Genomic DNA, 72,089 nt, shown 5'->3' with positions numbered 1-72,089 from the left:
TGTTAACAATAGGTTTTGTTAACGTGATCACGAAATTGTGAAGACATTAATGAAATCCCTGATTCTTACAGCTTCGGCCATTGAGACAGGTTTGGCATTTTTCACTAAAGTGTCCAATGGATCGTTCATTCCTCAAATGAATTTGGCCATCAGCTGCTCTTCATCCAATTGTGGGGAATATTTGAGGAGAAGGGCAAAGGCCTGATGGTACTCTTCAATTGTCTGGCTATCCTGCTTTAGTTCTAAGAGCTCATTCATTTTGGTTTCAAGGAAGCCCGGAGGGCAAAACCTCTTCCTGAGGTAAGCTTTAAGATCTGTCCAGGTCTGGGTATGTTGGTCGAGACGATTTGTCTCGCAATGATTCCTCCAAGCAACCCTGGCCATTTCTACAATCTTTAATTTGGCGTCTTTAATCTGGCGAGAGCCATCTTACTTCTCTTGTTATAGCCAATTACATCATCAAAGTATTCTTCCATTGCCTTAATCCACTTTTCCACTACTTCACCTAACTTCTCCCCTTCACCCTTGAAGGGACCAGGTTGGGATCTGTGCAGGGCTTTATGAACATTTGGATCTAAGTCTTCCTCAGTGGTTAGAGGATCCGGTTGCCTTGCACGGGCCGCACGCCTCATGATTCTAACAAAATGAGATTTTCGTCAACTTAAGTTTGATAACAGATTTATGATTATTTAAGTTTTGTAATTTATTCTTTAAACATATAATTATTTCAACATACTTCTTGAAACAAGATTTACTCTGATAATTTTAATAACCATATTCACAATCATGAAAACAATTTGGAATTTTTTTGCAAACCATCGTTTATTATCAAAAGTTTGAGATATATACATAGAGCATCACAGCTCCAAAGTCATAGCCTCAATCGCATACGCATAAAGAAGCGAAACTACGAAGGAGACATGCCATGATAAACACGATTCATCACTGAAAGAGGTGCTGTAATTCTACTTCTAGGGATAAAGCAGCTAAGAAGCTTAAAAACTCGGCAAGAAATTCTAAAATTCCTGGGTGAATGATTAAAGAGTTGTACATAATAACCAACCCCTAGACTTATCAAGATCATGGCTAAGGATACGTCTTTGCAGAATTAGAAGTTTCATGTCTTGTAGGAACGTAGGGTGATTGATCATCTGCTCAATATCCTTTTTGGTGTACATACGGTTCTCTACTTCACCCGCCACTCTTGCCAGGTTATCCTTCTCTTCTTGGTTGTAAAACCTTCCTTCGCTCTAGATTCCTCATTTATGGGTTCCAAGTTTGGAATTTCTCCCTCACTTCTTCCCATAACCAATTCTGGTTCCTTACCTCGTGATTGGAGTGGGTTTACACTTCCCATTTCATTTTGCTCAGCTTTCACCCTTCGAGTATCGAGCTCTTATTTCCTGGAGCTCAATTCTCATAGTTATCATTCCACTTCGCTCCTTCTCAGATCTAAATCTACTTCCTTGGACGTGGGGAAGAATATTTGACTTGTCCTCGCCGCACTTTCCATGTCCCGTCTGTAAGGTCCCTGTCCCCACCGCACAACGAATTTAGGGCCGTTAGCAGTGGAAGTAGCACTTCTTGCATGGGCCAGGGTTCCTCACTCAGGGCCTCGCGCACGGATATCTGGACAAGAGACTAATCCATCGGTTCTTCCAAAACCAAACCCGAAAAAACATTCCATTGCCCGGAAAGCACGGGCGATTCCTCTAGGATAATTTTTCTCTAACAAACGTAGTCAAAAAGTCTTAACTAACTAAACTGATCTAACCAAACCCGTAAGTCCCATAGTTAGATCAGGGAAAGATTGCACTTGGATCATAGAGACCAATGCTTTTTTCCTCATTGAGAGGCACAATCGTTGATTCTTTTCCATAGAACATTTTTTGTCTGGGATTTACTTCATATATCGTACCATAACAGAATTGAGTCTCAATTTAGGGATCCATCAGTCCAGCCTAACCCCATCTAATCCCATGGGTTAGCCAATCGCCCAACCACTGTAGTGATGGGATTCAATTACGAATTTGGTTAGGTCTTGTCCCGCGTACCAGGGAAAAGAGTTCCCAGGCCCCCTAGCCGGATATTCATGCAAACTTAAAACTAGTCACACCACTTACACACCCAATATGAAATTGCCTTTTTCACAGATTCAGTTGTCTTTAAAACAATCATTTAATGAAATCATAGTCACTGATCATAATCCTCCAAAAATTTTTGGTTGAATTCTAATTTCTGGTTGAATTCTAATTTCGAATCATTCCTTCCTTAATGTACCTATGGAATCATTATCACAACTAGAACGCTCACCACCTGTCTACTATAAGGGGTCTTTTCGATGGTTCCTAGCTCATAGTACTCGGCAATATTCACATAAAAAAATGAAATCTTCGTTGAAGATTAGCAAGATCAACAAACAAATCCATATAAAAGAACCATGGACTCATTCGTTTGAGGACCAGCAAGGTCAATCAACCAGATCCATGCCCGAATTCAGAAAACAACTCTTACTCCTTGTTCCAATATCTTTCACGACACACATGTGGGTATCTTCGGTGACCCAGAGCCCAAGCATCGTATGGTCAGCACCCTCTAGGATCCTTCGCAGGTCACCTAGCGCTTCACTCATAGGCCGCTTCCTTGGCCCCTCATCCATACGCGAAGCTCTCGATTTTAATCGAACCGAGGCTGGTCAAGACCTTGGCCGACCTTGCTACCTGAGATGTCCTCCATTGACTCTCCATCAGGTGTTGCAACTTTATGAGATTAGGTCTCCATGATCTCATTCACAAGACGGTCAAAATGCTTCCCCAACATTCTTGACATAAAAAAGTCATTTTTAAAAGAAATAGGTCATAAATATAGTTTCTATAGCGAACTCTCGTCTTTCCACATCATTCCTCATTTATTTCAACTATATTCCCTTTCTCATCACATCATAATCATTCACATCACAATTCACATGACACCACATCAATTCTTGTCCATCACATTCAACTACATCACATCCATTTACACCCATCACATCTAATTCATTCAGATCCCATCACATTCGTTCATTCATACCACCACATACATTCTCATAACCATCCCATCACATACATTCTATCCACATTATATCACATCACTTCTGTCCACACCATATCTCATTCATACACATCTATCCAATCGTTCACCTGTACGACTACCCACATCTATTCATACATTTATATCTATCACTTCACATCCACATATATTCATGTCACATCGCATCATTTTTCATCACATCACATTCCTTCGCATACACATCCACATCACACTCTTTTATATACATTCACATCTATTCTTTTACATACATCCACTCACATCCCATATCATTCATTTACATTCTGATTCACATGATATCACATCTCATCACATCTATTCACCTCACATCTCTTCACCCCTATTCACATCACATCCATCCATCCATTCATGTACATCTATTTGATTCACATCACACATTTCATCACATCTATTCACCTCACATCTCATCACATCTATCCATCCCTTCATTCATATCTATATGATTCACATCACACATCTCTTCACATCTATTTACCTCACATCACATGTATTCATCCCTTCATTCACATCTATCTGATTCACATGTATTCATCCCTTCATTCACATCTATCTGATTCACATCACACATCTCATCACTTCTATTTACCTCACATCTCTTTTTCTTCTTGAATCATCTTTCTAAAAAAGGGGGTGATATTTCAATTACTAATTTACTGAATTTCATTCATTGAATATTCACTGAACTGATTTTTAATTTAATCACAAATTCTGATGAGGAAAAAATTAATCATTTATCTAAATATTTCGACTTCGATAGATTTCTTGAATTTTCTCTTGACAAACCGAGTGAATATGAAACGATAGAATTTTCCCTCTCGAAGTATTTACTTATTCATTTATCAAATATTCATGGAAATCAAACATAGAATTAAAGAGAATATAATTTTGATAAAGAAATTATTTATGCATCTATTTATGCATAAAATCAATTTAATAGGAATAACACTTTTAAAATAAAAAGATTTCCAATATGCATCTTTCTATGCATAAAATTTTAATTCAAAGAAAATAACATTTATAAAAAAAAATATCCAATATGCATCTTTCTATGCATAGAAATTGAATCTAATGAAAATAACACTTTTATAAAAAAAGAATATCCAATAGGCATCTTTCTATGCATAGAAATTGAATCTAATGAAAATAACACATTTATAATAAAAAATATCCAATATGCATCTTTCTATGCATAGAAATTGAATCTAATGAAAATAACACTTTTATAATAAAAAAATATCCAATATGCATCTTTCTATGCATAGAAATTGAATCTAATGAAAATAACACTTTTATAATAAAAAATATCCAATATGCATCTTTTCATGCATAGAAATTGAATCTAATGAAAATAACACTTTTATAATAAAAAAATATCCAATATGCATCTTTCTATGCATAGAAATTGAATCTAGGTAATGAAAATAACACTTTTATAATAAAAGAATATCCAATAGGCATCTTTCTATGCATATAAATTGAATCTAATGAAAATAACACATTTATAATAAAAGAATATCCAATATGCATCTTTCTATGCATAGAAATTGAATCTAATGAAAATAACACTTTTATAATAAAAAAATATCCAATATGCATCTTTCTATGCATAGAAATTGAATCTAATGAAAATAACACTTTTATAATAAAAAATATCCAATATGCATCTTTCTATGCATAGAAATTGAATCTAATGAAAATAACACTTTTATAATAAAAAAATCCAATATGCATCTTTCTATGCATAGAAATTGAATCTAATGAAAATAACACTTTTATAATTAAAAAATATCCAATATGCATCTTTTATGCATAGAAATTGAATCTAATGAAAATAACACTTTTATAATTAAAAGAATATCCAATATGCATCTTTCTATGCATAGAAATTGAATCTAATGAAAATAACACTTTTATAATAAAAAAATATCCAATATGCATCTTCTATGCATAGAAATTAAATCTAATAAAAATAATAATTTTATAATAATAAAAAATACTTTTATAATAATAAAAAATCCTTTTATACATCTATTTATGCATAAAATAGGAATAACACTTTTAAAATAGAAAGAATTTCTTTTAGAATGCACAAATGGTGGGGATTATTCTTTTTTAATAGAATAAAGATAAAAATTATTTCCACAAAATTTAAGAAAATTTTGCCATAACCTCCTTTGTATGGCTGACCATTTCTCAATTTTTAAATTCTAAATTTACTTTAAAATTTATCCCAAGATGAAAAAAGCACTCTAATTAAATCAATTTTTCACTTCTAAAGAGTAATCAAAGGGAAAAATTTAACTCAGTTTATTTGTTACTCATTTTAGGATAAAGAAAGTCTGAAATTCTTCATGAAGAGAAGAGGAAGCCTTTTCATCAAGGCTTATAATCCATAATCACATTAAAAAGCAAAGAATTTAGAAAACCATAGATTAGAATTAAAAAAAAGTAGAATTAATAACTTACATGGAATTTTGTGAGCTGTCCTTTGGCTTGAGAGATTAAGGGTTCTACTCTTGTTTAGGATCAAGAGTGGCCACCAGTTCTTTGTAGAGGAATTAGTCAAAAACAAGTGAATTATCAAGTGAATTCAATGTTTTTGGCTCTGGGGGAGGAGTAGAGTAATAGTGCATAAACACTATTAAGCTTTTACAAAGGGGGAGGCTTCTATTTATAGGAAAAAGTGAGTCTCAAACCAAGCAAACTGATTCTAGAATTTTCGAGATCAGTTTGGTCAATTTTTGACTATTTTTGGGTCAGTTCAGCCTACTTTTTGGAACTAGACTTGAATTAGGAGAGAGGAGAGATGAAATATCTCATTTTATTGATTTAAAATGAAAAGCAATGATGAGAAAAAACTCACCTTCTTCATGAGGAAAAATTCCCATTTTGAGGTGCAAAAATCAGTTTTTTAACTATTTTCCTTGGTCCTTAGTCCACTCTTCATCTTACGTGAGTATTTACTCATTTTTGGGGGGTTTTTTAACTATTTTCCTTAGTCCTTAGTCCACTCTTCATCTTACGTGACTATTTACTTAATTTATTTCCTCCCTACATTTGGATTAATCTAATTGGTCCCTCAGAACCTTAATCCAAAATTTTCAGAAAATCTAGTCCCTTAGGCTAAGGCCTTTTGAGCAGACTAATGCACCTTAGGAAATTCTTTCAAAACTTCTGTTTCGGGAGAATTTAGTTTAATAAGAAAGGATATTTTTCCATCCAAAGATATCTAAAAACTGAGTTATCTCTCTCTAGAATATTTTCTCTCTCTAGCCCAAAACAGGTAGAAACAAGATCTTTTATTATTCTTAAAAGGGGATTGATTACAGGGAAAGAAACTGGACATCTTGAGGGGCTGGGGAGGAATCTTACATTCTCTCCCACTTGAAAAACGTGAGATGCCTCATCGCGCAGGTGGAGTATGATCTCTTTCATCTTCTTCTTCTTCTTCAATTACTTCCAGCAGCGTTACTGCCTTGGAAGTGGACGGCCAATTTGGAAATATCTCTCTTTGCCTTCCCCTATTCTGAGGTGGAGGTCTTGCATTACTTTGGATTAAGACTACGGATTGGTTAGAGGGTCTACCTCTGGGATTTTCTTGATTTTGGCGGAAAGAAACCTGATTACTCTCACCTTTTTGAATTTTTCTTAACGAGTTTTCTAACGAGATCAAAACCTAAACTATCCTCCACCTGAATAAACTAGATAGAAGGAAACTATCACTGATATAATTTGATCATCTGAGCAATTCAATGCTTTTTTCCTAATCAAGATTAGGCACAGCCGTTGATCCACTCAATCGAGAAATTTATCAGGGCATTAACTAAATACTCGAAGCCTAGCGTAATCCTAAGATTTTTCAGTTTGATTATTAAAACTCCATGATTCCAGCCTATAACCCCATCCGGCCCATGGGTTAGCCACCACCCTACCACTGGAATCGGTGGAACAAAACAAGTACTCACCCACCCATAATTGAAATGCCTTTCTTAACTTTAGCTTTAGAAAACAGATACACACACTCCTCTTTTAAAACTTTAATAAAAACAATCCATTGACAAACAATTTACTGGTTACACATGTCATACTTCAAAATTTCCATTGAGTCTTTGTTTCTCACAAAACAATATCACTCTGGACTCTCCGTTGAGACCCCGCGAGTCAACAACGAGATCCAATGATAGATTACAATAACATTGGTCTGTCATACAATATCTTCCTCGACATACGTATGGGTGTTCTCGACATACGTATGGGTGTCCTCGGCACCGCGAGCCCGTGCATCACCTGGTCAGAACCCAGGATCCTCCTTAGGTGTCCTAGCACTTCACTTAGGGACCGCTTTGTCGGCCCTCGTCCATCGTACCGGAAGCGCACCATTTTAACCATACCGAGGCTGGTCAAGACCTCGGAAGGCTTTCCCGCATGAGCTATCCCTCGAACACTCCCCGCCAACAAGGGATTTAATATTCACGTGATCACAAGATTTTTGGTGATAATAACACATGTGAACAAGTTATTCACATGTTCTCATGTTACCGTTCACAAAATAATAGGTCACTTGCCATTTGGGAACCCCTTAAAAGCTTGGCTACACACGGGAATAAACTATTCACATTTTCTCATGTTACCATCTTCACATAATAGCAGGTCAGTGGCCACCTAAGAAGATTTTTTATGCCCGAGAAAGATACTTTTTTTGAGCCCTTGTGAAAGCTTTATGAATATAACATGTGATCACAAGATTTTTTGTGTTATTAACATATGTTATTAACATGTTCACATGTTCTCGTTTACGTCAGTGAAATCCTTGGTTGCAACCGAACTTCCCTTAGATAAACATATATGCCAAATACTCCCTCCAACATTTTGGCGTAAGACAGTCCTTTAAGAAAACAGGGTTTCTATGCAAGTTTTCAGTTTTGATTTTTGTTTGAAAACCATGAATAAATCTTAAATCCATATCTCAATATTTCTAGATCCAGGTCTGAATTCCAAACAGAATTCCTCGAATTATGTTAACTTGATCCTCAGATCAAAATCAAAAGTCTTAACTAGTCTCAGATTCAATGGGTGTTTTGAGTGTATTTTTCTTGAATTGATTGCATCGTCATTGATGAAGGAATTAGGTCTTGGTCAATAGTCTGAATCAGAGTTTGGGTGGTCTGGAAAGGTTCTTCCTAAACTATCTTTCTTGAAAGGTACTATTTCAATTTCTCTTTTTCTAAGTTTCGTTCGACGAATATTTGCTTACAGATTTCTAAAACATGGATTTCTTAAAAGGAATAAAATAATCATTTATCTCGATCTCCGACTTCGATAGTTTAATTGAATTTTCTCATTACCATCTTAGTGAATATGAAATGGTAGAATTTCCTCTCACATATCTACCTATTCATTTTTCTAATTTTTATGCAAATTAACAGAAGATTAAAGAGAACCCCTATTTAATTATAGAGATTCTATATGCATCTAATTATGCATAAAATCCAATTCTGATGAAAGTCACATTTTTATCATCATAAAAAAAATCAATTATGGTGAAAATCACTCTTTTAATAAAAAATTATCTTTTATGCACCCATTTATGCAAAAAAAACCATTTATGATGAAAATCACGCTTTCAATATAAAAAATATCTTTTATGCACCCATTTATGCATAAAAATCATTTATGATGAAAATCACACTTTTAATATTAAAAATATCTTTTATGCATACTTCTATGCATGAAATTCAAATATGATAAAAGTAACACTTTTATAATTAAAAAATATCTTTTATGCATACTTTTATGCATGAAATTCAATATGATAAAAGTAACACTTTTATAATTAAAAAAATCTTTTATGCATACTTCTATGCATGAAATTCAAATATGATAAAAGTAACATTTTCATAATAAAAAAATATCTTTTATGCATACTTTTATGCATGAAATTCAAATATGATAAAAGTAACACTTTTATAATAAAAAATATCTTTTATGCATACTTCTATGCATGAAATTCAATTATGATAAAAGTAACACTTTTATAATAAAAAAATATCCTTTATGCATACTTCTATGCATGAAATTCAAATATGATAAAAGTAACTTTTTTATAATAATAAAAAACTCTTTTATGCATACTTTTATGCATGAAATTCAAATATGATAAAAGTAACACTTTTATAATAATAAAAAATATCTTTTATGCATGAATTTCAAATATGATAAAAGTAACCTTTTTATAATAAAAAAATATATCTTTTATGCGTACTTCTATGCATGAAATTCAAATATGATAAAAGTAACACTTTTATAATAAAAAAATATCTTTTATACATACTTCTATGCATGAAATTCAAATATGATAAAAGTAATGCTTTTATAATAAAAAAATATCTTCTATGCATACTTTTATGCATACAAATCAAATATGATAAAAGTAACATTTTTATAATAAAAAAATAATCTTTTATATACATAAAAATCCATTTTGATGAAAGTAACACTTTCATAATAATAAAAATTATTCCTTTATGCATAAAATCTATTTTGATGAAAGTAATACTTTCATAATAAAAGAAAATTATTCCTTTATGCATAAAATAATAATAATCAATATACATTTTCTATACATGAAAATGACACTCTTAGAGTATAGAATTGATAGGAATTACTCTTTTAGCATAATAAAAGATAATTCTTATTTCCAAAAAGTTTGCCATCACCTCCTTTGTATGGCTGACCATTTTTCAATTTTCCCTACTTGATTTTGTTATAAAAATTAACTCTAATTGATTTAAAGTAATTTATACTAATCAAAATTCACTTATACAAGAGAAAACATTATAAAAAGTATAATTCCATCAATTATCAAAAATCATAAAAACAACCATGAATTGAATGAGAAAGAGAAGAATCTCCAACTTACTAATGAATCTGAGAGCTTTCCTTTGGCTTGATGGTTTGAGGGTTCAACTCTTGTTTGAGACAAGAGTGGCCACCAATGTTTTGGAAGAGGGAGGGTCAAAAACTAATGAATTATGAATTAAATTCACTGTTTTTGGCACTTGGGAGAGGGAGGGTAACAATGCATAACACTATTTAGTTTCAACAAAGGGGAGGGCTTCTATTTATAGGAAAAAGTGAGCTTCTAACCAAGCTAACTGATTCTAGAATTTTTCAGATCAGTTTGGTCAATTTTTGACCATTTTGGGTCAGTTTTGGTCACTTTTTGGATCTAACTGAAACAGGAGAGAGGAGAGATAAAAATATCCCATTATTTGGGAGTTTAAAACTCATTCAAGCATGTGAAATAGGCGCCTTCTTCATTAGGGGAATTTCCCCATGCAGAGGTGTCAAAAATGCATCATTTCACCTAAATATCTCTCTTTTTAAACTATTAACCTTGTCCTTAGTCAACTCTTCATCTTATGTGAGTATTTACTCATTTTTGGGAGATTTTTCTTTTATTCTTCTATTTATCTCCTCCCTACATTTGGATGAATCTTATTGGTCCATAGGAATCTTAATTTAAAATTTCGAAAAAATCTTCACCCCCACGATAATGCCTCTTAAACAGATTATACTTAATTTCTAATGCACCTTCTGAAAATCTTTTTGAACTTCTATTTCAGCGGAACTTATTTTAATAAGATGAGAATTTTTTCTATCCAAAAATATTTAATATCTGAATATTATCTCTCTAGAATATTTTCTCTCTCTAGGCCAAAACTGGTAGAAACAAAATCTTTTATATTTCTGAAGAGGGATTTGATTACAGGGGAAGATGCTGGACATCTTGAGAGCTTGGGGAGGAATCTTACATTCTCTCCCACTTGAAAAATGCGAGATGCCCTCATCTCGCAAACTGGGGGTAATCTTGCAATAGATCGGCTTCATTCTCCCAGGTGGCATCTTCAAAAGGATAGAGCTTCCATTTTACCAGTAATTCACTAAGAATTCTGTTCCTGAGAATCTTTTCTCGAACATCAAGAGTTCAGGTTGGAGTTCCATTTGCCCTTGGGTTGAAGAGGTTAGGATTTCATCATCAAGCACATGATTTGGGCTTGGCACATATTTCTTTAGAAGGCTTACATGAAATACATTATGAACTTTGAGATGAGGAGGCAAAAGAAGCATTTGTCTGGACATCTCGACCCTAATCAATGGGTCGGACCAAGTTAATGGAGTTAAGCAATCTTGTCCATACAAAGCTTTGAAAGGGCTCATCCTAATACTTCTGTGAAGCATTGTAGGCGAACTCGACTAGGTGTAGATAGCTTTTCCACTTCTTGGGTTCTCTGCCCCACAGCATGATCGAAGTATATCTTCGATTACTTGATTTACCCTTTTAGTTTGACTATCGATCTCAGGGTGATAAGTTGTGGTGAGATCCAAGAAAGTTCCCACTGCTTCGAAAAATGCAGTCCAGAACCTTGAAGTAAACTTTGGATCTCGATCACTTACTATTCTCTTGGGTAGTCCATGCAATCTGAAGATTTCTTTGAGGAACACTCTGGCCACATCCACTGCAGTGTAGGTTTCTTTTACTGGGATCAGATGGGCAACTTTGGTTAGTCTGTCAACTACCACAAAAATGGAGTTGTAACCAGATTGCACTAAAGGTAATCTAGTAATAAAGTCCATACTGATACATTCCCACTTCATCTGGGGATGTCCCAATGGATGTAACTTCCTAGGCATTTTTACTCTTTCAGCTTTGACTTTCTGGCATGTCAGACATTGATGTACATGATTCAATACATCCTTTTTCAGACCAGGCCAAAAGAAGCTTTTCTTTACAGACATGTAGGTTTTGATGAAACCCAGATGTCCTGCTATAAGGCTATCATGGGCTTCATTCAGGATTTGGTCCTTGGTTCCCACATCATTGGGGATGCATAGCCTGCGATTATAATACATAATGCCATCATCCAGGCTGTACCCTTGAACTCTATTTAACTCCTGAGGAGTTTTGCTTTCCTGCATAAGTAGGGTAGCAATAGGGCCAAAGAATTTGTCTTGCATGATCTTCTCTCTTGCTTCAATAATTAAGGGATTTGATAATACAGTAATTGCAAGCAAGGAGGCTTTTCTGCTGAGGGCATCTGCTACCACATTCTCTTTGCCAGGGTGGTACTTGATTTCAAAATCAAATTCCTGTAGGGTCTGCATCCACCTTCTTTGGCACATGTTGAGATCCTTTTGAGTGAAGATCCACTTTAAGCTTTGATGATCTGTCATCAAAGTGAATCTTTGTCCCAATAGGTAGTGTCTCCACAACTTGAGGGCATATACTACTGAAAGTAGTTCCAAGTCGTGGACAGCATAATTCCTCTCATGCGTTCTGAGTTTTTGGGATTCATAGGCCACTGCATGACCTTCCTGCATAAGTGCACCTCCCAAGGCAAAACCACTTGCATCAATTACTACCTCAAAGGGTAGAGAGAAATTTGGCAGCTGCAGAATGGGACTAGTTACCAAGGTGGTCTTTAGCTTATCAAAAGCACTCTGGCACCTGCCGGTAGCATTGAAATGGGATATTCTTTTTGAGAAGGTTAGTCAGAGGGGAAGCTATGAGAGCATACTTTGGTATAAAAATTCTATACCAACCAGTCAATCCCAAGAATCCTCTGACTTCTCTGTCTTTGGTTCCGGCCAATCTATGACTGCTTGGACTTTTGCGAAATTTGGAGAAATCCCATCTTTGGATACCAAAAAGCCCAAGTATTCAACGTGGTCGGCAGAGAAAGTGCATTTTCTCTTTTTGGCAAAGAGTTGATGCATCCTTAGAATCTCAAGAACTTTTCGAACATGAGTCTCATGGTGGTCAGCTGCATTCCTTGAGTAAATCAGAATGTCATCAAAGAAAACTAGAACAAAATCATCCAAGTATTCTCCGAGGATGTCTTGCATTAGGCAATTGAATGTAGCTGGGACATTAGTTAATCCAAATGGCATGACAGTAAATTCATAATGCCCATAGCGAGTATTGATGGCTGTTTTCGGTATATCTTGATCATTGATCCTGATATGGTAATACCCAGATTTGAGATCTATCTTTGTGAAGATCTAGGCTCTATTTAGCCTATCTGGAAGCTCATCAATGCTTGGGATAGGATACTTATTCTTAACTGTCAGCAGCTGATTTAGACCTCTGTAGTCCACACAGAGTCTAAGTGTTCCATCTTTCTTTTTCTGAAAGAGAACTGACGCACCCCAAGGTGAAACACTGGGTCATACAAACCCTTGTTCTAACAGTTGTCTAAGTTGTTCCTTGAGTTCAATGGCTTCACGAACTGGCATTTTGTACGTGCGCAGGGCTACTGGTTGAGCTCCGGGGGTCAATTCAATCACATGATCTACTTCCCGGATTGGAGACATTTCAGTTAGCTCTGTTGGGAATAGATTATCAAATTCACTTAACCATTCTGGCTCTTTAGCCTTAAGCTTTGAGTCTACTAGGTTCATTTTGACAACATAAATTTGCTGCTTCTTCCTAAGTCCTTTTAGCAATTTAGAAGCTTTTACTAACTGAAGGTTTGGGGATCCAGAAACTCCAGTTCCTTGAACTTTGTTCCCATGAAGGTCATGGAAGGAAATGGTTCCATTGTGAGAGTGTATGTCAGCTTGATTTTTGTGGAACCAATCCATTTCAAGGATCTCGTAAAAAATTCCCAGAGGTAAGACTTTGAACTGACAGTCGGACACATTACCATCTAGTTTCAACTAGATAAGATCTGTCTCATGGTGAATGAAAAGAATCTTCCCACTGGCCAATTCAACTTGCATAGGTTTCCCTGATTTCTGTTCTAAGACTAGCTTATGCAAGCATCCAGGGGAAATGAATGAATGAGAACTGCCTGAATCAATCAAAAGCTTAAAAGGCTTACCTTGATACTCTGCTAGAGTATGGATGACGGAGAATTGCTGGTTAGGCCCTTGATTTTCAACTGCAACATAGATCTGCCCTCTTTCCTCTTCTACTACATTTGAAATTGCGACTCCTGTGGCTACTGCAGTCTGAGGTGGAACTCTTTCTCTTTGGTTGCCCCAGTTTTGGGAAGGAGTTCTGAGGTTACTCTGGACAGAGGCAGATGGTTGAGCTAGAGTTCTTCTGGGGTTTCCCTGGCTTGGGCGAGACGAACCCTGATTAGATTGGTATGAAGGGGTTGGTCTCTGAATTCGGGGTCCTTGACTTCCCTGTCCCCTTGACATGGCAGGAGTCGGGTAGTCTTTTAACTGGTGACCAAAACCCTAGCATCCAAAACATCAGTTTTCAGTTCTAAGCTCATCCCTTTGATTTCTTGAAAGAGGTGAGGCTCCTGAGAAAGTATTCTGGGGGAAGGGTCTTTCTTCACTTTTGAATCTTCCTGCATCCTGATTCTGATTCGGGCCTTGCTGCCTCTTTGGGGGTGGAAAGTTTGAAGTAATTCCGTGGGCTTGGAATCTTTTAAAGTTAGAGGGTGCAGGCTTTGGTGGGACCTTTACTACAAACGCTTTGGCAAAATCTTTTGCCATTCTTACTGCTTCAACCATGGACACTGGCTTGGCATTTTTGACCAGTGTGTCCAAGGGTTCGTTCATTCCCCGAATGAACCTGGCCATGAGTTGCTCTTCATCTAGAGGTGGTGAATATTTGAGTAGAAGAGCAAAGGCTTGGTGATATTCCTTGATGGTTTTGCTCTCCTGCTTTAGCTCTAAGAATTTATTCATTTTGGTTTCCAAAAATCCAGGAGGACAAAATCTCTTTCTTACATAGGTTTTTAAATCATTCCAGGACTGAGTATTTCTGTCCAGACGGTTGGTGTCACAGTGGTTCCTCCATGCTACCCTGGCTGTTTCCACTATTTTCAGCCGCGGAAGAGCCATTTTGCTCCGCTCATTGTAGCCTCTGACGTCAAAATACTCTTCCATGGCTTCTATCCATTTCTCCACAGCCTCGCCCAGGTTCTCCCCTTCTCCTTTGAGTCCTATGAAGAGCCTTGCGAACATCAGGGTCAAGCTCGTCCTCTTCAGAGACAGGGTCTGGCTGACGGCCACGGTTTCCTCGTCTCATGATTTTGCTAAAAATTTATATATTATTATTATTTTTTTGATATTATCCACGAGATCCTAAGAAGAGGTTCGGAAAATAATTTCTTAAACAAGACAATGATCTTATTGGAGATCTATGACATATGTCCGATAACAGATTTTTCTTTATCAGATTGTCCGTAAACAATCACTTATACAACAGGAAATTTTTCTCCGAAAAGATTTCTTTATTTATATAGAAGTTGCAATATGTACATAGAGTAGCTCGGCTCCAAAATCACCGCCTCAGTCGTAATCGCATAAAAAAGCAAAACTGCGAAGAAGACATACCATGGTATACACGATTCATTACACAAAGAGGTGCTCTAAATTCTATTTCTCGGGATAAAGCGGCTAAGGAGTCTAAAAAATCGGCATGAAGTTCTGAAGTTCCTGGGTGAACGATCACAGAGTAGAACGTGCTGAACAAGCCCAAGCCTTATCAGAATCATGGCCAAGGAAATATTTTGCCTGAGCCTCTGACGTTGACTGGTACTGATGTTAGTACACCGTCCTCCACTGAACCACATATACCGATGTCGCTCAAGAAGATCAGGAAAAAAAGGATTCTTAAAATGGGGAGTGAGTCTCACTCTGCTCATTCGGGTTGTAGCAGAGTTGATGAGGTGATCAAACGTAAAAGCTATCATATCCTGACTCTGAGAGAGTCCAGGAATTTCAGATAGGTTTGGGGTGTCCATCTATAAATTTCCAATTCAATTTATAAGTTTTCAATTTTTGAAGTTAGTATTAACAAGTGAAAAACATTTCTTTCCCAGATTTTCATTAAAATTTAGGAAATTTCGGCTTTGATACCAACTGTGAGATCCCTCTGCTCCCTCCGCGCATCCGATTCCCGGTAACTGGTAGTGGAAGCAGCCCCCTCATGCGTGGGCCAGGGTTTCTCACTCAAGGCCTCGCCCTCGAATGTCCGGGCACAAGACTAGGCTGGTGATCACTCCGAAAACCGAAACCGAGAAAAATTCCCGTACTCGGAATGCGGAGATGATTCCACCTTTTTGAATTTTTCTTAATGAGTTTTCTAATGAGATCAAAATCTAAACTATCCTCCACCTGAATAAACCAGATAGAAGGAAACTATTACTGATATAATTTGATCATCTGAGCAATTCAACGCTTTTTTTCTAATCAAGATTAGGCACAGCCGTTGATCCACTCAATCGAGAAATTTATCAGGGCATTAACTATATACTTGAAGCCTAGCGTAATCCTAAGATTTTTCAGTTTGATTATTAAAACTCCATGATTCCAGCGTAACCCCATCCGGCCCCCCATGGGTTAGCCACCACCCTACCACTGGAATCGGTGGAACCAAACAAGTACTCAAACCGACCCATAATTGAAATGCCTTTCTTAACTTTAGCTTTAGAAAACAGATACGCACACACTCCTCTTTAAAACTTTAATAAAAACAATCCATTGACAAACAATTTACTGGTTACACATGTCATACTTCAAAATTTCCATTGAGTCTTTGTTTCTCACAAAACAATATCACTTTTGACTCTCCGTTGAGACTAGCGAGTCAACAACGAGATCCAGTGATAGATTACAATAACATTGGTCTATCATACAATATCTTCCTCGACATACGTATGGGTGTCCTCGGCACCGCGAGCCCGTGCATCACCTAGTCAGAACCCTCTAGGATCCTCCTTAGGTGTCCTGGCACTTCACTCAGGGACCGCTTCGTCGGCCCTCGTCCATCGTACTGGAAGCACACCATTTTAACCATACCGAGGCTGGTCAAGACCTCAGCAAGCTTTGCCGCGTGAGCTGTCCCTTGAACAATCCCCGCCAGCTGTTGTAACCAAACTTTCCTTAGATAAACATATTTGCCAAATACTCCCTCCGACATTCTGGCGTAAGACAGTCCTTTAAGAAAACAGGGTTTCTATGCAAGTTTTCAGTTTTGATTTTTGTTTGAAAACCATAAATAATCTTAAATCCGTATATCAATATTTCTAGATCCAGGTCTAAATTCCAAACAGAATTCCTCGAATTCTGTTAACTTGATCCTCAGATCAAAATCAAAAGTCTTAACTAGTTTCAGATTCGGTGGGTGCTTTGAGTGTATTTTTCCTGAATTGATCGCATCGTCATTGACGAAGGAATTAGGTCTTGGTCAATAGTCTGAATCAGAGTTTGGGTGGTCTAGAAAGGTTCTTCCTAAACTATCTTTCTTGAAAGGTATTATTTCAATTTCTCTTTTTCTAAGTTTTGTTCGACGAATATTTGCTTACAGATTTCTAAAACATGGATTTCTTAAAAGGAATAAAATAATCATTTATCTCGATCTCTGACTTTGATAGTTTAATTGAATTTTCTCATTACCATCTTAGTAAATATGAAATGGTAGAATATCCTCTCACATAATATCTACCTATTCATTTTTCTAATTTTTACAAAAATTAAAGAGAACCCTTATTTAATTATAAAGATTCTATATGCATCTAATTATGCATAAAATCCAATTATGATGAAAGTCACACTTTTATCATCATAAAAAAAACCATTTATGGTGAAAATCACTCTTTTAATAAAAAAATATCTTTTATGCACCCATTTATGTATAAAAAACCATTTATGATGAAAATCACACTTTTAATATAAAAAAATATCTTTTATGCACCCATTTATGCATAAAAATCATTTATGATAAAAATCACACTTTTAATATAAAAAATATCTTTTATGCATACCTCTATGCATGAAATTCAAATATGATAAAAGTAACACTTTTATAATAAAAAAATATCTTTTATGCATACTTCTATGCATGAAATTCAATATGATAAAAGTAACACTTTTATAATTAAAAAAATATCTTTTATGCATACTTCTATGCATGAAATTCAAATATGATAAAAGTAACACTTTTATAATAAAAAAATATCTTTTATGCATACTTCTATGCATGAAATTCAAATATGATAAAAGTAACACTTTTATAATAAAAAATATCTTTTATGCATACTTCTATGCATGAAATTCAATTATGATAAAAGTAACACTTTTATAATAAAAAATATCTTTTATGCATACTTCTATGCATGAAATTCAAATATGATAAAAGTAACACTTTTATAATAAAAAATATCTTTTATGCATACTTCTATGCATGAAATTCAAATATGATAAAAGTAACACTTTTATAATACTTTTATGCATGAAATTCAAATATGATAAAAGTAACACTTTTATAATAAAAAAATATCTTTTATGCATACTTCTATGCATGAAATTCAAATATGATAAAAGTAACACTTTTATAATTAAAAAAATATCTTTTATACATACTTCTTTGCATGAAATTCAAATATGATAAAAGTAACACTTTTATAATAAAAAAATATCTTCTATGCATACTTTTATGCATACAAATCAAATATGATAAAAGTAACACTTATAATTAAAAAAATAATCTTTTATACATAAAAAGCCATTTTGATGAAAGTAACACTTTCATAATAAAAGAAAATTATTCCTTTATGCATAAAATCTATTTTGATGAAAGTAATACTTTCATAATAAAAGAAAATTATTCTTTTATGCATAAAATAATAATAATCAATATGCATTTTCTATGCATGAAAATGACACTCTTAGAGTATAGAATTGATAGGAATTACTCTTTTAGCATAATAAAAGATAATTCTTATTTTCAAAAATTTTACCATAATCTCCTTTGTATGGCTGACCATTTTTCAAATTTTTCTACTTGATTTTGTCATAAAAATTAACTCTAATTGATTTAAAGTAATCTATACTAATAAAAATTCACTTATACAAGAGAAAACATTATAAAAAGTTTAATTACATCAATTATCACTTAGCTAGGATAGAGAAGGGTTGATTTACTAGAGAAGAGAGGGGAATGCCTTTTACAATGAGGCATAACATCATTTGCAAGATAGGGAAGACAAAAATCATAAAAAAAACCATGAATTGAATGAGAAAGAGAAGAATCTCCAACTTACTAATGAATCTGAGAGCTTTCCTTTGGCTTGATGGTTTGAGGGTTCAACTCTTGTTTGAGACAAGAGTGGCCACCAATCTTTTGGAAGAGGGAGGGTCAAAAACTAATGAATTATGAATTAAATTCACTGTTTTTGGCACTTGGGAGAGGCAGGGTAACAATGCATAACACTATTTAGTTTCAACAAAGGGGAGGGCTTCTATTTATAGGAAAAAGTGAGCTTCTAACCAAGCCAACTGATTCTAGAATTTTCTATATCAGTTTGGTTAATTTTTGACCATTTTTGGGCCAATTTTGGTCACTTTTTGGATCTAACTGAAACAAGAGAGGAGAGATAAAAATATCCCATTATTTGGGAGTTTAAAACTCATTCAAGCATGTGAAATAGGCGCCTCCTTCATGAGGGGAATTCCCCCATGGAGAGGTGTCAAAAATGCATCATTTCACCTAAATATCTCTCTTTTTTAACTATTAACCTTGTCCTTAGTCAACTCTTTATCTTATGTGAGTATTTACTCATTTTTGGAAGATTTTTCTTTTATTCTTCTATTTATCTCCTCCCTACATTTGGATGAATCTTATTGGTCCATAGGAACCTTAATTTAAAATTTCGAAAAAATCTTCACCCCCAGGATAATGCCTCTTAAACAGATTATACTTAATTTCTAATGCACCTTCTGAAAATCTTTTTGAACTTCTGTTTCAGGGGAACTTATTTTAATAAGATGAGAATTTTTTCTATCCAAAAATATTTAATATCTGAATATTATCTCTCTAGAATATTTTCTCTCTCTAGGCCAAAACTGGTAGAAACAAAATCTTTTATATTTCTGAAGAGGGATTTGATTACAGGGGAAGATGCTGGACATCTTGAGAGTCTGGGGAGGAATCTTACAGATCAGGGAAAGATTGCACTTGGATCATAGATACCAACGCTTTTTTCCTCATTGAGAGGCACAACCGTTGATTCTTTTCCATAGAACAATTTTTGTCCGGGATTTACTTCATCTATCGTACCATAACAGAATTGAGTCTCAATTTAGGGATCCATCAGTCCAGCCTACAATCCCATGGATTAACCAACCACCCAACCACTGTAGTGACGGGATCCAATTAAGAATTTGGTTAGGTTTTGTCCCGGGTACCAGGGAAAAGAGTTCCCAGGCCCCCTAGCTAGATATTCATGCAAACTTAAAACTAGTCACACCACTTACACACCCAATATGAAATTGCCTTTTTCACAGATTGAGCATTCTTTAAAACAATCATTTAATGAAATCATAGTCACTAATCATAATCCTACAAATTTTTTTTGATTGAATTCTAATTTCCAATCATTCCTTCCTCAGTGTACCTATGGCATCATTGGCAACCAGAACGCTCACCACCTGTCCACTTAGGGGTCTTTTTGATGGTTCCTAGCTCATAGTACTCGGCAATATTCACATAACAAAATGGAATCTTGATCAACCAACAGATCGTTATAAAAGAACCATGGACTCATTTGTTGAGGAACAGCAAGGTCAATCAACCAGATCCATGCCTGAATTTAGAAAACAACTCTTACTCCTTGTTTCAATATCTTCCATGATGCACGTGTGGATATCTTCGACGACCTAGAGCCCGAGCACCGTATGGTCAGCACCCTCTAGGATCCTTCGCAGGTCACCTAGTGTTCACTCATAGGCCACTTCCTCGGCCCCTCATCCACCGTACCGGTAGCTCACCATTTTAATCGAACGGAGGGTGGTCAAGACCTCGGCCGACCTTGCTACGCGAGACCTCCTCCATTGACTCTCCATCAGTTGTTGCAACTTTATGAGATTAGGTCTCCACGACCTCATTCACAAGACGGTCAAAATGCTTCCCCAGTATTCATGACATAAAATAGTCATTTTTAAAAGAAACAGGTCATAAATACAGTTTCTATAGCAAACTCTGGTCTTTCCACATCATTCCTCGTTTATTTCAACTATATTCCCTTTCTCATCACATCATAATCATTCACATGACACCACATCAATTCTCGTCCATCACATCCATTTACACCCATCATATCTCATTTATTCATATCCATCACATTCGTTCATTCATACCACCACATACATTCTCATAACCATCCCATCACATACATTCTATCCACATTATATCACATCACTTCTGTTCACAGCATATGTCATTTATACACATCCATCCAATCGTTCACCTGTACGACTACCCACATTTATTCATACATTCATATCTATCACTTCACATCCATATATATTCATGTCACATCGCATCATTTTTCATCACATCACATTCCTTCGCATAAACATCCACATCACATTCTTTTACATACATTCACATCCATTCTTTTACATACATCCACTCACATCCCATATCATTCATTTACATCCTGATTCACATGACATCACATCTCATCACATCTATTCACCTCACATCTCTTCACCCCTATTCACATCACATCCATCCATCCATTCCTGTACATCTATCTGATTCACATCACACATCTCATCACATCTATTTACCTCACATCTTATCACCTCTATTCTCATCACATCTATCCATCCCTTCATTCATATCTATCTGATTCACATCACATATCTATTTACCTCACATCTCATCACCTCTATTCACATCACTTCTATTCATCCCTTCATTCACATCACTTCTATTCATCCCTTCATTCACATCTATCTGATTCACATCACATCTCATCACTTCTATTTACCTCACATCTCTTTTTCTTCCTGAATTATCTTCTCAAAAAAGGGGGGTGATATTTCAATTACTAATTTACTGAATTTCATTCATTGAATATTCACTCAACTGATTTATAATTTAATCATAAATTTTGATGGAGAATAAATTAATCATTTATCTAAATATTTCGACTTTGATAGATTTCCTGAATTTTCTCTTTACAAACCGAGTGAATATGAAACGATAGAATTTTCCCTCTCATAGTATTTACTTATTCATTTATCAAATATTCATGGAAATTAAACATAAAATTAAATAGAATCTAGTTTTGATATAAAAATTCTTTATGCATATATTTATGCATAAAATCAATTTAATAGGAATAACACTTTTAAAATAAAAAGATTTTCAATATGCATCTTTCTATACATAAAATTTAAATCTAATGAAAATAACACTTTTATAATAAAAAAATATCCAATATGCATCTTTCTATGCATAGAAATTGAATCTAATGAAAAAAACACTTTTATAATAAAAAATATCCAATATGCATCTTTCTATGCATAAAAATTGAATCTAATGAAAATAACACTTTTATAATAAAAAAATATCCAATATGCATCTTTCTATGCATAAAAATTGAATCTAATGAAAATAACACTTTTATAATTAAAAAATTATCCAATATGCATCTTTCTATGAATAGAAATTGAATCTAATGAAAATACCACTTTTATAATTAAAAAAATATCCAATATGCATAGAAATTGAATCTAATGAAAATAACACTTTTATAATAAAAAAAATATCTAATATGCATCTTTCTATGTATAGAAATTCAATCTAATGAAAATAACACTTTTATAATAATAAAAAAATCCTTTTATACATCTTTTTATGCATAAAATAGGAATAACACTTTTAAAATAAAAAAAAACTCCTTTTAGAATGCACAAATGATGGGGATTTTTTTTTAATAACATAAAGATAAAACTTATTTCCATAAAATTTAAGAAAATTTTACCATAACCTCCTTTGTATGGTTGACCATTTCTCAATTTTTACATTCTAAATTTACTTTAAAATTTATCCCAAGATGAAATAAAGCACTCTAATCTAATCAATAGGAAAAGTTTAACTCAATCTATTTGTTACTCATTTTAGGATAAAGAAAGGTTGAAATTCTTAATGAAGAGAAGGGGGAAGCCTTTTCATCAAGGCTTATAATCCATAATCACATTAAAAAGCAAAGAATTCAGAAAACCATAGATTAGAATTTAAAACAAAAGTAGAATTAATAACTTACATGGAGTTTTGTGAGCTTTCCTTTGGCTTGAGGGATTGAGGGTTCTACTCTTGTTTGGATCAAGAGTGGCCACCAATTCTTTGTAGAGGAATTAGTCAAAAACAACTGAATTATCAAGTGAATTCAATGTTTTTGGCTCTGAGGAGGAGTAGAGTAACAGTGCATAAACACTATTAAGCTTTTACAAAGGGGTAGGCTTCTATTTATAGGAAAAAGTGAGCCTCAAACCAAGCAAACTGATTCTAGAATTTTCCAGATCAGTTTGGTCAATTTTTAACTATTTTTGGGTCAGTTCAGCTTACTTTTTGGAACTAGACTTGAATTAGGAGAGAGGAGAGATGAAATATCTCATTTTATTGATTTAAAATGGAAAGTAATGATGAGAAAAAAGGTGCCTCCTTCATGAGGGGGAATCCCCATTTTGAGGTATCAAAATCAGTTTTTTAACTATTTTCCTTGGTCCTTAGTCCACTCTTCATCTTATGTGAGTATTTACTCAATTTTGGGGGATTTTTCTTTATTTCTTCAATTTATCTCCTCCTCCCTACATTTGGATTAATCTAATTGGTCCCTCAGAACCTTAATCCAAAATTTTCAGAAAATCTGGACCCTTAAGCTAAGGCCTTTTGAGCAAATTATAATTTATTTCTAACGCACCTTAGGAAATTCTTTTTAAACTTCAATTTCAGGGAAATTTAGTTTAATAAGAAAGGATATTTTTCCATCCAAAGATATCTAAAAATTGAGTTATCTCTCTCTAGAACATTTTCTCTCTCTAGGCCAAAACAGGTAGAAACAAGATCTTTTATTATTCTGAAAAGGGGATTGAATACAAGGGAAGAAATTGGACATCTTGAAGGGCTGGGGAGGAATCTTACACCGTCTTATTCCGGGGGGGGGGGGGGGGTGCTGGTATTCGATAGCCTAGAATTGAACGTTTGGATGGGCACTTCTTGTCATGGACCGAGTCCCGTGCTCGTTGACGAACCCATGCTTGCCTGCAGATTGCACTTCTTCATTGTGATTAGTTTGGAGACCAAAAAATCTCCGGGCGATATCAATGATACCACTAGACCTGGTTGGGGAGGGTGGTTTATCCTCTTCCCCAAACCTAGTGTATCTTAGCCCTTCTTCCATGGACTCTTCGCTACTAGTTTTAGCGGTGGTTAGGTTTCTTTTAAGACACTGAGGGGTGTGCTTACGGAATGTCCTCATCCCACACTTCTTTGATAGGAATATCCTGGGTGATTCGATGCACTATCGTCAGGTGTAAGATTGTCTCCGATAAGTTTTCCAGATCTTAAGTGCATGTATGTACGATTTGATAAGCTACTTGGTTGACCCAATTTGATTTTGCTCCTGATTCTATAGCTCTGTTTCTAAAGCTATGAGATTTCATAGAGAATGGTTCACGGCATGAAGTTGCAAAAAAAGGTTCACGGTGTGAACGGTATTTTGCACTTTCACGTGCTCAAGGATTTTTACTTTTAGGGTCAAACCCCCTCTCTTTGCTATAGGTTGCTCTCCCTTACCGACCTTCGTGGCCTTGGCCTGACTATTTGTTGGATTGGACCAACCCGTGAGTCTACAGAAAATCTTCACGTCGTGAAGATTTTCTGGAAATGTTCACGGCGTGAACGTTTTTTTGAACTTTCACGTAATCAAAAATTTTGGCAGACTTCATGGCGTCAGAGGTGTTCGAATAAGGTTGCCTATTTTTGTTGGCAAGGCAATCCCGTGATTTGTGGCGTTAATTGCAGCACTAATTCTGGGAGTGTCTCGAGGCATGAAAGTGTAGAAAAGGTTCACGGCATGTGAACGTTTTTCTGTAGTTCAGGTGGAACTTTCCCGCATCGAAAGTTATGTTTTTGGGTGCAAAATACTTATCCAATTGATCCCAAGTTGATTGTTCCACGCCTAAGAAATGGAATGCAAGTTCTTGGCACAGTCAATGGCTCCTATGTTTTTGATTTTTGTGAATTTTTTGAAAAAGAAGAAAAATAGAACACCAAACTATTTGTTCACGTTGGTGCTTCCAATGATGCAAATATCAAATTAACAAGAAAAATAGTGAAGCTCTATCCTAAGACCACTCCACCACACACATACACAACATCACAACCAATTTCTCACGATTTCTTCCTACCACACAAATATTATCCATTCATTTTCTACATAATGCACTACCAAAATGCAAGGGTAATCATGAATCTTATGCAATGGGAGCTGAAACTCCAAGAGGATAGAAGAAACAAAGGTGTTTCCTCGGTAGCGGCACCAAAAATGTTATGGGCTACCACACCTCCAAGAGGGAACTCAACACATTCACCTAAAGGATGATCAATAGATCACAACTGTCATAGGGCACTTACCAATGCTTTGAACTTGAGTCCCTCGAGGCCTTCAAGCTTGCTTGTTAAGCTCCAAGCTCCAAGCTCCATGTTGTCACTGTAGAGTCACTCGCACCATCACATAAGGCAATCACTCTCTCTCTCTCACTCTTCCACACAAGCAGAGAAGAGGAACAATGCTAGAATTCTCTCTCTCTCTCTCTCTCTCTCTCAATCTCTCTCAAGACACAAGGAAGAGATCTTTATAGCACAAAGGGGATTGTGTCTTTTCATTATGAGAAAATGCCTATATACATTTGGCCCTTATTCACACTTGGGTGCCCAAAACTTACTTACTAGACTCCTTGGGTAGCCAATATCTCATAATGTACAACTTTTATAGTGTCATTTCATGACACTTACTAATGTCCTCAATTGGAGTATCATGTTTGTTAATCCAAAACAAGATTAATAGCTATGTGGTGGCCTTGGAGGCTATGTGGTAGGCCCAAAGCACACCAATGAGAGCATCTAGGCATTGTCAAGGATGCTGGTGGCAAGCCTTTCAAAAAAGCAGCATGCACAATATTTTATTGGTGCTCTTAGCTTAACCATTAACATAAGGATAATAGGCACATGACTTCCTATGGAAGATCTGATATTGAGTGAGGAGGGTGTGGCGATTAGCTCATTGGATGAAGTGGGTCCCATGATCACTGGTGATCTCTAGGGGACAACCAAAGTGAGCAAAGATGTTTTTGTACGAAAATTTTTCCACTGTCTGAGATGTGCAGTCAGTCTGGTGGCTATGGCCTCAGCCCATTTAGTGGCATAATCAAAGGTGGTGGCCACAAGGATGTACATACATAGAATGGGGTGGGCCATGGGTGCAATGGGTCGGTCTGACAAAGTCCAGTACCCATTTTTCAAATGGAAACTATCCCAAAGAGATGTGGAGAGGTCTATTGGCCTCCTGCTTGCTTGGATTAAGGGCACACCTTTGACAAATGTCACAAGATTGGGCATGAACCTGAAAATCCTTGAACATGCTGGGCCAACAAAGTCCTGAGTGAAAAAGGCATTCAACAGTGGTGTGACTAGGGTAGTGACCCCCAGATAGACCATCATGAGAATTCTCCACAAGATGAGGGACTTTATGGGGGTTAACACAACGATGGAGGATACCATCCTGACCGGCTTTGTAGAGTTAGCTAGCCCACCAGTTGAAATGGATGGCCTTTGAGCAAGAGCTAATGCTTATCCTTTGGAGGAGAGACCAGCTAGAAATTGGCATGTGGACAAAAGAGCAACCACATCCCCATGCCAAGCGGGGACAACATCTACCCTGAAAAGCACACTATCAAGAAGATCATCATTGATACCTATAGGGGTGGTTGGTTGGCCGGAGTCGATGTTGCATGAGAGGTGATTTGCGATCAAGTGGTGCTTGCCTAGCCTCTGAAGGATCTCCAAGGAAAACTCTTGGAATAAGAGAATCCATCTCCACACTTGGCCCACCACCTAGGGTTTGTTGAGGAGGTACTTGAGAGTGATGGATCGGTGATAACCATGAAGTGCACACCCAGTAGGTAGTGGCAAAAACTTTTGATAGGCATACACTATGGCCAGAGCCTCCCTTTCTGTAGTGTTTTAGTTTCCTTCTACAGAGTTAAGGAGGTGACTAGCATAGTAGATGGGTTGATCAATCAGGTTCTTCTCACTGGGTTGGGCTAGCACTGCACCCACGGCATTAATGTTGGCATTTGAATGTATGTGAAAGATGATGGACCAATCGGGAGGTATGAGGATGGGTGCTTGTGTGAGACAATGCTTAAGATAGGAGAAAGCTGAGGACTTAGGGGTGGACAAGAGGAATGGGGTGGTGGGACTAACAAGGGGGGTGAGCGATAGGGTGATGTCAGTATACATGCAGATAAAGCGACAGTGATAGTCGGTGTGCCCAACAAAGTCCTGAGTGCCCTTAGGAGTGATGGGGGAGGGGGTAACCTCAAGATGGTAACTATCTTGTCGGGATTTGGAGTGAGGCCTTGGGCGGAAACTATGTGGCCCAAAAGTTTGCCCTGCACAACCAAAAAATGAAATTTGAAGGGATTGAGTTGGAGATAAGAGGAGGGACACTTGCCAAAGACCAAGGCTAATTGGTGGAGACGATCAGCAAAGGCTTTTAGACAAGTTGCAAGATGTGTGCCGGTGAAGTTGGAGAAATCATCCACGAATGCTTTGAGGAAGTTGGTGAGAAATTCCCAAAAAATGTTTGGGCACAATGCGTTGGAAAGTGGCCAAGGCATTGCACAACCCAAAGGCATTTTTTTGTAGAGGTAGGTGCCCCATTGGGTGACGAAGCCTGTTTTGGATCAGTCATCTGAATGGATGGCCACCTAATTGTAGCCATTGAAACCTCCAAGAAACTGTAGAGAGCATGACCAGCCACATCTTCCTACACCCAGTCCATGAAGGGGATCGGAAAGCCATCTTTGATTGTGGACTTTTTGAGATCATGGAAGTCGACACAGACCCATATTTTGTTAGTCTTCTTGGGGGTGATCACCATGGGTGAGAGCCACTCTGTGTGTTCCACCAGGGCAGTGATGCAAGAGGCCTCCATTTTCTCCAACTCCACCTTTACTTCTTCTACATACTTGGGATTGAGTTTATAGGCTCGGCCGCGCTAGTCGGGTACCCTCTTGGAGAGGGATGGTGTGCATGCCTATGTCACCCGGCATGTCATCTAGATCCTTGTAGGTCTAGGCAAATACACCCTTATAGGAGTAGAAAAAAGTGTTGGCATGTTCGAGTGAGGTAGGGTGATCCCATAACCAGGAGGCCAATAGAATGGGACGTGGGTCCTTAGGGGTGCCTAAGTTGAACTCCTTGACTGGGTCCTGACATGAAGGAAGTGGGAGGGTCTCTCTAGTGGCGGCGGAGTTAGAGAGGATGCCGGGGTCATGTGCCGGTTGTTGATCCAAGGTAAAGTCACCAAACTGCTCCTTTGTCTGAGATGGGGCTCCCAAACTCTTAATGTCCAACTTCACATAAATGTTCTAAATCTTTGTAAGTAAGCCAACTACTCCTAACTAGCCTCAAGCTTTAATTATCATCCTAAACTTGTATGGTCATGGGTAAGTAATCATAGTAAGAGGGAAATCATCTAGTATGGATGTTAGGTAAGCATAAGTTGTGGTGAGTCATCAAAGGTCAACAATACTATTTTAATGATTATGTGTTTGAAGGGGGTTGTTAAAATATGCACCAAACATATCCCTAGAAGGATGGGGCCAAATGGACCATGTACATGTGAAGGGACCAAATCACTTAGCTTGTGGGTGAAGCTTATCTAGCATTTAGTTTTATGTTAAACCATTTGTTTTGATGAAACCACTAGGTGGTAATGAGTTGTATGGAATCTGTAAAAGTGAACTTGCCTATGAAGTAATCAATCAATCCATTTTGCCCAATATTGTTGTCTTCCTTGTGTGTGTACACAACTCATACTATTTCTTACCAATCATGTGTTTTAACTTAGCTCTAATCTTCTATGATCCACCATAGCCAACTTGCACATGCTATAAAATATTTTAATAGAGGAAGATTAGGAAGGGAAGAACAAGTAGCCATGAACAAATTACTAGTCAATGCTCACTTAGTTTGTGCGAGATACTTATGCTTATTGTGGGTCTATGGGTCATAAGGGAATCATTGAAAAATATGAAAGATAGCACATGAGTTCTATTAGAGCCTTGGGGTTTTTTGTGAAGTTAAGAGAAAGTTTACAAATGTAATGGGAAGTTAAATTATCTATATAAAAGGGTTAGTTTCTTGTTTCAAATTTTATAGAAGAGACATATCTAAATTATAAAATCTATAGGCAAGGAGTTTTTTCTTTACACTACACATGCTATATGGGGTCTCTACATAAAGCCCCTCCCTCTCCCTCCCCCTCTGGCATGCTCAAGTATGGTGTGGAAGTTGGAAGTATGATATTGCTTTACACTACACATGCTATACGGGGTTTCTATGTTGAGAGATGTAATCGCGGTGTTGTGTGTATGTGGGAAAGCACCCTAGAGGTGCAAGATATTGTGGTGAGATAGGAATGCCACATGTAATATTGCATGGTGTGTGAGAGTTGACTAAAAGAGTGGAAAAGGGAGTGCCACATGGATGATGACATGTAAAGTGGGATAAGGCTTGAGAGCCTATATCATTGTATGGTTCATTGTGATATGCAATACAAGGGAATAGTGTTGAGTGTGCAATCTCCCTCTCTCTCTCATGGAGTTTTTAGTGTGGTTTAATCCACCTTAATTCTTATGCTTAATCATTGTCCTTCACCATGATCAATCCCATTTCTAGAATCTTAACATGGTATCAGAGCCAAATGGGCTCTTGGTCATGGTGTTTATTATGTATATTAGCTTGTTTGTGTGTTTGTTTGATTAAGCATTATATTTTCAACTTATTATGAAAAAAAAAAGTTATGCACACTCATTATCATTTGGTTACATTGAGAGAGATTTGAAGCTGCCCATAGGAGATGGAGATTTTGGAGTTGCTCATGAAGCTGAAAACCAGACATTGGAAGTGTCTTGAAGCTATCAAAGAAGAGCTATGCAACAAGGAGGTTGCAATGAAGCTGCCATTGAAGTCTCAAGTGGAGATTTCTCATTGTGGAGATGACAAATGGTGTTTTCATCATCAAAGAAGCCGTCTACAAAGCTGAAAATGCAGATTTCAGCATCATGAAGGCTATGGAGTCTTCATAAAAAACAAAGAAGCTGCCAAAGAGACAATGGTCTCATGAAAGGTTGGTTTTGTGAAGTTTTGCCTCAAAGTTTTGTGTTTGAGCACGGAAAAATGCTCAATGTATAAGGGTTGCTTGATGGGATGGAAGAATCCCAAGGTTCTTTGCTTCCAAGCAAAGAGTGGAGGAGGTGCATGCTTGTCAAGTGATGGCAAGCTGTGATGGGCTGATTTGTAGCTCATAATGGAGCATGCTTGAAGGGCATTGCTCATGGAATTTGCTCATGAAAGATGAGCTGGTTGTGGATGCTATTGGAGCATTCATGTTTTGGTTATGCACCTATGGTTTCATTTGAGAGACCATGTGAAGAAGCACCCTTGAATGGATGCATGCATTGAAGGAAAAGCATGCTGATTTGGAGGCCATGAAGGCCATGTCAATGGTCATGGAAGACCTCAACTTGGAGGTCTTGGAGAGGCAAAGTAGCAATGTGAGATGCTATGGAGTTTTGAAGCTATTGAGAGAGGTGAAGGGCAGCATGAATAAAGCGAGCTTATAGTAAAATGGCTCTAGAAGGAATGTTGTTGTACAGCAGAGGAGGAGAACCCATCATACAAGGTCATGAGGAGGTCGGTTACTATAGGAGCTGGGATGAGTTCCAACAGGGAAAAAACAAGCAAGCAAGCAGCCATGGAAAATTCAGAGGCGCTAGTAAGGGTTGCAGAAGCACAGCTAATGGACAGAACACCAGCTACATTAACTAAAGTAAGGCGACATAAGGTAGCCAAGCTACATAAGGGTTGCAGAAGCGCAGCTCATGGATAGAAGACTAGCCGCAAGAAGCAGAACGTGGCAGCACGACAAGTGTCGAGGGTGTAGACACTCTGGCAGAGGATAGATCCAACGAGCTACGGGAGACGTTGGTGTTGTAGAGGCAATAGATAGGTGATCCACCATCGCCAGTAGCTAGCTGGAGAGAAAAGCAGCGAGAACAACAAATTGGAAGCGCAGAAGCACGGCTGGTGGAACTTATGGCCTGGAGGAAGCTGGCGCAGGTTAAAGCAATCAAGAACCAGCACAACATTGATGCACATGACAACAGTGTGCAGCATAAAGGAGCTGGTGGATGAGGGTCTGGACTGCGTTCTAGAGAGGTATGTGCGCCCCCCTCATCAGAGACCCGCCCTCCACACCGTCTGCGATGACACCCAGGCAATAGGCCCCCACGAAGGAAGAGAGAGGAAAGTGTGAACTAGTCGGCAGAATTCATCATTCGCGCAACTGGCAGTCTGGAACTGGCAGCCTGGCGTGAATCAGTGCAGCATATTTAATGAGCAGAGGGCAGTGCAGTTCAGGCAGATAGGATTTTCAACATCACATTCAAGAGGCGCATTTTTTTTAATAAAATCATTCATGTAAGGTTGTTTGTGTGGTGTACAATACACTTAAACAAAGGTGCATTCACACACAAACAATTTTCAAGTTTTTTAAAAAGTTTGTTCACACACGGAGGGGTTCTCTACCCAGCTCTACGGCCAAAATGATTTCACCCAAATGTTTGTGATGGGTAACCGTACCCGAGCTTGTGTGCTCAAAACGAGGATTTCTTTATGTAATCACCCATGGTATGAGGGTAACCATGCCCGAGCTCACCAAGAAGCTCAAAATGGTTGTTGTGATGTGTGCAAGAGCGATGCACGTGTGAGGTGCATGCGTATGGGTTGGTTCCCACCCGAACTTCCATGTTCAAATCGGACTCAGTGGTTCCGCTGTGAGCGAGTCGGCTCAAAATGGACTAGGTGTCTAAGATGGTAGACACGGGCACACATGTTTGGTTGATGGACACTCCAATGTATCATTGAGGGGGAGTGTTGAGAGGTAGCGATTGTATTTGTGCAATGCTACATTGATATGGGTGATAAGTGATGGGTGAGTTGTGGAACACCTCGATTAAGAGGGGGTGTTGAGAGATGTAATCGCGGTGTTGTGAGTATGTGGGAAAGCACCCTAGAGGTGCAAGATATTGTGGTGAGATTGGAATGCCACATGTAATATCGCATGGTGTGTGAGAGTTGACCAAAAGAGTGGAAAAGGGAGTGCCACATGGATGATGACATGTAAAGTGGGATAAGGCTTGAGAGCCTATATCATTGTATGGTTCATTGTGATATGCAATACAAGGGAATAGTGTTGAGTGTGCAATATCCCTCTCTCTCTCATGGAGTTTTTAGTGTGGTTTAATCCACCTTAATTATATTGCTTAATCATTGTCCTTCACCATGATCAATCCCATTTCTAGAATCTTAACATTCTACATATAGCCCCTCTTCCCTCCCCTCTTACCTCCCTTGTGGCCTCCTCCAAGTATGGGGTGGAAGTTTGAAGTATCATGGGGGTATGAGACATGTTGATCGGCATAGCAATGTTATGATTATACAATATTTTGTCATGGGTTATTGGGGGTGGATTGGTAGACATGGAGGGGGGATGAAAATTTTATCAAGGGGCACAAGAGGGGCTATTGTGTGCAAAGAGGTGGGTATAGGATATTCTTGGGTTGTATTTTTTTAAATAATGGGTCTTTTGGAGGGTGGATTGGAAGGTCATTATATGGTTCAAACCTTAGTACTTTCTATAAATCAATGCTCATGAGTTGTTAGTAGAAATCAAGCATGATGCACAAATAAGAAAACCAATGCGAGGGATGCCTTTTTTAGTCAATCAATTCACTTGTAATTTTACCACCCATTTTAACAACATTAACCTCATTGACCTTAACATCGGAACACAAACAAACAGAAGGTTATTAAAGCCTTTGGATGCCTTACAAATAAGGTAGGACGTAGGGACTTTCCATAATTCAAGTTTTAACCAATAACCATAAATTTTCAAAATTGTAATTTTAAGGTGGATGATGAAAGTGAGCAATGTAAGTTGGTTTCTCCCCCTTTTCTTTGATATTTTCTTCACCTATCTCCTTTGCATCCTTTTTATTTTGTATATACCAAAACTCTAGCTTAACCACATTAACATTGCACATGATTAGATAAGAAAGTAAAGAATCAATGGATTTCATTATTTGAAAAAATATCACATGAAGATATTTTTACATTTGTGAAGGCATTTTTTCACCTTAAGGGTTTAAGTAAGATCATTGTGTTTAAACTCCATCATGTTGTATGTTTTAAATCCCTTCTTTGAATTTAAAATAGTTAAAACAACCCTACACTAGCTAAATTATTTTCCCTTAAACACAATAGGGTGGTTGTAAGATGAGGTTATCTAGTTTTATTTAGCAAACGACCTTAAGTTAAGTTTGAAAATATGTAGTTTTTCATAAAGAATGGCCAATCTCTGTAGCTAAGGAACTCCACATTAAGGTGTCTTCTATTGAAGCATCACACCCCCCTTCCTCATCTTATGCCCCTTCCTTGTGGGTTATGTATGGAGGTGTAATCCCCAATTGGGCATAATCAGAGTCTATTCTATTGGCTCTTGGACTTCCTCTTGATGGGAGTTCTCACATGATTTTATGATAGCACTGTATGCATGTGTGCAAGGAACTACTTTGGATCATACATTAGGTTATTAATGTCTTCCTTTGCGTCGACTATTAATGTGTGTAAGGAACTACTTTGGGTCATTAATGTCTTCCTTTTTGTAGATAGTGGGTCAGTCAATCCTTTCATTATGTCAAGATTGGGTTATACAATCTCAAGTTGTATCAATGTCTCTCAACCCTCCTTTTAGCCTTCTAAACTTGGCTCTAAATGTGCCATCCACTTCTCTATAGCTTGTGTTAGATTGTGTAGCAATCTCTTCTCAAAGATTAAGCTGAAACTCAGTTGATTCAAGAACTTGTAGTCTCTCATTGTTTCTCCACTCAGTGTTAGCTCTTTGAACATCAAAGCCTTGCTTTCTACCAGTAAGCATTTATGTTCATAGTTTTGCTTCTCTAATTTCTTCTTCTACTTCCATTTCCTTCGTAGTAGTAAGAATGCTTCTCCAAATGTGTGATGTGGTCATTTAGAGGTACTTGCAAGAGCCTTTCCTTGCACAATTACTATCGGATAAGGTATTATTTGAGTAAGTGCCCTACCCTCAGCATTCATTAATTCCTTGATCATTAATTGACCATAGTTAGATGATTAAGTTTCGTGTTTAATATCTAGTAATATAAGTAGTCCCTTGGCATAATACAAAAGGCTATTGGATTTTGTGGAAGAGAAAATATAATCCTCTCCTCGATTCTCGTAGCATTCTCCATGGATTCCTTGCTAGCAATTTTAATAGCTTCTAGTCCTCTCCAAGCAAACACACTCAATTGGGTGCTTGCTGAGTGACCACACTCGACACTTAATTAAATTTTATCGGAGAGAAGACACAATCCTCTCCTCAATTCCCATAGCATTCTCCATGGATTTCTTGCTACTACTAGTTTCAGCAGCTTTAAGTCCTCTCTGATGAGTAAGAAAACTCAATGGGGTGGTTGTAGCCCAACATTTAATTTATAGGAAAATCCTTGGTGGTTAGATGCACTACGATCTCTATGGTTAGATTCCATGAGATCTTTGTGGTTAGATCCACTGAGATCTTTGTGGTTAGATGCAATGAGATCTCTCTAAGGTTGTAAGAACATGAGATTTTCTCTATTAATACATGCCAAAAAGTTCCACTCATTACACTAGTTCAATGTTTTATCAGGTTTCTGGTTTCCATATAAATGAGTTTTTCATGGGCATGAAAAACTACTTGGTTTCTCACTGTGAAAATCCAAAGTTTTTCACAGTTATGACTCTACCTTATAGTTTGTGTATTTTTAATGTAGGAAGTAGGCACTATACTCTCCTGGTCTTGAGTTTCTCATGAGATTAAAACCTTCCTGGTTTTCAGACTTTCACAATGTGAAAAACTCTATATATGTGAATTTTATTTTGGAGGTTTATATTGATATACATTAATGTCCTTTGATATTCAATGATGGTTTAGGTCACATTTCTTTCCTTAATCATAAGATTTTGAGTTTTTATCAGACGTGAAAAACTAGTATTGTAGTTTTTCATGGATATGAAAAACTTATGTTTTTAAAGACAATGATAAGATTGTTTCAGATTGTAACTTTTTATATTTGACAAGGTAATCTCGTCAATCATGGCGTAATTTTAGGGTGTTCATCATGGACATGAAAAATGATTTTCACGGGCCATAAAAACTAGTGGACATGAAAAACCAATAAATGATATTTTTAAAAATTTGGAGGGGTAGATGAGTGTTCTTACTATCTAAATGATAATTTTTAAATTTGGAGGGGTAGACAAGTGTTTTTACTATCTGTTTCAGATTTAGTCTCATAAGAAATATAAATTATCTAATTTTTCTTTCAATAGAACTTAATTTAACATATTTTATGATGTTAATGATTTTTTAAAGACATAAAAAGGTAAAAAACTATACGGTGTGAATATGTAGTCCAATTAAAACATGCAAAAGTGTAAATAAATGAAGGGTTTTCTTTCCTCAAGGTTTTTCAAGTACTAATATATTGAAACAATAAATAAGAACATAAAAACAGCCATTATTTTCTTCTTTTTCTCACAAAACACCCAACTTTATCCTCTTCTTGACCTCCACTTCCAGATTGGAAGTGGCATCAAAAATGTTATAGCCTGTTTTAACTCTCTATAGAACTCCCTCATTCACAAACAAAGAGCACAAACAAGTGATCAAAATCTCGAGTCTCTTCTTGAAGCCATCCAACTTGATCTCGTCGGTGGTTTGCAAGCTCCCCTCTCCTTCAAGATTCATTTTTTTCACTAAGGAAGCTGCTTTACCTTCCTTCAAGGACTCACTCTCACCTACCATTATCTAATCCTCATCTAGTCTCACTCACACCAAGCATAGATAGGAATATGAACTAAGGATCAATCTAATCTCTATTCTCGACTTTAATATCTATGTCAAATCTTTCTCTCTCTCTCTCTCTCTCTCTCTCTCTCTCTCTCTCTCTCACACACACACACACACACACACACACACACACACACACACACACACACAGAGCAAAGAGCAAAGAAAATGTAGAAGACTTGCAAACACATTTAGCACAAAGAGGAATTGTGCCTATTGATTATGTGATAATGCCTTATATTAAATATGATTAATAACTTCAAAGAGGGGTACGCTATTTTTCACATGAATCTGTGTTGGCATAGATTCCACATAGCAAGCTTATTATACAGATTGACTAATTAGTTTAACTAGAAATCTTTAAATAGTATTAAACTTATTAAATACTATTATTAACAAGTTTAACTATAAGATCAAGCTAGTAAGTAATTTAATATTAAAATTATTATTAGTATTTAATTTGAGTACTTCACAAGTTTAACTACAAGATTGAACAAATATGAAATTTAAGTACTTGACAAGTTTAACTTTAAGTGTAGCAGACTCATCGTCTTCGACACACTAAAGATTACTAGCATCCTCTCTAGGGCAGTATACCCTTAGGACTTGGCACAGGCTAGGAAGATGGCAACCTTTCTGTTCCACTCCACTACGCACTTAAATAGACTCAAGAACAGAATGCCACACAAGAGTTACCTAGAGTGACATGCATGTAACACAAGATGGAAGCAGGGAAGAGTTAGGACCCCACAAAACCATTTATTGCATGGGATCCCCTCTCAGTACACCAAAGTATCTCTATATACAATGGGTGTGTCCCCTTGGGCTATCATCATGAGCCAAGTGCTAAAAGTGGTCACTGATAGATATCTACCTTTGAAGTAGGTGAGAGGGGCCGAGCACAAGTAGGTGTGAGCACCGCTTTCCTAGCGGTCAAGTGGGTAGCCAAACTTGGGGAGTGGGGTCATCTGAGATTCCCACCTTGTGTGACTAGTGGGTGGTTGTGTGGGTGCCCTTGAGGTTCACGAACTTGCATGTTGACCTTGGGGGCTCACAAGCTAGGGTGTCCAACCTTGGGGGTTCCTGATTTTGGGCAGTGAGGGTGGCTACATGTAGGTCCCCCACCAATTAATCCATTCACCGCGTCTCCATGAACACTAGAAGCAGAGAGGCACATGTGGTGTCCTTCTTCCTTGACAAACTTGTGGAGGAACGCCAATGGAGGAAGGCATAGTGCCCTATGGGGAAGACTCAGAGCTCCTCGACTGGCTCTAAGATGCCAAGGATCTCTCATGCTACATGGTGGACATCATAGAGGTTCATGAATCTACCACCCTTCCGGACCCCACCATTGAGTACTTTGAGGTGATTAGTTTGGGAGAGCCCATCACTGATAGGAGATCACTGATAGGAGGCGTGGAAAGAACTCCACGTCCATCACATCCACCCTATTGGCCACCATCAAGGGATGAGTCACAAAGAAGGCACACTCAAATCCACCCATAGCCACAACCATCTCGGGCTAGCCCGACGTCACAGTGGAGACCCCCATCCCCATCGAGGAATTGCCGGGCCCGATCTAGAGGAAATGGTTACTTTGCATTGTGAGGGTCTCATGATGCCCCTTGTTGTTATCCTATGGTTCTCCATGCTCTTATTCTTGATCTCCATACTGTAGCCACAACCATCTCGGGCTAGCCCGACGTCACAGTGGAGCCCCCCATCCCCATCGAGGAACTGCCGGCGGGCCCGATCTAGAGGAGATGGTTACTTTGCATTGTGATGGTCTTATGATGCCCCTTGTTGTTATCCTGTGGTTCTCCATGCTCTTATTCTTGATCTCCATACTCTTCGTGCATAATGTAGGACTTTTGAGCCTTCTTTTAAAAGAAGCAATCTTTCTCAATGTGTCCAAGTTTGTGACAAAAATCACAAATGATTGAAGAGTTGTACTTAGCCTTCCCTTTGTAGCCTTTGTTTGATGTGTAGGGAGCCACTTGATTTGGTGTAGTGTTGGACAAGATGTCCTTTTTTGGTTTGATGTGAACCTTCTTCTCTTCCTCCAAAAGAGAAGCTTCAACATCCACAAGCTTTGTGATAGGCATGGTCAAACTTGTCACAATGCTGTCAAAATCGGGAGGCAATGACTTGAGTAACAACACAATGGCAATGGCAATGGAAATGTCTTCATACACCTTTAGTGAGATGCCGGCAAGTTGGGCCATAAGACAATGCATATAGTTAAGATGAGATACAAGAGAATTTATAGACTTCATATCAAGTTTAAAAAATTCAATGAGCAAACCAAACTTAGAGCTCCTAGATTGAGCCGCCCCAAATAGGATATCCAATTGATCCCATGAAGCCTTGGAAGATTCACACACATCCACATGGTAAATGTATGTGCCATCCAACTCAAGAGCTATGATAGATCTTGCTTTGTCATCTATGGTGTCCCATGCCAGAATAGTATCTTGGTCCCTTGGTTTCTTCTCCTTTCCACATGTGATGCTCCATAGGCCTTTCTTCATGAGGATGATCTTGATGCGAGTTTGCCAAGTGTGGAAGGTTTTCACCTTGAAGAGGAAGGTAGTATCATGTGAGGTCATTAGGGTTGAGAAAGTTGAGAAACACACTTGAGAGCAAGTATTGAAGAGGGTTTGACTCAAACTTGAGTCACCTTGAAGATTGAAGCTCTTATTACTGAATGAGAGACTTGAACTAGAAGCTTGTGAAAGGCTTGGATTTTATTTCAAGAAACTTGTTGGGCCTTGCAAGAGAGGCCAAGACCAACATTGAGATGAAGTAACTGATAAGGCTTAAACGCCTTTGGCCATATATACAAAAAATATATGAATGAAGAGGTGGCTAACTCGAATCCTCATCGGATTTCAAGTGATCATCATCATCATCATCTTCATCATCCTCTTCACTTCCTTCCACTGCTTCATGCTCGTAATCAGGATCCTCCTCTTTCTCTTCCTCTTCATCCTACATACATGCCATCAAGCGCAAGGTAAGCAAGGGCAATAAAATAAAATTAGTTGTAGATAAGAGAAGGGTTTAGGCTCACTTACCTCATCTGCTTGTGTCCCCAAAACAAACTCGTCCAAGTGTACAACGCGCATACGTATCCATGCCCACAATTGCGAACGGGGTGCTCTGTATCCATAGTCATATTCCTCCTAGTTGTTGGGTCATGCCCAGCAACCTACCTCTACAAAAAATAATTAAGAAAATATATAATTAGTTAAATAAAACAATATAGTATAAAACAAAATGAAAGAGGAGAAGAAATAATTACTAAAATAGGTACTTACAAAACGAGCATTGAAGGAGGAATTTCCAACCCAAGCCGAAGTGTGAAGCCCCTCACTTCTATATTTGGGAAGCACTTTCCGCGACTGTTGTTGAAAAGTATTTGGGTGCCTTCTCATAAATCTGCATGCATCTACATGCATGCAAACGTTTGCATACATGCATGCAAACGTTGGGCCTCTCCAAATTATTCTTTGCTGGTCTCTTGACATTTGCTCTCCTATTAGAGAGAATAAGCTTGATTCGTCTCTTCATCCACTCCTTCGAGAAGCAAAGGCCCGCATGTGGCACAATAAACTCCGAATTAAGCACATCAATGACGTATTGCTTTGAAAGCTCATCTTGTTCTTTCCACTTTTTGAAGGAGTTCATGAACTTCTGGTTTACAAGTACATGCATGTGGTTCATGAATTGCTTCCCTCGTGTATCCATCATGGGCACCCATCGACATCCACGTTGTATGGTAGGGTGCATGGATCAAATGGTGGAATGGGTCTATTGGGGCCTCGCTCATAATGAGTAGATGAAGAGACCCCTCCTGGTGGGGGGTGATGCATTGGGAGACCTAGTGCTGTTTTTGCCAAAGCCAAAGCAGCCTACTCCCCCCCGCTAGCACGTCTACTAGCCCCATTAGGAGGCATTTGGACATATTTTGGGCCTATTACTAATGAAAGTAATTAGCAACGGACCAATAGGAATAGAGGATTATGCACATTTGGTCTCCTTTGAGTATAGGGAGAGGGAGACTAGGCTTTAGGGAGGGGGACTAGGCTTTTAGTACTAATAATTATACTTGTCCCTTTAAAAAAGTAGGGGGTTTTGGGTAGGTATGGTCCCACCATTTTTGTGGCTCAAAAAATCCTTAAAATTTTGAAATTTTTGAGATCCCCCCAAAACTCACATTTCCCCCCAAAAACCCATCTCAAATCTCATTGTAATCAAAAATTTTGTTTTCAAGTCCGCTTTTCCTCTTGAACGTCCAAATTAAACTCTTCCTTCCTTTCTCTTCCATCTCTATCTCATTTGCCCAACCCTAATGAAACCATCAAAGCTTGAAACCCTAAACTTTCTCCTCCATCTTAATATCCCTCCCTTCTCGGAGCTCCATCTCTTTCATCTTTAAGGCTCCTGTAAAACCCTAGTTTGCACATCTCTTTCCTTTTTACTCTAAACATAACCTTTCTACTCTAGCTTCCAAGAAGATATGGTTGCACCAAGAAGACCAAAAGATGAGATTGAGGAGATATCCTTGCACAACAAGAAGGACGATGATGGTTCTTGGGTGGGAGAGGCATTTCGTAAGAGCACTTGGGTTTATCTACAGCCTGGCCGTAACCGAGTTCTCAACGGCAAATGTACTAGAGCACCATTGGAAAGGTCATTTACAAGGCTTCAAGAAGGCAAGCAATGGAAAACTAGTGGCCACGGTACAACCTGTTTACACAACACAAGATATCCATCTTTGTCAACAAACTTGATTTCCATACAATTGTAGAAAGGGGCATGTGAGATTATGATAGAGATGTTTCAATCTAAGTCAACTTATTTCTTGTTTGCAGATATTTTTCCTTCAAACATGGTAGAGGAGCAGCCATTGGAAAGCCTTACCGGAACATTTCAAGCATTGCATGCAGACATTGGTGAGGCAATGTTTTCTTGTAAAATAAGTGAACTTCTTAAGGAAAAGGTATTCTTTTACCGGCACTCCTATTTGGTGCCAAAGCAGGATGGTGGGTTTGGTAAGCTACAGATAATCACATCTCCACCCCTATCTTCTATAGAATGGCCAATTCTAGATGCTTGGACTGTAATGGTCATGAAATCAAAGATGCTTTGTGATATACAAGGGTCTTTGAAGTTTGCAAATCCCTCTCAATTTGTGAGTCTTAGTTGGGTATGCCCAATACATCTTTTTACCAAGATGTTTAATTAATTTTGTTTCTCACAAACACCTACCATGTTTGTGTGCAAGAAGGTATTAGTCGGTGATGACATGGTAGCCTTGCTTGGAGACCAGTAGAGGACTATAGAAGGAATACATAAGGATGACACATTCAAGTGCAGTATAGTAGAATCTAGTGTCTCATTTTGGTATCTCAAAGCTCGTGCCACACTACACATACGCTTCTATTATCAGCGGGCGGTGGATGAAAAAGAATAGTTGGGTCCCAATGTAGGCAGATGAACAAGTTGTTTTGTCTCTCGATATATGCGTTCGGTTGTCCAGTGGTGCAGTGGAAGTTGTAGGTGCAAGTAGACATTGGAGCCTCCTAAATATTAGAGAGCACCTCAATATCATGGTGGGAGGTGAGGATATTAGGAGAACACAATTCAAGGTGAACAATAGGAAGATTCAAAAAACGATTAGAGACAAAGACCTTGGAAGATTTCGATTGGGATGTTGATGGTATATCGCTCAATTAATGGGGATTTTGTATTTTGTGAATTTTGAAGCTACTTCAAGTATGTTAGTTTTGTGAAGTCCTTGCCCTCAAAAAAGTGTACTGAGAGCAATGAATTTTTTTCTTGTAACAGCTATGAATTTAGATTTTTATATTAAATTTATAACTCAACAAATTTACTCTAAAGTTGTCTTATATGTGCATAATAATGGCTAGCTCAGTGTAGGTACTAGGGTTCCTATTCCAAAATGGTTTAGTGGCACATAGATTTACAGCACATGGTTTTTTTATGTCGATGGTTTTGGAGTCCATCCAAAATAATATATAAAGACCAGTCCATAAGGGAATCGAGAACATAATATCTTACAACTTATAAGCTCTATACAAAAGCCACCCATGGATGCAAGTTCTTCTAATGAGAGGATTGTTCCTAGCAAGGTTGCTAGGCCAGCTATTTTAGCTATTTCTTTTGATGATGACTCTTATTCCTCTGTTGGGGATACAGATGACCAACCTATCCAAATATCTGAAAGCTTCAAAAAAGACCTTGAAGATGTAGACAAACTGATATGAAGCCAAAGAGGTGCATCAAAGAATTCTTCAGCAGATGAACAACCCAGAGAAGAAGGCGGAGGAAAAATCTGTCGTTCAGAATTAGAAAGGTCTTAAATCGATGGACTTAGGCCCAATAGAAGTCATTGTAAGACTTGTATTGAATTGTTGTATCTTATGACTAATGTGATGAAAAATTTCTACATGGACGTGTACTCTCTACAAAGTCCTCATAACGATTTTGAAGCAAACATCTTTAAAATTCAGTTTTAACCAAAGATAAGTTATGAGAATAAAAATTCTCAACAATCTATTTTATTATTGCAAAGCACAATACTCACAAAATACAATAATGACTAGGGCTGAATAAAAATATAGAATGTTTATACAAATATGAGCCGAGCTCAATAAAAATACAAAATCTTTACAATGTTTCCTCTGGACATACAAAATGCCTCTAAGCGGTTTTGGGCTCTGTAGCCTCAGCCTTGGCCTCCTCCTTTAGCTCACCCTTGGCCTCCTCCTTTGACTCAGCCTTGGCCTCCTCTTTTGTCTCCTTTGTTGGCACCTTGCCTGCCTTGTCCTTGCACTTGCCTGCAAATGGAAGCTTCCTCTTTGCCTTGCCCTTGCTTCCCTTCTTAGGGACTCCTTGTTTAAAGCTGAAATGCTTATTAGGGGAATGAAACGACATCTTTTTTCTCTTATTTGTTGCACGAGTGCCAGCAAACTGGTGGAAGTGGTGAGTCAGGGTCATCAGGCGTAATTGTATTATTTAGGAATAATGTTTATTGCCTTTGCCTGCACACTCCATAGCCAAAACTCTTTTGAGAGAACAAACTACACAACAACATAAAAGTCAATTAGAATAATGCGGGATCTCTCATGAAATGAACATAGAGAAATTATATTATAGTGACACAAGAAACTTACACAGCTGTCAAAATTAATATACTAGGAAAGGAGGAACTTCTAGAAATTTGCGACTATGTGCCAGCCACAAGAGAGCGAATCCTTTTGCATAGGAACGGGTTGGTTGAGAAATTTCCATTCTATATCCTTTTTCAATTTAGGACATAGAGTTTCAATCAATGAAATCACCCTCTTACATGCCCTACAATCAACGATATAAAGAATGACTTACAATCAACAATTAGGAAGCAAGAAGGAAACGATATACAGTATAATGACTTACAATTTAGACTATCCATGCATTGCGAGAAGGCTATTCATAAAAATTGTTCAGCATTTCACCACATTTATTAAACAAGCAGACTAGTGCTCTCTGAAATTGAGATAGTAAATAAAAAATATAAGAAACCTAAAATAGGCAACTAATAACTTAAATTCTATCAACAGCTTTAAATCCAAAGAAAGCACATACTTCTGTATATATGGCAGCACAACAAAAAAATTACCCGGACTAACTCCCTGGAAATAAGGAGCTCAATCATGTGGTGTCAATCCTATTATTTGACCTATATAAAGATGGTGCGAGTTTTTTTTTTGCTTTTCTCTGCACTCGAAATTTTCTCGCTTTCCATACCGGTGCAAGTCAGCTTTTTCCATAGCCATATCATCCATGGTGCGATAGGTGCATTTCGGCGTCGTTGCTTTCCCCTTATTGCCAGAGTGAACGGATTCCACCCGGACATTTCATTCAAGGTTGGTCATCACTAAATCATTTATTACTACAATGTCTTTCTGAGTAAGCTAGTCGTATTTTTTGATCAATGGGTAATCGATGGAATTATCAATGGAACTGGTGTTTCGAGCCTTTTTGGCAAGGAGGGTGGAAAATATGGGGGAAGTGGTAGAATATCTTATTATTCATTTGGATTATTTACTGGAATTATCCCACTACTATTACTAACAGTTGTCGCCTCTCCAGTTACTTAAGAAAAGCTCCAATTTGTGTTCATTTCTTTCGACTACTCCTCATCTTCCCCGGATCAGAGAAGCAATGGAGGCTAAGGGTTCTCACTTGTACAATGCTGTAGATGATGTGGATGATTTATTGCTGGAGGAGATTAAGGATGAGCCTAGTGCTATAGAGCATCTCTTTGATTTGCCGAGGAGGGTGGGGCACAGCAGGAGAAATCCCTTTGCCATGTAGAGCCTATGTTCAATGTTCCTTTCAGTTTGGAGGAGATTATTAAGGACATGGCAAGGACATCCCTAGAGGGAGAGTGGATAGACTATTGCAGGTTGGTCGGTGGAGGGAGTATCTCTTATGGGTCCATTACGCATGTCCACATGTCAAGCCTCAGAGTCACCTCATCTCATAATTCAAGCATGTCGAAGAGGTGGGACACTTACTCAGATGATCAACGTATCAAGATTTGTGTTGACATGTGCCGAGTGCATGGCAGGAAATGCAGGTTGCTAGAATATCATTTTGGGTTTGTTGCCTATCTCTCTCTTCATGCTAATAAGGAGGATTACACAAAAGAGGAGCTCAAAGGAAGGACTGATAAATCAAAACAGTCCTTTGTTTCAAGTGCTCACTCTGCAGTAGAAGAGGTCCTTGACCTTGTGTCCGAGAAGGAGGAGAAACTTTTGAGCACAAATTTTGATGTGGCAGAGTTTAAAGCCTCCACCATCATTGATGAAGGAACGTCATCTGTCCATGGGGAGCGATTAACGTCATCTGTCCGAGAAAGAGGAGAAACTTCGCTTATGCCTAATTCATCGCATGCATTCTGAAATTCCTCAATGCCTACTAAGATATTAGTTATATCTTTCATTATCTCATTTGCAAGTATCTGTCGTATCTTCTTGTAGCGTGGATCTCGAACTATGGAAAGAATGTCATGTTTTCTCACGCAGCTACGTAACATATCTCCAATATCTTAAGGACCATTATCACCACACGCATCTTTAAGAAAGGTCCTGTAATGAACTAACAAAGATTACTTATAGCAACAATACTATATAATGAATTATAAGTTAATGGAAAAAATCAAACAATAGATACACTCTAATAAGAATAACTTATAACCAAAAATCAAACAAACCTTGCTGCATGAATTCTTTGCATGAGAGCATCACCACCAATTGCAAGTGTTTGAATGTTGTTCATTGTCCTCTTTCGCTCTCTGGCTCCCATGGGTTTGCTCTTCATGTGCGAGATTGTATCCTGTAACTTGAGGATGTGGTCCTCTTTCTCTTTGCCCTCTCTCTATAGCTGTAAAATATTATTCTATGTAATTTCAAGAGCTTGTTGCACACTACTCAAAGTGACTTGCAAGCTATGAATTTGTGAGTTTAGAAATTTAACCTTCCATGCATCACACATACTTAAGTGTTTACAATATCCAAGGAGCCCATTCTCACCCTCTTCAACAAAATGAATGAATGAGGGTAGGTCTGTGAAAGGTGGAGAGAAATTTGAAGAAGGATCATTAGGATATAAATACATCAACCCAAAGATCCACATTACAATCACCCTATTGTCTTCTTTCTTGCTTCTCTTGTGCGTTTAGAGTTCTTTTCTCATAGGTGCATATTCATTCAAGATGCGAATATGCAAATCTACCTTCCTCACTCGTGATGAATTTGAGGTGTTTGTTATTTCTGTGAGTGCCATAGTAGACAAAATGGAGGATGGTAGATAGCTTGGATCTCAAAGAGAAGCTTGAAAGAGAGACATATCGCAAAGAGAGAAGGGCTTGGGGGAGAGAGAGAGAGAGAGAGAGAGAGAGAGAGAGAGAGAGAATCTTTTAGTTGTTGAGTCTCGGACAGAGAGGAGATGTGATAGTAATCAATGAAGAAAACGGTTTTTAGGTGGGTTTGCTATAAAATATAAATTTTAAATTACTAGCCTATCCGAAAATTTAAATTTAAATTAAACTTTTAATTAAAAAAATATAAGTTTTCCTTGTCTTTTAATGACTTGATTTAGAATTTGTGGGAACTTCAAAAACACAATAAAAGTGTATTAAATAAGATTGTCTTTTACTGACTGTTGATATGAAATTTAGAGGGAACTTCAAAAACGCAATGAAAGTGCATTAAATGTGATTGAAAGTTATTTTGAGACAATTATTTTGAATTGTAATAAAAAATATTTTTGGAGTCCCTATATGGAGGAGATTGATGATGTTTCGAGAGTTTTAGTGGCTAGAAAGAGAATCCTAGAGTGAAAATCCTAGAGAGGGAAAACTAGAGAGATCCCCTACTTTTAGGGCCAAAAGTAGGCATCATTATGAGGTTTGTCTCCTTAAGTCTCAATAAAATTAGTCTTAATTCCTTAAAATTAGGGATCCTTACAGGGCCCTTTTTATGCTCAAATGCCCCTTAATGCCCCCCCAGACTCCCTACTACGTCGTCGTCGTGTGGTGAAGACGGATGTGAGGGAGCAGGGGTGGTTGTAGTCAAGGAAGGTGGTGTAGGCTCATCACAGCCATTCCGTGATAGTCCTGCACCACTTAGCCCGTGCCACTTGGATGATAACATCGTATAATAATTGAGCATGTCTAGACATATGGTCTTCATGACACATTGACACGACCAAGTGTAGATGATGACATGGAGGAGAGCCATAGGAGAGTGCTAGGTAATATGCCACACCATTCAGTAACATCGGGCAGAGTGCGGAAGATGGCAAGGCTTCATACCGAAAGCATGGCTTAGACTCATCTTCCCCAACCTATGTGAATGAGGTGCCTCCATCATTGCCACATGAGGAGGAAGAGAATCTCATCATGGACGACATGGTGAATCACTTCTTTGGATGAGAGTTCATAGATGATAGTGAGCAAGCTCCAATGTCACAAGAGGAGGAAACCTTGTATAGAGAGGCAAGCACCCCTTTTTATGAGGAATGTTCGTACTCCACACTATGAGCAAACTTGGAGCTATTAAACTTGCAAAAAACTTATGGGTGGAGTGATGTAAGTGTCACAAGTCTTCTTCGGTAAGACCACCTCATTCTATTCTTTTAAATAGAAAGTGTTTCATGTTCTATAAACTCTCCTTGAAAATATTTTGACATATGATTCACACACGTGCATGTGTGTGTGTGTGTGTGTGTGTGAGAGAGAGAGAGAGAGAGAGAGAGAGTTGTGAAACATACAAGTAGGTTGTGATACACCACAACTAAAAGAGATTCCTTGCCATAATGAGAGTGGCTGCTGAATTCTTGTTGTTTGGATCTTTCAGGGGACTTCTTAGCAACAAGGTCATTAAATGATAGATTGTAGCTTGAACCCTGTGGACTTGATTTAACAAGGTTGTGGTAAGGCAACAATGAAAATGTCATACTGTACAAATAATTAGTACTCTCTTTGCTATGTAAGATGGTAGCTTCAACCCTGTAGACTTGATGGTGCCGCGACTCATCAACTTTACATAAGTTTGAGATCATCTTACTAATGCACCAATTGGAAGGAGTATCACTAGTAGAGATAATTTTCTAACTATTCTAAATTTTGCAAAAGAAACATTCAACAAGTCCTACACTACAAGGGATCGGGCTCATACCCGCGCTCCTAGCTGCGGAAAATGACTTGTGGAAAAAAAGTAACGGCCCCATGTATCAGCGCATGTATCATCGCGGCCAGAGACATGCTTGTAAAAGCACGTGTATAGAACCTATCAGACGCGCTAATACGAGGGCGTATACATGCGTTTTGTCAGTTTAGCTACGCTTAGACACGCTGATACGAGGGCGTATACATGTGTTTTGTCAGTTTAGCTACACTTATACATGCGCATTTCACAAAGTATCCGTGTATATACACACGATTTTTACAGAGTTGACGCGTCTATACACACGAACAGAGAGCAAAAAAAATAATCCAGAGAGTGCTATTTGGTACCTGAATGCTATTCTAGCATTCCAGCACCCAATAGCACTCTCTGGATTTTTTTTTGGGTGCATTGCACCATCCACGAGGAAGATTTAGTGCATTGTCATTACACGATTCAAGAACGACATGAATGCATACATTGTCAACACACGATTTAAGACAGACATGAATGCAATACTATCAATTCACGATTCAATATTACTATCAAAATTTTATGTGTACACATATATACAAGGGAGTTCATATGTCGAAGTAGCCCATGGCTTGAGTTACAAAAATATATATACAACCACATCCTCAATATGGAATGTGATACTATAAGTCTGAGTACTACTCAGACCCAGATGATGACCCGTTGCTCCCTCCATGATCAGATGAGCTCACATCGGTATACATGTCCGATGAGTAGTGCTCACGTCCAGCAGGAGCAGTGGCGGTGGGTGGATCATTAGTGGCAGGATCATCAGCAGGTGCAGCAGCAGCTTGTGCCTGTTCAAGTAATATATAGTATATAAGTATATATATATGTAATTTAATAAACCAAAATCATTCGTTTAGAGTTTTCAAGTACCTGTCAACCGTATGGTCTCATGGCCATCTCAAATTGCGCGTCCGTAATACGTCCCTCGGATCTAAAGAGGGTCCACGTGTCACTTTGCTATGCCAGCGAGCATACCCAATATCGTGGGCTGTGGGCTTCCTCCCCATAACCCGTCTCGCTATATCATAATCAACACAATTTGTAAGATTAAAACAATCATAGAATCAATGAGTTAAGTAAACAATCAAATAAAGTGGCAAGATACTTACGAACTCTGCCTCCCATGACTCGATGCTTCCAGATCCGAAATGCGAAGATCCAATGGTCTCCATCTGGATCCGTCGTGCCTCCACATGCTGCCTGCTCTTCACGCCACCCTCTGCTCGTTTCTTTGTCTCCTTCCACTCGCGTTTGTGCGTAGTGGGTGGCAGGTTTCTCGACAGGATAGCCACCCACAGCTACATTTAGCCCATCATCGTACGCGAGTTTCTTAAGGTGAGATCTTTTATTACTTAAGATCTCCCTTATTCGCGTCCTTCCCCATGCATCCAAGAATGTCGCATGTGGGGGATTGGGGTATCGACTATGTACGTCATCTATCACCTCTCCAACTAATCGGTTATTTTGATCTTTAAATCTAATAAAACGATTTCTGTACAAGTTTAAAACTACCCCATGCATGTACTCCATTACCTCTTTCCCCCTCGCATCCATCACTACCCCGCCCCTATCCGTTATATCATAGCAGATCACTCCCTCCACCTCTCTCACCTCTTCCTCATCCTCAGTGTTTCCTCTAACTCTTCTCCCTCTATCTCCTCTCTCACAGCGTGCCCTACTACCTCCCCACCAAAGCACCCGCTGCATCCTCCACTCCCACTCTTCCTACTACGACGTTTGCTCTCCTCTGTACTGCGGGTGGAGTCACGATTGGGGGATTGTCTACGTGACTGTGGCTATGAGGGAGTACGTGCCTAACATGACGATGCCTGGGAGGGTGTGCGTGAGTGTGTCTGGGAGACGGGGTATGTCTCCTCAGTGAGCGTGGAAGAGGAGAAGTTGCATGCCGTCTCGCCAGACTTGCAGGCATAGACGTGAGTGGAGTGACATGGATACTCGGGGGCGGGGTATAGATACCAGACAATCCAGGAGGGGGATGGGCATACATGTACTCTGTAAGCTCAACTGGACCATGATGACGCCCAAAATGATTTAGCATCTCCATCATCCAAGTGACGTACGCAAATGGATCGAATGAAGAACCTAGATCCATGAAGAATCTGCAAAAATAAAAGTATATACATGATTTTATCAAAGCACAAATGCAAGCTACACATATGATTTTGTGAAGGTAAGCCATATGCAGATGGGATCATCTCTCTGAAGAACCTAGATCGCAAGCATGGGTGAAACACAGTCGCGTGTAAAAACTTGTCCAAAAACGCATGTATATACGCGTGAGGAGTCTGTGCAAACAGGTTACACACAGATATACACGCGTTCCTACACGCAGCTTGCGTAAATTTTTTTTCAAAAACGACCGACCACTGACAAATCTTTCTTATAAAAAAAGCCCAGACTGTCACAATCGTTCACAAAAGTACTACCAGAGAAGGACGGAGACAATCGTTCACAAAAGTACTACCAGAGAAGGACGGAGACAATCGCATAAGGAAAAGAGACAATCGCATAAACAAATGAAAGGAAAGAGATAGGAGAAAGGACAAACTGACTCACCTCTGAAAAAGTGAGTCTTCTTTTTGGCTGGTTTCCTTCACCCGTGTCTACTCCTTGCACCCATGTCTGCTCTTTGCACTTGGCTTTAGTGCTCTGTTGGAAGAGGCGGCGATGAAGGAGAGGAAAGCTGAGTTTGAAAATGGTTTTTTGGAGAAGGCGGCGGGTTATTTTAGGTATAGACAGGTGGTCGCGTGTAGGAGCGCGTGTATTTTTGCGTGTATAATAAAACAACCGCATTTATACACTCGATTTTAAGGATGTAGCTGCGTTTATACATGCGATTTTAAGAATGTAGACATGCTGATACACGTAATTTCAAACAGTGAGACGTGCTTTTACATGCAATTAACACAAGATACAGCCACGTTTATACACGCGATTTTAAGGATATAGACGCACTGTTACACGCGATTAACACAAGATATAGAAAGTTTTTATACTTTCATTAAAAACTGATTATGATTATGTGTTTGCTCTTTTGTACATAGGATGTCATCAACCTCCTCAAGCAGTTCTGGTGAGGATGAGACAATGCGTCATCGTAATCGCGATGTGTGGTTGGGACAAAGGATTAAGTGTATGTGTAACGATGTCAAGGATGCATTATACGAGCACGTCAAATTACCTTGAATCACATCTCCATGTATGGAGAATGGAATCAAACAGGTTTAGAGGTGAGTAGATGTAAATTGATAGTATTCAAATGACTCATGGTATCCAAATTAAATTAATGGAGTTGTAATATATATACTCTAATTGAAGCAGGATGCAGTACCACACCCTAACATGGTGCCCTAAGCACGGCGAGAGCACGCAAAGCGTCGACGAGATGATGTTGGAGCTTCGAGATCTATTGTCAGAGAGATGAGTGGCAAAGGGATGACAATAGCCCTACACCCCACGAAGTTATGGAAGAGGAAGTGTTTGATGATATGGTGCGTTATCCTTTTAGGGATGATCCCAAAGGTATGGACGACGATGATATGGAACAAGAGCATCTTTACAAGGCTTCATCGACACCAGTTTTTGAAGGGTACACATTCTCTATTTTACGTGCTTCACTTGAACTACTATATACAAACAGTTTATGGATGGAGTAATGCAAGTCTTGACTCATTATTGAAGTAAGCATTCTAACTTACAAATTTGAATTAGTGGTTTAGGGTTTAGGGCTAATTGATGATATTGGATGTAGGCTATTATCAAACATGCTTCCAAAGAGAAATAGACTACCCACCTCAAGAGACATAGTGAGGCGCTATGTGACATCTCTTGGAGGATTGGATTATGATCGCATACATGCATGCGTCAATGATTGCATTCTCTTTCGTGGGACGCATAAGGAGGCTCGACAATATTGTCCCACTTGTGGTGAAGCAAAGTATAGTACAAATGTGAAAAGTTTTGATGTACCTCGTAAAGTCTTGCAACACTTTCCTATAATTCCTCGCATCAAACACATGTTCAAGTGCAAATCCATAGCAGAGCTCATGTCATGGCATTCCTCACATCGATCGGCGGGATGATGGCATGTAGAGAATTCCCGCAGACACTCCTGCTTGGAAGCATATTGAAGATGAGTGGCCCAGCTTTAAAACAGAGCCGAGAAACTTGAGACTTGGCCTAGGTATGGATGGAGTGAATCCATTTGGTTTCAAAAGCACCGCATTCAGCATGTGGCCAGTTGTGTTGGTGAATTACAACCTTCCACCATCAATGGCGATCAAGAAGGGACATCTTATGTTATCCCTTCTAACTCCAGGGAAACATAAAGTCAAGCATATGGATGTTTATCTCAAACCGTTAATTGATGGGTTGGAGGAACTATGGAGAGGTGTTGCGGTGTGGTGGACATTAGTAGGCCTCCCTCCTCTCGACACTTCGACTTAAAAGTAGTGTTGATGTGGACAATGCATGACTTTCCAGGATACAACAATTGTTTTGGTAAGAATTCTAATTACCTCCCTACTCTAATACTATTGGCTATATTAATTATAACTATTGACTTTATTATTCTAACTTTTATTTATATTTTAACAGGTTTCAAAACATCGGGTAAACATGCATGTCCTGTTTGTGGCCCTTCCTTAGTACATGGGTATGCTGACGGTTTGTGTAAGACCATATTCGATAATCATCATCGATTTCTCCCCGTCAGATCATCCTAAGTAAGAGTAACATTCCTCCACAAACACTTCGTGCAAAAGATTGGAAGCGTATTTGGGAGTCTACAAATGTTCTTCCTCCAGATGGCATGAACAGGTACAGTAATGTTTTTCAATCTTGTTTTGTGTAGTCTCTAATTGGATTAAAGATCACATAGAGCAATCCCTTGTGTAGGTACTCCATTTTTTTTTGGCTACCATATTGGACCCATCTTAAGATCAACCATCTTCTTGATCCTATGCACATCTTCAAGAATGTGGGATCTGGTATTTGGGAACATGTTATTTTGGTAAATGAGACAATGTTAGCGTATGGGAGGACTTGCGGTCGCAGGACGTATGCGTCAAGCTTGGTCACAAGAGGAGGGTGGGCACGTTCGTCTTCCGCCTGCACCATGGATTATATCAAAGAAAGAGGAGAAGTAGGTAAAGCAGGCCATCACCACTTTGCGTACTCCCACTGGATGCATGAGATCATTTAAGGGAGCCTTTACAACCACTAAGAAAAGAGGCGTTGAGCAACTATATGGGTTGAAGTCCCACGATTGACACAAGATGCTCCAAGTAAGTGTTTTCCAAGTCTTGTACGTTGAAATTAAATTTTGTAATGCCATAAACTATACATACATGTGCTCTTATGTGCGCAGTTCATACTACCTACTAGCATCGATCATTGTACAAACAAGAGTTTGAAAAAATGTATTTATAAGATGGGCGAGCTTGTGAGGTATGTAAAACCCATGTCAGATCACCCTTCATTATACCTTGTAAAATGAACGTGCATGAGGTATAACGTACTATTCATTTATTTTTCAGATATGTTAGTTCCAAAGCAATTGATCCAGCCATGTTGGATGATGCATGTGTTATGGCAGTGGAGGTGGTTTGTTTGGTAGAGGAGACTTTTCCGCGAACCATTCTCACAAGTCAACTACATCTCATTGTGGATTTAGTGGACGAAATTCCTTTATGTGGCACTGTGTATGCACGTTGGATGTTCTTCCTAGAGCGCTTCATGAAGACTTTAAAAGACTTTGTAAGACAAAGTGCAAGGCCCGAAGGAAGCATGGCCGAGGGTTGGTTGATACAAGAGTCTCTTGTATATATTTCAGAATTTCTTAGTCAGGTGGACAGCTCTTTGCCGCGACTATGGATCAATGAAGAGGACTTGAGGATGACCTCTATTGTGCCTCAAGGAAAAGGACAGAGTAAAGTAATTGACAGAACATTGATTGATGATCTCAATTTCACTTGCATCCTTAATAGTGATGTGATGAGCAGATGGGTTACAAGATATGAGGATGCAAAGACAAAAAGGTAAGCAGAAAGAGCTCTCTTTCGGAGGCAACATGGCTTTCGTAAGGCGTACCCTAAGCATCTAGCAACACTTCCGAATGATATCCATGTTGATTGGTTGCATGAGGAAATGGAGAGAGCAGAGAGCGGCGAGGGGCTGCATATCATGGTGGAAGAATGGGAGTATGCACGAGGATGCATGTTAAAGGTACATAGAACTAATGTTTTGCATTAGTTGTAAGTGATTTGTTTTTAATATTTATTCACATTGCTTACACAAATATTGCTTATATTTTGGTCCAATGCACTATGTTCAATGCTATATGGTGTGAAGGCAAGCATTTTTGAACACAAAGAATTGATGAAAAGAGGAATGTACAAGATTGCGGTGTCATTAGTAGCTTTGAGGGAGCTTATGGAAAAATGGATGATTATTGTGGCACAATCCAAGACATATTTAGGCTTGACTTTCGTCGCTTCTTTGTGTATGTTTTGGATGTCAAATGGAAAATGAACGTGGTGGAAAAAGGGCCTAATGCAATGATAAAATGCCATGCAAGTGGCTCTGTAACTATTGACTTTACAAAGTTTTGGCAAACAAAGAAAGATAGGCTCGTATTGCCACAACAATGTGAGCAGGTATGCATTTTTTTACTAATGTGTTTCATGTACATATATATATAAGCTCGCGTACCCCTTGACTTTTGATATGCTAATTAATTACTGCAATATGTGTATTTGAGTAGGTTATCTATCTGCCAATGGTGCATGACATTAAATGGTGGTACGTCATCCCTATTGCACCACGTTCCAAAGTGATGTATAATACATTCACTGATATGGAGCATATGGAGGATGTAACAAGCCGCAATGAAGATGATGTCGAACATGCCAATGAAGATGTTTTGAGTCGATGATCAAGAAATAAGAGATGATCGTGATAATGAGGATGAGCGTGCCATTTCTCATGATCATGAGGATGACCCTACCATTGAGGATGATAGTGATGTTGAGATGAGGATGATCAGGGCATCGATACCATTATCAATGGACATAATATCGATAGTGGAATAAATTTAATCGTAGCCTTACAAATTGATCAAATGGATATTGATGTTGATCGTTTGGCAAGGATCTTATTGAAGATGAGATCGAACCCTAACCAGTCCATCACTGTATCGTTCTAAATTGATGACATTTCTATTGTATATGTTGTCTTTGAATTATCATCTTATGATTTATTTTTGAATATATTTCATCGTTGTAAATGCATGTAGTGGGATTGTGTAATGATATATACTGTAATGTACTATGAGATGGTTTAAAGAAAATGGTTTTTAATTTTGTAAAGGAATAGAGTTTTTCTTAATAAAGTTCTCGCGTGTAATAATGCGTGTACAATTGCGTGTATATACACCCGCTGATACACACGTTTTTGAAACCAGTATACACGCGAATTTAGATGCCAATATACACGCACTGGTAGACACGTTTCTGAAACCAGTATACACGTGAATTTAGATGCCAGTATACACGCGTCCGATACCACTCATATACATGCATGACCATACACGCGCTCGTAACTTATCGCGTGTATTGAACGCGTGTATGGCAGCAGTGTCTTGTAGTGCTAGGAGATTGTTTTTCAATCGAGAGTTCTCTCTCTCTCTCTATCTCTCTCATAAACATATATCTTAATGTACACATCACTCATGGATAAACGATGCAGGATAAGGTGGTACGAAAAGCAGTGTCCCGGATATTTCTGTTAGCACATCTCCATGCATCACAAGAGAAAAACTAAAGTGCTTTACATTATTTCAAGACTTGATATGTATGAAAAGCACTTGGTTTCTCTACTAAAGATACTAAAATATAATATAAAGAAGTACTTAAAAAGTTTCAAAGCAGTGCACCTCAGCATGCACTTACTATTTTTGTTGGGCCTTGTCAAGGTGTTGCTAATGCTGTGGGTGTGAGTCCCTAGTCAAGAGGAAGAGGAAAGGAAAGAGGGAGGGATGTGTATATGTAAGTTGTAGATATTGGTCAAGGTAAGGTAGGGACACTAACTTAATTAATGGTTGCAAAGTTCCAATTAAATAAAACAACTTATGTAGCTGGTTCAATTAAAGGAAAGAGGGAGGGATGTGTATATGTTAGTTGTAGATATTGGTCAAGGTAAGGTAGGGACACTAACTTAATTAATGGTTGCAAAGTACCAATTAAATAAAACAACTTATGTAGCTGGTTCAAATAAGCAACAGTAATAGTAACAGTAACTAAGACTATATTAGGGAGTTTGGAAAAATCTCAATTCCTATTTTGCAAGATCAAAAAATGGGGGGCATGGAAAACCCTTTTAAGATTTTACCAAAACCCCCTCATGTGACATATCGTTCGAGATCTTGGAGAGTAATCCACATTCTCCAACAACTTTGGATTTGGTAATAGGTATGCTCAAGATACACCAAAAAGTAGAATAGAAAGTAAATTCCCCAAGTAATGAGATTTTTCCAAACTCCCTAATATGGTGTGAACATGATAAGTGGTCTCCTTTCTAATTTGTGTCCCATTGGGCACTATCACACTCTACAAGCATCATCTCAAGCTTATGTCGGTTACATAACCATACCTTGCTCATAATTTGTTTTTTTTGGGTAAGTTTATTTATATTTTTTTGCGAGATTAATGTTATACGCCCTTATCCCCAATGCCAATATATAACAAAGAGAAGCATGTGAACTGCAAAAATGTTAATTGCAAGCTTATTTTGAATCAGTTCCTGGAAAACCAGGAGAAGTGAGGAACAAGCAACAGAAAGGAGTAGGAAGATTAGGTGAGGAACAGCAACAAGGAGGAGAAGGAAAATTATAAGTGAGCAGCAATAGGCAAAGGAGGAGGAGGAGGAGAAGGGGGGGGAGGAGCAGGAGGAGGGGGAGGACATGAGGAAAATTGTGAGCATGCGCCAGCCGCTATTCCCTCCTCGTCCTCGTCCTCCCCCTGCTCTGCCTCGGCCAGTCATGGTTCAGCTTTCAGTTTGGACCATGACATCTTGCATCTTTTAGAAGATTTGTGTAGATCCATCAGACACTTAGGTAGCAATCGAAGAGACTTTGTGCTCCATCGCACCAAGTGCTGCAGCCTTGCCAAGTGCTACCCTATTGGGCTCAGCGAGGTGAGATCACTTATTGAGTGTGCTGCTTCTCATGAGCCTCAGATCTATGAGACTCTCATCCCAAGCCTCTCAGAGCTCTACCATGTCATGCTGCAAGGGAAGAAATTCATGCAAGACTGCATGCATGATGATCATGGGTGGGTTAACAGAGCCGTTGACCTTGCTTTCAGCACAGATGCGCGAGAAGTTCACCTCCATGGCTTCATGTGGTGCATCCATGTCATCAACCAGGCGATCAAGCTGCAAGCCATGGCAAGAAGGAATGAGGACCATATGCACAAAGGCAAGGAGAAGACGAGTACAGTGTTTGTTGAGTCCTTGAACCAAGTATGGGCTGGTGCGTCTGATCTAAAGGATCTAGACACACTCTCCATGGCATTGAAACACAAGATTGAATCATCACGAGGGCAAGAGGAGGATGTAGATAACCTAATGGCTAAATTCTTGTTGCAGAAGGTGTGCAGCCCAGACTGCCGGAATTACGAGCTTGCCAAAAAGGAGGAGCCTCTGCCGGAGTGTTTGTGGGTGGATCCGGCGAATATCCGCATCATAGACACCATTGCCAGCAACGGAAGCACGGTGTTTCACGAGGTGGAGTGGTGGGGGAGAAGGTATGGGCAGAAGGAATTCATGGATGTGAAGGACAAGTCATGTTTCAGCAGGGAGGCAGCCATACAAGCCAGGCTGAGGCACCCTAATCTGGCTCAACTGATATGCTGCACAGAGAAGCCGGCAAAGAAGAAGTACAGCCTGGTGATGGAGCTCATGGACATGGATTTGAGAGGTCTCATCAACGAGAAGATGAAAGAGAAGGGACGTGCAGCAGGCAGCAGCTCGGAGTCAGCAACTCCATTTGATCTCTTGACAGCGGTTGACATAATGCTTCAAGTTGCGAGGGGGATGGAGCATTTGGCGAAGCTGCACATCATGCACAGGGATCTCAAGGCTGCAAACGTGCTAGTGCGAGTGCAGCCTGGCATAGCTAGTGGACGTACGTCTATTAAGAAGTTTTTTTTGGTTTTTTTCCTTACCTTATTCTTATTATTGAAAGCGATCGTGAGGATTAATGGACTTCCAGTCAATCATCAAAACGATCCAAGGGTGGAGCTTTATTTTGTAATTTTTGTTTTTAACACCTTTGGATTAGACGTCTAACCTTTGGACTAGGTGTAGACATGTTTTAATTAGCATTTATTGTTTATGAAAGTATATTCACAATAGCTGGCTACCCTCCCCAAGTCACAAGCCCACAGCCGATCAGGCTGAGTACCAATTTGACACTCACAAGCCCACAGCCAATCAGGCTAAGTAGCAATTTGACACAATATATCAAGTTGTTTGATGGCCTCTGCATCCTCTCAAGCCCACACCTCTAGGCTACTTAGCATATCAAGTTGTTTGATGGCCTCTCCAGGAGGATCACAGCAATTGACATAATATATCGAGTTGTTTGGTGGCCTCTGCATCCTCACAAGCACACACCTCTAGGCTACTTAGCATATCAAGTTGTTTGACGGCCTCTCCAGGAGGATGCAGTAATTGACATAACATATCGAGTGGCTTGATGGCCTCCGTAGCAGAGTTGTTTGATTGCATTTAACTGCAGGAGGATGCAGCAACTGACATAACATATCAAGTTGTTTGATGGCTTGTGCAGGTGGAGGAGGATGCTGCTGCCGTGTGAGGGCCAAGGTAGCCGATTTCGGGATGTCGAGGGTGAAGCAGCAGCAAGAAGCTTCTCAGTCCTCCAAAACATCCTCCAACCAACCCGGCTCTACGCAGTGGAGAGCTCCCGAGGCTTTCAAGACCATCAGCAACCCAACGGGGAGCTTCACAGAGAAGTCCGACGTCTACAGCTTCGCCATGCTCTGCTATGAGATCCTCACGGGCGAAACGCCCTTCGAGAAGGCCAAACTCACTCAACTCCACGCTAAATTGCTTCAAGGGGACAGACCGCGCTTGCCTTCTAGTTGCCCTAGATACCTCGCCGACTACATCGGACGCTGTTGGCACGCAGACGCCCACAAGAGGCCCTCTTTTGCCCAAATCGCCGGAACACTACAACACCTCAAGGGTGTTCTTCTCACCACTTATTCTGCAGATCATCATCATCCACTGGCGGCTACCTCTCTCCCTCGGCAAGCTTCTCGCAAAGCTTCCGCTATCAGCCTTGTAGCAGAGAAGCTGATGCCGGATGGGAAATGGCGCTCCCTGCGGCACTCCTTCGACGACTCTATCTCATCCGCGGCATCCATTATCACCCCGTTCTCCTTTGGCATGCCCTCCTTCGCATTACAGCAGCACGTTCCAGAGAAGAGCAGTCCCCGACACGGTAAGCTCGTCAACGCGGATTCTTTTTGAATATTTTTTCTATAAAACAATTGTTTAGTATTAAGAAAATGAAATTTAATACATCTTAGATCTTATCCAAATACAAAGAAATAATAGAAATGAAGTATATATGACTCTAAATGACTAATTATGCACCCTTAACAAAATTTAGTAGAGTTAGAGAAAGACAACAAAGTATAATAGAGTTAGACGAAAGACAGGTCACGTTATGAGACCCAAAGTAAAGACCTTTTAAAGGTGCTAGCTGGAATGGTGCATACAAAACATAACCTAATTTAAACAAAAGTCTTCCTAATGTTATGGGTTTATTAAAAATTTTATTGGAACACGACTCTACCTTTTCAAAAGTAGGCCTAAAATTGTGAACATATCAATTACAGAATCAAATAAACTACTTGTTGGGCGTGGAAGGTTTACTTACAAATGTACAAATAGTGCTTAAAAGAATGGTGTAAAATGCTTAAATACTTTTGGAGTTACATAGTCAACTGACACTTTGTGTGTATATAATATATGTATATGTATACATATATGTGTACACATATATACATAAATGCATACACAGAGAAGTATATATATAAGAGAGAGAGAGAGAGAGACAGAGACAGAGAATCTAAAAACCATATTATTTAGATTCTCTCTCTCTTCTCTCTCTCCACGTTGCTCTTCCTCCTCTTTTTTTCTCCTTCTCATTATAATTAAAGGTGCACTCTAGTTGTGTGAGCACCAAATACTCAACCAAAAGGGAATTTGGTATAGTGTCCACCATTATGTGAAACACTACACATAGTCTCACCCTAGCTTACTGATAAGCTTTTCATAGCCTTACATGGGATTAGATAACCTAGAATAAGGCTATTTTAGAAATTCTTGTGTTGAGAGCTCTTAGAAATTGCATACATTATAAATGAGGTGTACACAAATGGAATTCCTTAACTATGCTTTAATGGATTCCCTTACCATAGGAGCTTCCAAAACAAAGCATCGTACATTTCTTCAATTGGCTTTGTTAGTTGAAAAATAAAATGCAAAAATTCCATGTCAATGTAATCACCCCTTGGACTCTCATGATCTTTTAGTAGCTAGCTTATGCTAGTAGAGAAACTCAAAACACTTAGCATCTTGTTTTGATCCAATGAGACTACATGGCTGGCTATGTCTGATAAAAGTCTACCTGATTGCAATTTCCTACATATGTGCATAAATCAATAGCTTATAGATTTACATTCAGACATGCTTTTCACTTGATGAGTTTTTATTGTGTCATGTTGCCTTTTGGCTTCAATGCTTTCTTGGAGACTCACATGGTTTTAATGGTTTTGACTTGAAGAATGTCTTGGTACACATCAACATCATTGGTTGAAAATATTAACTAGTCAACTTTGGTCAACACTAAAAGATTTGTAAGAATGGTTAAAAAATGAAAGGGACATATTGCATGATGGGTTTTGGTTGTTCAAAGCTGCCTCCAAGCATCCATGTTTTAGCCACTAATTCTTTAGCTCACTTGGGGGGAATTGGGGAAAAATATCTAACATGTTTATGATATTAATAAGATCCGTTGGGCAACAACTTTCTTGTAACAACCTTGTAACTGAATCTTGCCAACGGGTAGTACCCGAGAAGATGTCTTATGGTTAAATGTAGTATCCCAAAAGAACGTCTCCTTCTTTAACTCATCCATCAATGGAGCCATTATGTTAGGATCAGAGTCTACTATGTTGTGAAACTCAGCTAGTTTCTCTCAAATAACTTGCTCATTCTTCCCATGCACTGGCACATTTGTGAAGTGTATATGCTAGCCACTAACATTAAGGAATAAACAAGAGAAAGCCAATTTTCAAATGCTCTGAAAATAGCTTGGCCACATCAAAACTTAGCCCTTCCAAAGGTAACTTGGGCCTTTTTGGCACAATTGAAGAAGATGAGGCTTAATTACCTTATTTTAAGGAACAGTACCAAAAGTGGTCGTGTGAGTAGTTGACAGCCTAGTTAACTGTGTTTTTGGCCTAGTCAACTTGTCATGGGAAAACCCTACAAGAGATTCATATAGGGGCAAGGTTTAAAGGTGGAAGATGTCCTCCATTAGTGTTGTAGGAATAGTATTTCTCCTTGTTATTACAAGACCATGGTACATGAAGATTAGATTATTCCACAAATTAAATAATAAAAGAAATAAACCATAACATCATAGCATAAATCAAGAGCATGAAAATCGAAGAACACAAGATTGGGTGCAATCTCCCCTCCTGACGTGTGTGGCTCCACTCCCACATACAACATTTAAATCATATTCATAAATTTAGCCCTTCGAGCCAAAAATAGCGTAGCTTTTTTCAAAATTAGGTTTTTACAAAATTGAACCTTAGCCCAATGCTTTTGAAGCATCTCATCAAAAATAAACATTGCCCAACATATGTACAATGGGCCAAATCATACAAAATCAGATCTTTAGCACACGTGCTCGGTTAGATAATCTCGTCCAATGTCCACCTTGGTTGTTCTGAACTCATGATCTATACTCAACATAGTCCACAATGTTAGATCACAATTACTTTGGAATCACTCACAAAAATAATTCTAACAAATGGAAATCATTCACTACCATGCTGCACACATGAACCATGCATCACACATAAAAAATATTCTAAAAAATCTCACTCCTGTCATAGTCTTCTTGTTTGAGAAGACAATCATCCTTGGTTATAACTATCAACACACACGAGTGATCAAACACAATAATCATTCCCACATTGGATTCAGTCACAATGTCATTATGTATTTAAGTGGATTCACTCCCACATGTCCTCACACGCATCACACGTATCTTAAAGTTGATCGGATTCACTCATGATCAAACTCAGAGAACTTTTACACACGTCACACGTGTCTTGGAGTTGATCGGATCGACTCATAATCAAACTCCTACATTGGATTCACTCACAATGTTTTCATACATGTCACACGTATTCACAGAGTACACCACACGTTTCACACGTGTTACAGCTTGTTGGGATCACTTACAACCAACTAGGGTCACCCTCATCAAGAATTAATTCAAAACGGTTGATTGGATCACTCACAATCAAAAGCACACATTTCTTATATGCATCACACATGTCACAGTTGGTTAGATTCACTCACAGCCAAATTAATCACACTTGGGTCACCCAAGATATTCTTTTCACTTATTGGATCACCTAATAATAAATTAATTACCGTAACATTCTCTCTTGTTTGGGCTGCAAGACTGACCTCAGTTACATATTTAATCAGCAAGTGAAGAGATTCAGAATATAATATCCGTAAGAGATAGAATCCCTCTCAACACTAGATTTTGATAAGTTATCTGTCACAGATAAATATCACTTATATTATCTGTCATGGACATCAAAAGATTATCTTTCACATACACCAATACGAGTATCTTTCATAGACACTAATACAAGTGTCTCTCAGAGACACCTGGTTAACCTTATTTGAAATAGAATAGAGAATAATTTGAAGAAAGTGTATTAAATGAGGTGTTAAAGTTTAAAGGTTGAATGTGAAATAACAATAAGTTACATACATTCTTTAGTGAGCAGTCAAAAAACATATGTGCATCATTATTAGTTCACTCAAGTCCTGATAGTGAATGGCAGGGATTTCACTGACATAAACGAGAACATGTGAACATATTAATAACACAAAAAAACTTGTGATCACATGTGATATTCACAAAGCTTTCACAAGGGCCTAAAAAATTTATCTTTGTCAGGCATAAAAAATCTTCTTAGGTAGCCACTGACCTGCTATTATGTGAAGATGGTAACATGAGAACATGTGAATAGCTTATTCCCATGTGTAGCCAAGCTTTTAAGGGGATCCCAAATGGCAAGTGACATGTTATTTTGTGAACGGTAACATGAGAACATGTGAATAACTTGTTCACTTGTGTTATTATCACAAAAAATCTTGTGATCACGTGAATATTAAATCCCTGGTGAATGGTCTAATATATATTTTCTTTCGCGTATAGAAAGTACATATCAATCATTGAACTATCTTGACCAATATATTTGAGTTTTAACTATAGTATTTTTTTAAAAAATTGAACAATTCAAAAGTCTGAGTTTTAGGCTTACCTCTCTAGTGGTAGAAATCATGATTATGAGTACCCTCTTGCTTAGGTTGTTCGCCTTTGTCTTCGTCTTCAATCACGTTTATGACCATAACTTGATTATTTTTCTTTTCTGGACACTCATATACATAATGCCCTTCTTTGTCACACTTGTAGCATGTAATCACATTACTAGTCTTCTTTGCAGTTTCAGTTTTCTTCCCATTCGTTTGGGGACCATTGTGCTTCTCTGCTTTATCTTTGTGCTGAAACTTCTCAAATTGTGTAGATCGAGAAAACTAATGAATATGCGAATCTATCATTGTAGTATCCCTCAGAAATCCATTTTTTTCTCGCTATTTGTTGCTAGAGAGATGGCATTGCTAAGAGAATGAGGATGAAACATGTTCACTTCTGCTCTAATAATTGGCTTTAAACCTGCTATAGACTTTCTCCTTTTCTCTTTTTCACGAAATTTCTCTATAGCTTAAAATTGCAATAAGGTTTACCAAAATCTATCAACATATTAGGTTGATATGTTCTCCTTTTTGAGCTGTCTAAAAATATCCCATTGCTGTGTCTAGCTTTACTCTTATACAACGGAGGTAAAAAATTCCTTTTTGATCAGCTTTTGGAATTCTTTCCATGATTGTGGTTTGCATTTTTTCTTGTCTAATAACATTCCAACAAAGAGCTAAATTGCCTACCAAATGATTAGTAGCGCATTTAACCTTATCCTTCTCAGAAAAGTTCTCATCAAAAAAATAATCATCAAGCTAGCTTAACCATGCGAGTATAACGTGTGCATCCTTTTTGCCATCATAATCCTGAAAAGTAAAAGCCTTTCTTCTAATTTTGTGTCCCTTTCGAGACTCTTGAGCTTTGAGAGTAGCTCGCACAATCCTTTGGAGGGTCGTCATTAGAATCCAAAGAATCAGATTCAAAATATGCACTTCTTTGCTTCTTGCGAGCAGAGATTTAATATTCACGTGATCACAAGATTTTTTGTGATAATAACACATGTGAACAAGTTATTCACATGTTCTCATGTTACCGTTCACAAAATAACAAGTCACTTGCCATTTGGGAACCCCTTAAAAGCTTGGCTACACATGGGAATAAGCTATTCACATGTTCTCATGTTACCATCTTCACATAATAGCAGGTCAGTGGCCACCTAAGAAGATTTTTTATGCCCGACAAAGATAATTTTTTTAGGCCTATGTGAAAGCTTTGTGAATATAATATGTGATCACAAGATTTTTTGTGTTATTAACATATGTTATTAACATGTTCACATATTTTCGTTTACGTCAGTGAAATCCCTGCTTGCGAGTAAATTTTTGCTCAAAATCTTCTCTTTGCCTCTTCTCACTCAACAACTGAGCTTGAAGTATGTTTACTTGATCTTGGATAGTACGTGGTTGTGGATATATTGCCATCGTAGAAAAAAACATATGATGAAAATACAAAAATAAAATAGAAAAGGTAGCAAACTTTTCTGACTCCCGTGTAGAGAAAAAATTTAGAGTGTCTCCAAAGTAACTCAAGAGTTAGTAGCGTATGGTCATGGTTTTGTTTTTATGTCTATCTTCAGTAATTCTATAGATAAAAGCCGCCATTTTTGTGGCATTGATATGCTTAACTTAGTGAGCCACGTGTTACTATGGTGAGTCCATACAGCAAAAAATGCTTTTTGGACCGTGAACCCAAGGGTAAAAAAATTGCACATTCATTTCAAGTTTCAAGGTTCCAGAAATCCTCCTTTCTCCTTGGTCCCTTTTTTCCCTCTAGTTTGGCTAGGCAGAGACGGAGTAAATTGTGTTTAATAACGAGTACTCTCTCTCTCTCTCTCTCTCTCTCTCTCTCTCTCTCTCTCTCTTCTCTCTCTTCATGCACATGTTTGTGTAAGTGAACTCTCATCTGTCTTAATGAAGGCAGCTCACGTTACCCTAACACACTAAGACTATGTGTATCGACTTTGTGTGTGCCGATAATCACATGTGAATGTGCACCCCGTGTGTGATTATACCTATGTATATGCACATGTATGTGTCTTTGTGTGCACGTACTCAAGAGAGTGTGTGTGCATGTATGCAAGATATGTACCTATGTGTGTGGATGCACGCATGTATGTGTACGGTGTGCACGCACACTTATGTGTGCATGTGTGTGCATGTGTGTGCATGCATACATGCATGTGTGTATGTGAGTGTACACTCGAGTGTGTGAATGCACATTGTTAACCCATTCCTAGGATTAACAAGAACTACCACCATTATCTTACATCAAAGAGTCAAGGTAGATACATCAAAGGGTTATACATTCAAGATATGAAGCAATGGTGTCCAAATCTACAACTTGGTCGGGTGCCCGTAATGGTGTGACAGAATAGTTAAGGTGATTCCTGCTTCAAGAGCGTGTGGTAGCAAGTCAGGATGAAGTCCCAAGTGATGTACTTCATGGATATATTATGAGAGTAGTCACTGTAATAGCATTAGGCCTCTTATGAGCCTAAAGTGCCTAGCCGACCACAGTTTAAGTAAGTGTGAACACCTATGGCCATGTGTATAAGTGAAATTCTCTCATAATACAACATACTCTCCCATTGTGCAATTGAGTCTTGCTAATCTCTCTCTCTAATGCATGCTAGTGAGTGTGTGTGAGTGACGTGAGGTGAGAGGAGGGATGAGTACCTGTAGTACAACGTGGCGGTGTGACAACACTTCCAAGAGGTGTGGTGGAATTGCTTCTCAAGGAGTTGTAGAGCGGCTTGGAGATCTCAAGGGTTACGAGCTCAGCTATTGAAAAGATCCTCACGATAGTTACAGTTCACCAGGTAATCTCTTGTTGAATGTGTTTCAAGGGAGGTTAGGGTGAGCCCCATAACATGCGTGTATTTGTGTTGTATGTGTGTATACAAGTGTGTGTGTGTGTGCATGCTAGCGAGTGTGTGTATATGTATCACGTGTACATGTGTGGGTGTGTGTGCACGCATGTGCATGTGGGTGATTAGGTGTGTGTCGATTATGTGTGCATGCATGTGAGTGTGTGTGACTTTGTGTATATGCATAGTCATGTGTGTGTGCATATACATATGCAAGTTTACAACTATGTGCATGTATGCTTGCGTGTGTCTTTGCATTTATGTGTATGTGAGTGTGTATGAGTGAGTACAAGTGTGTGTGTGTGTGTGTGTGTGTGTGTGTGCATATGTGTGTTTGTGTGTGTGGGTACACGTGTGTTTGTGTATGTGTGCATGTATATAGAATTTCTGTTAAGAATAAATATATATTTTTAAATAGAAATGGTTATTGCTTTTACTTTTTGTTTCATTGGTGGAGATATGTGGTGAGGTGAGGGTGAGGTGTGCTCACTTGTTATATCCTCAAATAGATGCACCTTACATATAATGATGGGGTGTTCTATTTTTTAAACAATAATAGAGAAAAAGAGAGATATGTTTTCATCATATAAGTGATCTCCTTACAACTTTGCCCCCTCTTTACACTAAAATTTAAATTTGAAATGGGAATAAAGCTTGTCTTTTACTCTTTAACTCTCCTCTCTCTCTAAATACATACATACATACATACATACATATATAAACATATACATATATACATACATACATACATATATATATATATATATATATGTATATATATATATATATATAAAGAAAGAGTTTTACAAAGCTGCCACATGGCAACAATTTGGAGGTTTTGGGGAAGAGAGGAGGGTGTTTGAGGAGGTTAGGGCAGAATTTGAATTTGGAGGTTTGAAAAGACGTGAAAAGCATAGGTACGCCTACTAGTACACACGATAAAATGAGATAGCTCCAGAGAGTAGATGCAATGGCCAAGACAAAATAGTGAAAGCAATAGGGCATGATATTTCACAAAGTTCAGTTGTTGGATAACGTGAAAGCTAACCTAAAGATTATAATGATGAGTGATCAGCCTTGTGTGTGTGTATATATACTTGTAGCCTTTCCTTAATTTGACGGATTTAAATTTTATAATACCAGATCACTGAGAATTTTCATGAATGAAACTTTTGGCTAAAAACAAGAAACATTTTTAAGCACTGGTGGTCACGTTGTGTGTTCCTGAGGAGGAGTAATCTTGTTATTTCATTGCAGAAGCCACTCACAGAGTCAGATTGCCAAAACGAAAAGCAGACTTTCTTCGCTTGGTGTATTGTCCTTCTGTGCTCTGTCCAGGAGACACCTGCAAAACAATTGAAGAAGGCAAAGTTTCCTTGTCACCTCATCACAACCTTGCTTTCTTCGCATAGTCTAATTACTGGTTTAATTAGCGTGCTCCATTTGGTGGTCTATAATATAATGAGCATGTACATTCTTACTTAAGTGTGATTGTTGGTGTTGGGCACATGCTTGTACTAGCTGTAACATCTTCATACATTGAATAATCAGAGTTGCAGTTATGATATTCATATACTGAATAATCAGAGTTGCAGTTATGCTATTCATATATTGATAATCAGAGTTGCAATTATGCCAGGGAGATCACTTATGGAAACAGTTCTAAGAGATTTTTTGGTCAAAAACAGGTGATTTTATGATAGGTGGAAGGCAAATTGCACCGAACCAATTCACATATAGGGACATTAATATGGCCACAAACAAATTTGGGGACATGATAGGCAGAGGCAGGTCTGGAATTGTGTATAAGGGTGTGTTGGAAGATGGGCGACAGATTGCAGTAAAAGTACTAGGAGACACTAATATGAGGACATCCCAAAGAGATTTTATTGGAGAGGTGGCATTACTTGGGCACCTGAAGCACCCAAACCTTGTACCATTGCTTGGATGGTGTAGCCATAAGGACCAGCTACTGCTTGTCTATGCACTCATGCCACGTGGAGACCTTAGCCAATACTTGTTTGGGCACCTCTTCTTGTCTTGGGTGCAGAGATGTAACATCATATGTGGCCTTGCATCAGCCTTGAAATACTTGCATTATGATTGTAAACAGCAAATTTTGCACAGGGATGTCAAACCCAGCAATGTGTTGCTAGATGGAGAGTACAATGCACAGTTAGCAGATTTTGGTATAGCGAGGTTGATGGATCATGAAGCTTCTCATGTAACCACTGGAGTAATGGGAACCATGGGTTACATTGCACCTGAATACATCATGACCCAACAATTGGGGCCTGAATCAGATGTGTACAGCTTTGGAGTGGTTGCTTTAGAACTGTTTTGTGAAAGACCAAAAGATGGGAAGGCAGTTACGCGGCATGTTGAGAAGCTATATGAGGCAGGCAGACTGCTAGATGCAGGTGAGAGTACTGGCCTCATGCTTCGCCATGATCTGCAAAAAATGAGCCTTGATGAATACTAATAATTCCACCTGTTTGGGCAGGTGACAAGAGACTGAACCTCATGGATGACAAAGACAAGGCGCAAATGTCACGCTTGCTTGCTTTGGGCCTTGCCTGCACTGATCGTCAACCCAAAAACCGCCCCAATATGAAAAAAGTTGTCCAAATCCTATCTAACAAGATCGAGCCTCGCATCCTATCTTCCTGTCATATCCCATCAACTAGTAGAAATGTGTAGTATTTACATTACATCAACACCCACACCTAATGGGTATGCATAGACCCCTAATTAAAAGAAACACACACACACCACCACCACCAAACAACAACATTTGTATAGATTGACTGCACTACAGTGTCCCAATCCTCAAAATGTATAGATTGACTCCTCTAGATTTGTATAGATTGACTTCAATACATTGTCCCAATCCTCAAAATGTATAGATTGACTGCACTAGATTGTCCCAATCCTCGAAATGTATAGATTGACTGCACTACATTTGTATAGATTGATTGCACTACATTGTCCCAATCCTCAAAATGTATAGATTGACTGCGTTACATTTGTATAGATCAACTACACTACATTTGTATAGATTGACTGCACTACTTTGTCCCAATTCTCAAAATGTATAGATAGAATGCACTACATTTGTATGGATTGCACTGCACTACATTGTCCCAATTCTCAAAATGTATAGATGATATGCTCCATACTTTCAAGAGGAAAAAAAAAGGACATTTGGCATATGTTATTCCAAAGTATTTCTCTAAAGATGTCGCACCTTAACAGAGTGATCTAGTTGAGATATGTGGCTACAAGAGCATATCTCATGACATAGTGCCTCCCAAATTCTTCTCTATATTATGTTTCCTCTCTAGTATATGTTGTATTATAATTCGTTATTGGTGGCAACAAATGGTAAGCTACAAATAAAAAATCGCATTTGTTGTCATTAACCACAACAATGTTTTTTCAACAAAACTACTATCTTATGTTTAGCCTTCCCCACCTTGAGATAGGGAAAATGTGGCTGTTTGAGATAAGAAAGATACACTTGGACCTCTGATAGCCTTATATTATGTGACTCAAAACATTGGTGAGGAGATAGCGATTCACCACTTTACTTTGATGTAGCATCAGGTAGGCATTGCATCCTTTGTGAAGATAGTAAGCTTGGACCTCTAGATAGCCTTATATTATGTGACTCAAAATATTGGTGACTCAAAACATTGGTGAGGAGATAGCAATTCACCACTTTACTTTGATGTAGCATCAGGTAGGCATTGCATCCTTTGTGAAGATAGTAAGCTTGGACCTCTAGATAGCCTTATATGATGTGACTCAAAATATTGGTGACTCAAAACATTGGTGAGGAGATAGCAATTCACCACTTTACTTTGATGTAGCATCAGGTAGGCATTGCATCCTTTGTGAAGATAGTAAGCTTGGACCTCTAGATAGCCTTATATTATGTGACTCAAAATATTGGTGACTCAAAACATTGGTGAGGAGATAGCAATTCACCACTTTACTTTGATGTAGCATCAGGTAGGCATTGCATTCTTTGTGAAGATAGTAAGCTTAGTCATCGTATAAGGTGTTGAAATGTAGAGAGAAAGAGACGAGACAAGAGACACATCATGTACGCTCCCAAAGACTGATTCATATTGAGGACAAGATACATATATATAGGTGAGACCAAGTTAGGTAGAGTGAGCCATATATAGAGCTCCAACACCCCCACTCAAACAAGGGTCTCTAGCTATGGATGAAAAAACCCTTGGGGAGTACAAGGGAAAAACCCAAGCCCCTATACAAATGTGAAAATATGAACCAGAAGTAATGATGTGAAAGTGCATTGTGTATCTATGTACAAATATACAAAAGGACCAAGAGGTCATAGTGAGCAATTGTGGAATGTGCAAAGTGCATGGTGTCTAGAAGATTACAACGATATATGTACAAAGCTACCATAAGAGTAAAGAGCCTAATCTAGAAAGAGTGAGCCCGAGGCAACTCCAAGCTCTGAGCGCAAGAGAATGAAGCGTGACTCATTGAGACCTTTGGTAAGAATATCTGCAATCATCTGGTCACTTGGACAATGTTCAATCATGATAGTGCCTTTGCGTACTTCGTATCGAACATAATGGTAATGCACAGCAATATGTTTTGACTTGTTATGTTGGACATAGTCTTTTGCAAGACTAATAGCACTCTGATTATCACACCGCAAGGGTGTACTAGAAAGAGGAGAATGGCCGATATCTGTCAACACTTGTCGAAGCCAAATGAGTTCACGAGCTGCAAGTGATGCCGCAACATATTCAGATTCGGTTGTAGAAACTGCAACACAACGTTGTTTCTTGCTGGTCTAAGAAATAAGACAACCATTAATGAAGAAACAATTGCCACTAGTAGATCGCATAGATAAATGTGAGCTGGCCCAATCTGCATCTGTGTAACCCAAAAGAGAAAGAGATGGAATGGAGTCGGATGTGAATTGTCGTTGATAAACCAAACCATAATCTATAGTGCCTTTCAAGTATTTCAACACGCGCTTTGCTGAAGACCAATGCTTAAGAGAAGGACATGCAAGGTGTTGCCCGAGATAGTTAGCAATAAACAAAATGTCAGGACGAGTGTTCAAACCAACAACTTGAAGACATCCAACCAAATTAGCATATGGTTGATTTGTAACAAGCTGGCCACCACCATCAGAAGTGTTTTTCATGGAACTCGCAAGACAAGGAGTAGTTGCTGAATGTGCAGATTCCAAACCAAACTTCTTAATAGTATCTTCAATAAACTTTGACTGTCGAAGTAATAAAATACCTTTACTGCGATCCCTTTGAATCTGAATGCCAAGACACGAGTGAAGCTCTCCAAGATCCACCATATCAAATGCCGAAGATAACAACTGCTTACTTTGGTGTAGAAATCCCAAATCATTGGAAACAAGGATTGTATCATCCACATAAAGGGCAAGGATTACAAAACTACCATTTTGGTGTTTGGTAAATAAGTTGGGATCAGAAGAGCAAGAGAGAAAACCATGGGAGGTAAGAAAAAGATCAAACTTGATGTACCAGGCCCGTGAA

The 72,089-nt window shown here is 38.5% G+C and overlaps 1 protein-coding gene across 1 annotated transcript; it reads left to right on the top strand.

Moving 5' to 3' along the window:
- Positions 1 to 30,971: 30,971 nt before the first annotated feature.
- Positions 30,972 to 69,564, top strand: LOC147635248 (uncharacterized). The gene is made up of 8 exons (XM_086803260.1): positions 30,972 to 31,061; positions 31,248 to 31,493; positions 31,584 to 31,636; positions 57,151 to 58,175; positions 58,842 to 59,516; positions 67,783 to 67,890; positions 68,214 to 68,945; positions 69,029 to 69,564. The coding sequence occupies exons 1-8, from the start codon at positions 30,972 to 30,974 to the stop codon at positions 69,223 to 69,225; spliced, it is 3,126 nt and encodes a 1,041-aa protein (XP_086659386.1). The 3' UTR covers positions 69,226 to 69,564.
- The last annotated feature ends 2,525 nt before the right edge of the window (positions 69,565 to 72,089 follow it).

The sequence above is a fragment of the Cibotium barometz genome, chromosome 9 (assembly GCF_041138505.1).
Source record: "Cibotium barometz isolate CiBa-2024 chromosome 9, ASM4113850v1, whole genome shotgun sequence".
NCBI lineage: Eukaryota > Viridiplantae > Streptophyta > Polypodiopsida > Cyatheales > Cibotiaceae > Cibotium > Cibotium barometz.
Note: the sequence above shows the minus strand (reverse complement) of the source record. Positions and strands in the feature narration are given on the sequence as shown.

What these genes read in the sequence shown, in the direction of transcription:
- LOC147635248 (XM_086803260.1), top strand. Translation starts at nt 30,972, where the DNA reads ATGGAAAATTCAGAGGCGCTAGTAAGGGTTGCAGAAGCACAGCTAATG. An exon ending in GAAGAGCAGTCCCCGACACG is followed by an intron (nt 59,517 to 67,782) that starts GTAAGCTCGTCA and finishes ATTTCATTGCAG; the next exon opens with AAGCCACTCACAGAGTCAGA. An exon ending in CTGCAAAACAATTGAAGAAG is followed by an intron (nt 67,891 to 68,213) that starts GCAAAGTTTCCT and finishes GGTCAAAAACAG; the next exon opens with GTGATTTTATGATAGGTGGA.